Genomic DNA, 60948 nt, shown 5'->3' with positions numbered 1-60948 from the left:
ATCTGTTCAGGAAGGAAGGGACCTATCTGAAGGCACGCTGTTAAGATAGGAATGTACATTCTGAGAACCCTCAACTTCACGCAACAGGGCAACCAGAGCCTCCTAAAGGTCATGGTTGAGGGGGAGGTGTGGATGTTGTCATTGGCAGATTTTCTCAACCATTTCCAAAATCCCTTAGTAGGCAAAGAGTCCAGATAAAGACACAGTATCTAAGGCCTTACAAAGAGTGGGATGATGGTCATTGTCATATTGCAGGATGAGGTATTTGTTTAAATTAATAGAGGACTATACTTACACCATCAAAATGGATGAAATATTTTCCCGGGGAGACTTGCTCTGATTATTTGTTTCTCTCTCACTCCCCTTTATAAAAGATTTTATTTATTTATTTATTTTTAGAGAGAGAGCATGAGAGAGAGCATGAGTGGAGTGGGGGGGGGGCATAGGTGGGAGGGAAGAGCAGAGGAGAAAAGAGAGAGAGGGAGAGAGAGAGAGAATCTCAAGCAGACTCCACACTGAGCACAGAGCCCGACTCGGGGCTTGAAACCACCACCCTGAGATCATGACCTGAGCTGAAACCAAGAGTTGGATGCTTACCTGCTTGACCCACCCAGGCACCCCTCCCGCCCCCCTTTTTTTGTTAAAGCATGAGATTTCACAGATGAAAGCCCATCACTTTCTGTATTCCTCCTGCTCTCTCTACATCTCCTCAATGGGCCTAACCGGTGTTGATAAGCAGGAGTAGTGTCAGATAATGATTTCTGTTTGGTGCCTAGAACCTTCTGGAATTTATGGTTATCAGAGTGAATCACAAGAGAGACTTTGATTCTATTTTTTCTCTCAGAAAGTAAAGGACAGTTATGGCTGTGCCTCTCGGTGAATAGGCTATCTTATGCAATTGCCTATGCTATTAGGTTCAGAAGCTCATTCTTCTACCCACAACCTGACTGGAAAACTTCACTCAGGTGATGCAATATATATTATGCTCCCATTGCCCAACAAATTCAGACCTAACTGACATAAGGGAAAGTTCAGTTCAACTATTTTTGTTTCCTTCCTCTTATCGAATTCATACTTGAGAAGTTTTCACAACAGAATTTAATTTCCAATACTTAAATCAGGTTGATAATTAACTCAAGGAACCCAGGAAGAATTCCTTTTGCAATGTGTTACCACAAATAGAGTTGTCGAGCTTACTAAAGCACTAAACTTGCGTAAGTCACTCAACACCTACCACTGCCCTGCTCACTTCAGTAGCCACTAGCCATACGTGGATCTTTAAACTTAAACTACAATTAGTTTAAACTAAAAAACTCACTTTCTCAGTCCCACTAGTCACATTTCATGTGCTCAGTAGCTACATGTGGCTTGTAGCTACTGTATTGGGCAGACAGGTCCATTTCCATTGTCATGGAAAGTTGCCTGGGACAGTGCTGGTTTACAGCCTAAGTTTCATCATCTGAGAGGGGATAACAGACAAGATACTGCACGTGGAAACACTTTGTTCGTTGTGGAGTGCAACACAAACTGTGTCATTAGCCTTGATTTGTAATTTGGATGGCTACAGAATGGATTCCAGATTTCCTAAAGCAAAGTTTTATGAAATAATCTGACTCCTTAGCATATGTGTCTGAGAGTTTTACAAGTCAGCCCTGTTTCTCCCATTACAATCAGCAATGCTGAGCATTCACCTTTCCTGGGCAGAAAGAGATGGAAGCCCTGTGCACTCTAACTCTTGGTTTCCCAGATGGTCCTCAGACAGCCAGCAGCTCCCCCTGCACAAGCTCTAGGACTTCTCAGTACCTCTACCCTTAGCCTCATATTCTGAAGCAGCACAGTACCTGTGGGAGGGCATAAAACTATCCTCCCCCCAGCCCACTGTCACGAAGAGACCCTACCCGCCTCTGTTTCCATGTGCTTGTCTTGGAAATTATGTGGTAGAGATGTATACTGGAAGAGTAGGGGCTTTGACCCTAAGACTGGGTTGGCTCTCACCTCTGTCACTTGACTGTGTGACTTTGGCAAGTATGTTACCTTCCTGAAGCAAAGTTTTTGTTTTTGTTTTCTTTAATTTGTGTAAATAGGGATAAGGCATTCACTTTGCAGAGCTAAATGAGCTAATAGGCTTAGAATGCTTAGCAAAGTGCCTGGTACATAGTACTTGACACATCATAGATGCTATGATGAGTAGTAGACATATTTACCCAAGAGCGGTCCTCAGTTCTGGGGGAAATGGTGCTTTTTTTTTCTTTTGCAAAGCAATGGAAGACTCTCAGATATTTCATTGTCCAGATCTAGATCTGTCTAAACATCTGTGGGATGGGTCTAAACTGCTTCAAGTAAAAGTGCCAGCAACAATATTCATGTTGCAGTAAATCCTGTTGATTGTCCAACTAACAGCCACCCTTCTCCCCCTCTTTCCCCTTTGATAACAGAACCTAGATTTTGTTTCTGTGTCTGGCATCCAGGGTTCCTTCCCCAGGTATAGAGTGTTGAATCTTTTTTTTTTTTTTAAGATTTTCTTTATTTATTTTGAGAGAAAGAGAGAGAAAAGAGAGAGAGAGAGAGCAGGGGGAGGGACAAAGGGAGAGGACGAGGAGAGAAGCAGACTCCCAGCTGAGTGGAGAGCCCATTGTGGGGCTTGATCTCATGACCCTGAGATCATGACCTGAGCCAAAATCAAGAGTTGGCTTAACCAACCACCCAGGCATCCCCAGAGTGTTGAATCTTGATTGGTCCAAGCTATCAGGTTAATATTATTTGTATTGTTAGTGACAGATATAAGAAAGTTCAGGTGACATAATTCTGACAAGTGAGACATAGAGGAAAGTGTGGGGGGCAGAGACAAAAAATATTTTAGTGTCCTTAAAAATGAAAGAAAAACAAATGGAAATGCTGGACTCTGTTCTTTCCATATTTCTAAAGGAACATGGAAATGAAATATGACCTCTGCAATTATGGACCACTTCCAATAGACCTTCCACCACAAAAAATTAAAATAGAGGGTTGGTGGTGAGGGAAGGCCTGAGGTTATTAATACTTTGATAGATTCTACTTTTTCCTATTCTTTATGTGGTATATCTTCCTTCTAGGAGCTCTGAATTAGAAATTTGATACTGTCTTTGACTCTTTCCTCATCATTTCCCCCCATATCTAGAGAGTGGCCAAGCTCTGGTTATATCATCTTGGCTTTTCAGTTTACCCAGGGTAATCAGGTTTTAGGGAAACACTGCCTTATACTGTCCAAGCAAATGAAATTGGTCTGAGACAGAAAGGCCATGTAATTTTTTCTAATGGGAGCTGTCTTTTCAGGAAGGAAGTCTACTAGGGAAGCTAACAAGGTCAAAAGTCTTCCTGGGGGATGGATGGGAACAGGAGAAAAAGGTGCCACAGCAATGGCCCAATATCTCCAGTGCCCTATATGGGTCTCCTGGTCTGGGCGGCCCTGCTCTTCCCACTGCTGGAAACTCACTGTCCCCGCTCTCTCCACATCCCCCTGCAGCTGCCCTTCAGCCCTTCTCACTATGGCAATGACAATGCAAAGATGTTAAGAACCCTCAGTAGACTTGAGGCTTTCTTCTCAATTAGTAAGCATTTCTGATGACCTGAAAGGGTATTATCACTCTTCTGAAAATGCTCAACATCATGAAAGGCTGTGTTTTCTCCTGGCCCCACAGCAGGATCTGCTCCTGATTCATCACACCCATCTTCCCAATGGGCTACTGGGCAGTTAATACACCTGTTAGCTGAGCTTCCTAGTAGAGTTGCCCCCAGAGGAGAAATGTTGCAGCAGGGGATGAAAGACTTTCTGTTGGATGTGAGGCAGAAAATTTGGGCACATGTAAAGTTCTAAAAAGCTCTGGTTCTACACTGAGCTCTTGTGTCTTTCTCCCCAGCTGTGCGACTCTCTGTGTTACCGCTCTCGTCTGACAAAGGTAAGCAGAGATTTTTCAGCATGAAATCTCATTGGGATGCTGTAAGTGATTCCATCTTTATACCAAAATAACTTTGGCTCTTTCATCCAGATGAGAGAAAAAAGAAATGAATAGGAGGGAAAAAATGTACAAGGGAGGGGAATAGAAAAGTCAGGAAAGAGAGCTTAGTGATTAAACAAGGGGTAACGAGAGACAAAGAAAATTACTGGTTAGAGGCTTAAAAACCAAGAAAGAAATAACCACAAACAACACCATTAGCCAAAAAATTTCAAATACAAATGGTCCGTGAAATAGGGGAAAAAAAAACAAACCACAAAACACAACAAACAACTAGGGAAAAACCAAAGTGAAAAAAAATAGAGGTATAAAAGAAGATTGACACATGTCAACTTGACCACTTTTGCTAAAATAATTTTTTTCTAGTGCATTTTAAGAATGATTTACTGCCTTATAATTAGTAAAATTTTCTGATACTACTAATATTGTAACATAGCTTCCTTGCAATTATAAATGGCAGTTGCCTGTATGCTTTTCATCATCCTTTTCCTTATAGAACCTAGAATTTTATTTTTTTTAAGATTTTAAAATTTATTTTAAAGAAGGTGGAGGGGCAGAGGGAGAGGGAAGGAGAATCTTAAGCGGACTCCACGCTGAGCGTGGAGCCCAACTCAGGATCCCACGATACTGAGATCACAACCTGAGCCGAAACCAAGAGTCAGTTGCTTAACTGACTGGTCCCCCCAGGTACCCTAAACTTAGAATTTTGTGAAAACGGGTTTGGAGAATATCTCATGTTTTTTCATTTTAGAGAAAAGGAAAACTTAGTCTGAGGAAGGGACTTTCCCAGAGTTGTGTGCTGGTAATGTAGGAAAGCCACTTGACTTTCCTTGAGCTGGCCTCGGAGCTGGTCAGGTGCCCACCGAGGCCTCTTTTCTTCTAGGCCTCCCCGTTCCTGTCCCCCTACCTGTTAAAATTTATTTGGCCTGTGGCTCATTCTGATTGAATCTTATGAATTTAAATTGGTATGAATAAGCTATTAAATAAGTAACATTCTAACATGTTTATCAATTAGTATTTAAAAATTGCTAAATATTGGGGTGCCTGAGTGGCTCAGTCCTTAAATGTCTGCCTTCGGCTCAGGTCATGATCCCAGGGTCCTGGGATCGAGCCCCGCATCGGGCTCCTTGCTCAGTGGGGAGTCTGCTTCTCCCTCTCCCAATCCCCCTGCTGTGTTCCCTTTCTCACTGTGTCTCTCTCTGTCAAATAAATAAATAAAATCTTTAAAAAAAATTGCTAAATATTTAATAAGGTAACATGTTACAATTTCATAGCTAATGTTTATAGAAATTTTACTCTGTGCTAAGTATTGTGTTCAATATTTTACATGTATTAACTCAATCCTTAAGTAATAATATAATAATAATAATGGCATTATTGACAACTTAGCTAACATTTATAGAAATTTTACAATATGCCAGGTTTTGTGCTATTATGGGTTGAATTGTGTCCTCACAAAATTTACATGTTGAAGTTTAAACCCTCAACATCTCAGAATGTGACCTTATTTGGAAATAGGGTCATTGCTGATGTGATTAGTTAAGATGAAGTCATTAGGTTAGATTCTAATCCAATATGACTGATGTCTTTACAGAAGGGGAAAATTTGAACACAGAAGCAGACACAAATATAGGGAAAGTGATGTGAAGACATGGGAGAGGATGACCATCTACAAGACAGGGAGTAGAGGACTGGAGCATGTCCTCTCCTGGCCCTCAGAAGGAACCAACCCTGCCCACACCTTGATTATGGACTTCTGGCCTCCAGAACTGTGATATGATAGGATAAATTTCTCTTGTTTAATCTACCCTGTTTGTGAGACTTTGTTATAGCAGCCCTAGCAAACTAATACATGCGCTAAATGTTTTACAAATATTAACTCATGTAATCCTTACCATTAAACCTACAAGATATGGAAAATGGAAGGAAGAAAAGTTAAGTACCACTAGAAGGAAGCAGTCCATCTAATCCAGAATGTGGAGCATTCCACAGGATAAATGATATGGCTATGCCAACAAAACAATGTTGTGATTTAAAGAGAGAGAGGGAATGGTTATTATAGAATCCAAGTGGCTTAAGGGGCACCTGGGTGGCTCAGTGGGTTGAGCGACCAGCTCCTGATTTGGGCTCAGGTCATGATCTCAGAGTCTTGTTGTGAGACCATGCCCCCATCTCTGTGCTCAGTGGGGATTCTGCTTCTCTCCTTCTCCCTCTTCCTCTGCCCCTCCCCCTGTGCACATGTGCTCCCACAAATAGAGAGAGAGCGAGCACAAGGTGGGGCGGTGGCAGAAGGATAGGGAGAAGTGAGGGAGCCCGACGCTCCATCCCAGGACCCTGAGATTATGACCTGAGTGCAAGGCAGACATTTAACCGATTGAGCCACCCAGGTGCCCCTAAAATAAATAAAATCTTAAAAAAAAAAAAAAAGAATACAAGTGGCTCAAGTACATAGTAACCACATTCAACATTTGGACTTTCTTGGCCTTCTGAGTGAATAAACCAGCTGTAAAAATATATTTTTGAGAAAATCAGGGAAATTGACTATGGACTAGCTATCAGAGGACAAAGAATTATTGTTAATTTTGCTAGGTGTGACAATGGCATAGTGGTGATATTAGAAAGTGTATATCCTAATTAGTCAAAGATGGGTGAAAATGGCATGATGCCTGGGATTTGGTGTAAAAGAATTTAGGAAAAAATGCTTGGGACAGGTGATGTACACATGATGGTTCATTCTACTATTCCCTCTACTTTTTAAAAATATGTTTGAGGGGTGCCTGGGTGGCTCAGTTGGTTAAGCATCTGACTCTTGATTTCGACTCAGGTCATGATCTCCGGGTCCTCAGCAGGACCTTGGTGCTCAGTGGGGAGTCTCCTTGAGGATTTTCTCTCTCCTGCTGCCTCTCCCCCATTGTGTGCACATGCACTCTCTCTCAAATAAACAAATACATTTTTTAAAAATTTAAAAAATGTTTGAAAATGTCCATAATAAAAAGAAAAAAAAAATCTATGGATCCTACTATTGCTATTTTACAATTGAAGTAAGCGAGGCTAGGAGAAATTTAATAAGTGCCTTGGAGGAGTGGAGCTGTGACCAGTCAGTCTGGTTACAGAGTGTAATTCCAACAGGTATGTAATAATATTAATATTTAATGAAAAATGATGATACTTTCCTATTCATTCTATTCTAATCCTCTGAGATGTGCATCCCCATCTGGGTTCATCCTCATTGGGTACATCCCCAGTCATCCCCATTACAGCGGTGGAAACAAAAGTCAGAGATGATTTGGGTAGGGTCGCATATTCATTACAGAATGTTGAAACTGAGTGGAATCCAGATTTCTTGACTTCTAGTGAAATGCAAATGCCAGCTCACATGGCCCAAACACTTCACATTTAAAAAGAAGGATGTAGGGCCAGGACTTCTGGATTGGGGTTCCCCATGCACAGTCTCCCCTTGGTCAGCTCAATATGGAAAATGGAGGAAATGACCGCCGCCCAGCCCCTACCAGGGTGGCAAATGCCCCGCAAGGGCTAGCCTCTTCCATTTAAGCAGTGTCACTTATCAGTTGGCATGAAGAGAAAAATGTGGCTAGGGGCCCTCACAAAAAGCAATTTTGAAGGCAAAATGGGGCATGGGGAGGTTCTTACAATGTCATCAGATTTAAACTCACAAAATTTCAACAACTTGAGATAAAAGTCAGGGCATAGGTGGGACGCACTCAGGCCATTCCTGGGAGGCGGCTTTACATTCCTGACCTTTCTCTTGGCAGTTGGGTTGTGGATGGTACACTTTTAGCCCTAACTTCTCAGAAGCAGCCTGCATTATCCATTAGGGCCTGTCCATCCAGTTCAAGTTCACAGTGATAAATCTCATAGCCTCCAAGGGTCCTCACAAAGCTGGGTGTGGTGTGCTGATAGCATGCATGATTAAGTGCTTTCCTGTGTCAAATATAGCTGTAATATACTACAAACAGGCAGTCGAGTTTTATACAAACTGATCTGGCTGCTATCAGCTGCTCTGACATTTTATACTAATACTTAAAATAAATCTAGAAACAGGAAAGAAAGTACAGAATTATTGTTTTAAGCAGCCTGTGTGAGCTTATCTTCAAAGTGGCAGAGGTTCTATTGTATTTAGAGAAACTGCTCACTCCACTGGCATAAAGGTTAGTAGCAAGACGGCCACCACCGCGAAGAGCCAGTTTCCCACGTGAGCGCTGGCCTCACAGCACAGTGCTTGTCCCTGGCCAGAGGCTCCGTCCACTTTTCATTTTCTTTTTGCACACCTGAAGACCTTACAGTGCACCTGAAAACACCAGATACCTTTTAGAAGTAATTTAGAATTTCTCCTTAAAACAAACCAAGCCATCGTGATGTTAAGGGTCATACTTAAAGTCTGAAAGCATTTCCCCTTTTAAAATATCGGTCTTGACCTCTATGTGCGGTGTCTTTGCATGTGCATATCTCACAGCTGAAAACAAAAGGAAGCTTGTGCTTTTCTGGATTTTCTTTTTGGAATGAGAGTCTGAAGGAGAAGTGCCCCATGAAATAGAAACCTAGTTTTTTTTTTTTCCTAAAGATTGCATTTATTTATTTGAGAAAGAGAGAGTAAGCAGGGGGAGGAGCAGAGAGAGAGGGACAAGGGCATACTCGCTGAGTGTAGCACCTGATGTGGAGCTTCCTCCCATGACCCTGAGATCACGACTTGAGTGAAAATCAAGAGTTGGACGCCCAACTGACTGAGCCACCCAGGTGCCCCAGAAACCTAGTTTTTGACAGAGAACATAGAAATCATGTCACTCATCCAGTAATTCTCAACTCTGGCAATGCATTAGAATCAGTTGGGGAGCTTTTAAAGCTATTGGTGCCAAGGACCCATTTACCAGAGTCCAATTTAACAGTTTTGGAAATTTCTAGGGGCATTGATATGTTTAAAAATCTCTGTAGGTGGTTCCAATGGGCAGTCAGAGTGGAAAAACCATTTATTTATTATAGTGACTCATTAAACAGAAGTGGCTTCTGAGGGCCAGAAAAGAGGGCCTGCTGGGGTCTCCTAGAAGGTGTGGGGCATTACCAGGCTGGGACCAAGTGCTCCATTCAGCAGTCTTTATTTGACACTATAACTTATTGGTACCCTGAAATAAATCTACAAATGGACTGAATGCTAAATACCTACTTAAATTTGCAATCGTAGGGCTGGGTCTCTTGCTCATAACTTTATTTCATAATTCAAATTACTATTTTTCTGTAGACATAATAATAAAAGGATTTTCTTTTTATTTTGTCATTTCTGGGAACTCTATTTCTTGGTTCCTCCTTCCTCTCTCAAAACAACTTTGTATAGGTTTGAGTTATGAAAGACTTTAGAAGACTTATGTTCATTTTCACTTTGTAAAGTTGAATCAGTAACTAAAAATAACATGGCAGAGGTAGCACAGAGAAGAACTGAATTAAGTTGGGTGGCTTCACATTGAGTGAATTTTATTCACTTCTGATTTTATTTGTAAGAATAAGAAAGCCTGTTACTCTTTCTGTGCTAATATTCTCATTTTGGTGAACATTTTCAAGATTTTCTACCAAGTATGTAATATTATATGTATATTATATATATATGATTACAGAGATTATACCTCCAGGATTTTCTGGGATACTCATGTTTTAAATACCTTATCTTTATATTCATATAAAAAGTAAGAAGGACCTAGAAATTTCAATATTTTGGTATCCAAATCATGTCTCAGAGATTATACTTGAAGTGTTATACAAATTCATGGGCAGCTCATGTGTTCCAATTTTTGGTTTGGGAAAAATGGTCACTTGATAGATTCTTCCATGAGGCTGATGGAACCTGTTCAGGGCCCTAAGCTGTAGATGTGGGTCACTGCTGGCCTGGAGATGGTAACTCCTGCTCTTCTGAATCTATCTACTCACCTGTGGGGAGCGAGTGACTCCTGTGGTCGGCATGACAGCACAGTGCAGGGGCCCAAAAGCTGCTCTTGTAAGCATGTACCCAGCTGGCACATCCTAAAAACAGTAGTGGGAGCTGATGAGACTGCTTTGGATAGTCATGAGCCACTCTTCATTCTTCATCCCCTTTGGTTATGTAGCTGACTTTACTCCCTGACTCTTCCCATATCACTTCTTCTACTATCTCAACCCCATCTTCTCTGTGCTCCGGAGCCTTACTGTGTCTGGAATTAGGCCTGGCCAGCCATTATGGCAGCAGCCTTTTCACTGTCTTTCCTGCTTCACGTTGTCTTGCCATTCCTTATTCACCACCAGCAGCATCTGGTCATGTTCCTCTCATCATCAAAAAACAGAAAATTCATGAAAGGCCTCAGTACCTCCTCTACTTACTTTCCAGTGCCAGCCCTCAGGCTCACCCTTGGCCTTTCTTTGGGCTCACTCTTTGCAGTCCAGGATACTGGTTCTCAAACGTGGCTGCACACAAGATCACAGATGTCTGTGTCCTTACCCCAGAGGTCCTATTCATTAATCTGGAGTGCAACGAGAGCATCGAATCCTCCTTAAGCTCCCCAGGTGATTCTGATGGGTAGCTGATTTGGAGAACCTCTGCTCACTGTTTGTCAGCCACTTGCATGTTGGCTCCTCTCCTGGCCTTTGCTCCCTGACCTGAATGTCCTCTCCCACCCACTTCTTTTGGAAATCTGTCCACAGCTTACTCACAAGAGGAGGCTATCCAAGAGTTCAGTGTTAGCTATGGCGCAAGCCAGCCAATGGGAAATTCAAGGGAGAGTCCACACTTAGAGGGCTAGCAAGTCATCATTTTGTAAGAATATGAGAGGAAAGATGTTAGGTGGAGAAGGGCCCTCCCTCATGGAAAATGGCCTTTGTCCTTTAGTTCTGGCTGGCTGTGATTCTAGACCATGTTCTTTAATACAAAGTAAGGTTGGAAAGGAGATACTTTGGACAGCCTGGAGGCCATTCCATTCTTGAACTTCTGTGTCCTCTATGAATTCTTTCCACAGCTTATGTGCTTACGCTCAATGTCGCCCACCCACCCCATGTATTACAGAGAGACAGAGTGCTCAGGCCTCCAGGTCTGAGGTGCTATTGGGGGTAGGAAGAGTGGAGACAAGCAATTTTTTTGCTGACAGTCTTCATCTTGGCATTAATGGCACCACTCTCTTTAAATAGGTTAGACTAAACAGTTCCCGTAAGTTAAAGATGGAGCAAGAAAAAAAGGTGTCCTGTCCAAGTTTAGGTCCCCGTGTAACTGCAGACTGTCTGTGTTTGACCAATACAACCTTCAGAACATTTTAGCATTTTAGAACTAGAAGTGACATCACAGGTCCCATTCTCTCATAAAAAGGTAAATTTCAGGGTCTCCTGGGTGGCTCAGTCAGTTAAGTGTCTGCCTTTGGCTCAGGTCATGATCCCAGGGTCCTGGGACTGAGCTCCAAGGCGGGCTCCCTGCTTGGCAGGGAGTCTGCTTCTCCTTCTTCCTGTGCCCACACCCCACTCCCCCTGCCCCCCACCTCATGCTCTCTCTCTCTTTCTCTCTCTCTCTCTCAAAAAAAAAAGAGGTAAATTTCAAGCTACAGAGTGGTCCAGTGACTCAGATTTTCAGAGCTGGTTTAGCAGCAGAGTTGTAATGAACTTTTCAGGTTTTCACAGGACACCAGCCTTCCAAACTGCATCAGGCATGACTTCCCTGATCAAAATCAGAGCAGGTGCTAATTTATTCCATCTTGCCATTTCTGTCTTTAAAGTACTTAACTGGATGTCAGAAACATGTATCACTTCTGAAAGGACAAATTTGCAACAAAAATACAGGAGAACATTTTCATCAGGACACCTTTGCTGTTCTGTATCTTAACAGTTGCCTCTGAACTTGGATGTAACTTGCAGAGGTAAAGCATGAGGACTGATAGTATAAGGAGAGGAATCAATGTGTTAGGGATGAAGGTATTGCAGTTATTTCCAAAGAATGGACCTGTAAGTTTGTAGGATTGAACCAAACGGATATCCTAAATTCCTACTTGAAAAGAGAAAGAGTGAGTTTTTTCACCTTGTGGGTTTACATGTGGTGGATAGTGCTGTCTCTTTATTGTTTACAGAGAGGGTAAGGGGGCTTGTAATGAAATCAGTACTAAGCAAGCAGCATGGGCAGAGCTGGATAACATCAAAACTACTAGGAAAAATATTTCCACAAAAAGAAAGGAATTCACCAAAAGGAAGAATTGAGTAACTTTAAGATATTTAATGTTATTTCCTCTTCTGCCTCTCAGCCTGAGCTTTTCTCTTTAATCAACTCACAAATAGGAAGTGCTGGATGGTGATCAAGCATAAAACTAAACCGGGCCACTCATCTACCTGTTGTTTTTTTTTTTTAACACAAACTCACACCAGGGTAGGTTTTAATGCCACTTGTCTCTAATCACATCATCCACACTGACAGCTTCCTAGTACGTGAAATATTTGGGTCTAGCAGCCATGAGCCTCGTTTATAATCCAGACCTCACCTGTGAGGTGAAAATGGCTCAGGTGATCACACTAAACAAACCAAGTACCTCCTCAGTCCGAATTTCACCAAATGCCTTTGAGGTGAATCAGTCACAGGCTCCACAAGCAGAAGGGAGGGGCATGGGTGGCGCACAGACGACATTGTTCAGAGATAGATGTTGATTAGATGGCCCCTAGCACTGGGGGTCAATCTGTCCAGGTTTAGAGGATTGCTCTGCTGGGACACCGCCTGTAGAGCAGGACAATGCTTAATACAGCTTAGACCTGCAGCCTTAAACTGGACAGAACCTAAACAGATAACCTTTGGGAAGATCCTTAACCTGAATCCCTCAGTACCTGCAAGGAAGTCACTGTAAGATTAGAAAATGTAATTACATCTGATAAAGTGATTGCCAAGACATTGTTTGAAGAGGGGGCTTTATCAGCCCTATTGTGTGAAGGTTAATGGAGACCTGGATCTCCAGCCACTGGTCTCTCACCTCCAATAGAAAGAAATCTGATTATATTAGTAGGTTGAGAAAGTAGCTCAACAGTCCTTAGAGTTCTAACACTTTACAGTTTACTCCATTTGGCATAAGCTAGCCATGGAATCACACAAATCTGAACCCACATTACTGTGAGATCTGTCTGCGGATGTGAGACCCTCTAGACTGGCTATAGGTTCACGGGTGCGCCTCTGTGCTCCTCCCTACCTGAGCTCATGTTTGCAGAGCCCTGACTTCATTATGTTACAGTTCTGTTCCTCTGACTTCCTTCCCCGTGGAGATGGAAAGACACTTGAAAGACAGGCACTCACTTATTTTGTATTCCCAGAGCCTAGCACAGATTTTGTTTTATGAGTCAATTCCCATATGACTGCTGACCTGATTCAAACCTGCTCAGAAAAATCTTGGATTTTCCCATTGGTGAATATTGGAGAGGTGGGCAAGGGTTAAGTGGACCCGGGGAATCCATGAGGACTTCTCCCTCTCCCTCCCCCCCCCCCACCCCACTGCCCCTATGAATGGGTTGACTATTTCCTAAGCTCTGGGGGGAGGAGGAGGACAAGGTGGGTGGGGGCAGAAGGAGGAGAGAAAATCCCCTAGAGAAAGGATATTGTTTACGCCATTTTTGAACTGGATGGAATCATCTAATCCAAAGACCTCATTTCACAGATGGGGAAACAGAGCTCAAACGAGTCATATGGAAGGATTATAACTTAACTTATTATTTTTTTACTATATCATGACAAAGCTTCCATGGGACATTCAGTCACCCATACCACCTAAGTATTCACTGAGGCTGGTGAAGGGAATGTAGTGTTTACCTAGATAGCATACATATTTCTATTTGTTTACAATCAGAGAGGAAAAAGGATAGCACTTTAATGAATCAGGGGATTGGCTATAGATCTAAAGAATTGAGTCCCAGAGGATCTTAAAAATAAATATTGTGTTAGACACATAAAAAGGAGACATTTTAAGTTAAGAAGATCATAATACGATTTAGAAAATGTCACCCAAGTTGTGTTCATCCAAATTAGGTTTGATCAGAAATCCCTTTCACAAAGATGGCACTGAAGGTGAAGAGGAAGGCTGTACCCCTCCCAATGCCGAAGCCAAAGCATAGGCTTTGAAGGCCAAGAAAGCCGTGCTGAAATGTATCCACAGTCACAGAAAAGAGAAGATCCACACGTCACCTACCTTCTGACAGCCAAAGCACCGTCTCTCCAAAGCCAGCCCAAATATCCTTGAAAGCACGCCCCCAGGAGAAACAAGCTTGACCACTATGCCATCATCAAGTTCCCCCTGACCACTGAGTTAGCCATAAAGAAAATAGAAGACAACAACACACTTGTGTTCACTGTGGATGTCAAGGCCAACAAGCACCAGATCAAATAGGCTGTGAAAAAGCTCTATGACATTGAGGTGGCCAAGGTCAACAGCCTGATCAGGCCTGATGGAGGGAAAGCAGGTGTTCCACTGTCACCTGACTATGATGCTTTGGATATTGCCAACAAAATTGGGATCATCTAACTGAGAAACTGAGTCCAGCCGACTAAATCTAAATACAAATTTTTTTTCACCAAAAAATAAACTTAGATTTGCTCAAATGGTCCTAGTAGGAGAAATATGTGTTACGGTTTTTACTTCATCTCCCTTCTCCTATTTCCACCTTTTCCACAGAGCTGAGTCCTAATGGGCCCCCACTAGATCTGAGTAGGTGTTATCAGTAGGTCTCCCATCACCCCAACCCCCACAGAGGAAAGGAAGAAATACAACTTCAGCAAATGTGGAAAGCAGTTCTCAACTCTCAACTAGTCAGTGTATAAAAGGAGGGGTTGTTAAGAAGAGGTCCACCTGTTACTAACAGATCCTGGAAGAAGTGTGCCGTGAGTGCAAGCTCAAGGACCAAGGTCAAGGACTATCCCTAAATGTTTGTTATCAACACAAAATACAAATAACTTACTTGTATATAGCACTTCTATCTGTACTAGGTCTCTTTGCTCCTCAACAATATCCTAGTGAGGATGATAGGACAGCTATAACCTCATTTTATAGATGGAGGAAGGGGTAAACAGAAAGGTTAAGCAATCAGTCCATGGTCACCCAAGAAAGGGGAGTGTCAAGGCTGGGATGCTTTTCTTCCAATTACACTTCACAGGCTCCCTGACCAGGTATAGAAATACATTTCTGCAACTCATCCCTTTTCAAAGGAATCAGCGCAGGAGACCCCAAGACCCAGCCTCTCCTTTCTGTGAAGCCCCAAGTCCAGCAGCCATTCTTGTCTTGGGTCTTGTACCAAGGTCAGTCTGTACCAAGATCCTCTGACTCAGATAGGGAGGAAAGAGCAGAGGGCACAACCACAGAACACATTGGCAATGACATTTCCCGCTTCTCTGTGGAAACTATCAACAAGCAATGTAAAACCTCCCTGCCCGTAAGAAGGCAGCATCCTTCTCCACCTAGGAGGTGAGATATGAAGTAGATGATTTCCAGGCAACTTTCCATGATCCCAGCGCCTGACTAACTATTCCCAGGTGGCTGGTTCTCCTGTCCTTGTGCAGTCGGTGGCAATACAAAGATGTCACGTGACCCAAAAATTTGTGCACAGTGAGAACACTTGGTAGCCATACAGTTGTTTTAGTCCTGGGATTTAAAAATCCACTTAGCATTAACACCCATTCCCCTGCTTCTTTAAAGCAAAGCAATTTCTTGCAATTGAAGTTGGTCTTTAAATTCCTTTTAAAATGAAAATATTTGCATAAAACTCATCAAAGCATCTTCCGTCTGTGTGAAACATTCTTAATAATTCCAAAGGTGGCTTTGCAGATAAGCCATGGGCCCTAGGTTGGCAATTCCAGGCATAGTTTTTCCCACGTCATCTCTCCAGAAATATGTGCTATAGTCTTTACACTTAATAAAAATCAGAGCAAGGTTGAAAGATTTTTAGCGTCCTCAACTCGGATCGAGGAGCCTGTAACCCATCCTTACTTACACTCCAGCAGGGTGGCAGCCCAGGCAGTGAAAGCAGAACCATCCTCAGGGGTACAGTCCTGGAGACTGAAAATGAAGGGAAAACTGGGATTTAACCAGCTTGTCTTTGCATTTGCCACAATGGGACATTGTTAGGCCTGGGCTCCATGAAACAATAGACTTCGATAGGACATAATACCCATTTAGGACAGGTTTACATCCTACCTCTTCAAGCACGCTGAGCTCCCTTTCAATTTGCTCTTGCTGCACACAATGTATGTGTAACAGATTATTTATTCTAACTCTCTTCCTGTTCTCCCTCCCCCGTGTCTTTCCTTCTAGACTTCCAGTAAGTCCAGGGTGCTTTTTGTCTCTTGAAATGCTGGGTGATTTTTCATGAGAAATCAACAGCTGGAACACACAGCATTGCTTTCTCCGGTCATTTAAATGAGATGGGTGCCTTGCATGAGTGGATTCTAAGGGCTGGTCTGTTTGAATGTGCTTATACCCCAATTTCTCCAAGTATGAAATCACCCCCAGATCAAATTCTTGGTTGCATTAGATGAAGAATCTACCATTTATTAACAAAGGGTCGTTCTCATTTTTAAGGGGGAATGCGTTACAAATATAAAACATCCAAGCCTTCATAATTTTTCCAAAGACTATAATCTACGAAGAGAAAAATGAAAGAATAAAACTGTACTTATAAAGAGGCTTGTTGTAGCATAAGCTTGAATATACTATTCTTATCCAATGTTATAAAACTTTTATAAGGTGGTCAGTTCTGGAGCTACTTTATGGGATAATGTGAGAACTCTGCTGGTAAATGAATAATGTCACAGACGAAAGTAGAGTGTGAATAGTTTATTCCATGACAGAAACTAGGAGAAACCATACCTGCATGTGGACAAAGACTGCAAGGTAATAGCTAAGAACAAAAATAGTTGTAGTAAGAAGGGGAATTCTGACCCTTTTTAAAAATTTTTATTTAAATTCTAGTTAGTTAACATAGTGTTATATTAGTCTCAGGTGTACAATATAGTGATTCTATACTTCCATACAACACCTGGTGCTCATGACTAGGGCCCTACTTAATCCCCTTCACCAATGTCACCCATCCCCCCACCCCAGTAACCATCAGCTTATTCTCTCTAGTTAAGAGTCTGTTTCTTGGTTTCTCTCTCTCTCTTTTTTTTCCCCCTTGCTCATTTGCTTTGTTTCTTAAAGAGAATTATGACTCTTTAAAAATCTTTATTTTTAACCTTTTAAATCATTTTATTAAGAAAAAGATTCCACGAGAATAGGGCAATTCCTGTGGGAATGACAATTTATTCTTCGGATCTGGAATATAGTTTATTGTACAGGCATCCTTTGCTTTGCTATTGCAAGTTGACTTGGAAGTAATCACCAAGAACTTCTGGAAAGCACAGTGAGGGGCCCGGGAACTAGGATTACTATTAGTTTTCCTGTGAAGTTGTTATAAAGGGTAAAGGAGCAAATTAACAAGTCAGTCCATTATCTCCCACCCAGTGAATATTAGATACTCATTTTAGAGAGAGGGGGGTCAGATGTTAAATGAAATTACTCAAGGTCACTTGGTGAGGAAATAAATAGGCTAAGAGTTCGAGCCCCAGTTTAGGCTCCAGAGGCCATATTCTTCCCCTTATATCACCATGCTGCCCAAAATATGTTTGCTAAGAGCACACCTTCCCATTTCCCAAATGGAACACAACTCCATTAGACCAGAGAGGAATATTTCACGCTCGGGCAGTGCCAGGATGGGTCATAATCAAGGGTGCTTTTCGTGCTTCTTTTCACATACTTAAATATATTTCATATACTCTTATTTGATCTCTGCAACAGAACTATCTCCATTTACAGTGGGAACCGAGGCAGAGAGAAGTTAGCCACTTGTGCTGGATTATACAGTTTGTAAGCGGCAGAGCCGAGATTTGGAATACCATCAGTGCTAAAAAACATACCCGCAAAATAAATTTTCTGCTATTCTTGGATCTAAAGCAAACCAGAAGAGAAAGATACAGTCAAGAAACATAAAGAAAAAAAAGGAAAAAAAAAAGATGTCCTTAGTTGTTTTTTTTTTTAACTCTGGTTCACCAAAGAAGGTGTTAAAGGGTGGATTCTCTGAGGGAAGTGCCTGACTTATCAGGGAGATAAGCTAATTGTGGCTTTCCTTGTGATTGAAGCTTACCTACCCCCCAGCTCTCTCAGTAACTACTAGAAATGCAAGGTTACCCTTCCCCCACCTCTTCCCTGGGAAAAACCAATTCCCTCACTTCCATTCTCAGGTAGATCTTACGTCTTTAATGCTCTGTTTTACTCTTACATGAAAAGAACCTTTTGCCTGAGACCCACAGTTGGAATAGATTTTATATATGAGCCAACACACTCAACTGCAAGAAAGTTTCATGAAACATAATTTATCTTCTTATCCACTCCAATATATGTCTGATTAAAAGAATTCTAAATTGACTGCAGGACCACAGATTGGAAAACTCTGGGTAGGAATCCTAACCTCAGCTTCTCCCAGAGAGTTCTGGAACTGTGCCCTCAAACATGCATCTCTAGAATATCCTCTGCACTGTCATAATCTCCTGGCTCAAGATGAATTCAACTCTGCGATGTTCTGCCATAACAAACATCTTCCCAATCAGCCTTGAAAACTTGGAAAGGCTGGCTGAGAAGGTTTTCAGGGCAGAGGATATTTCCTTTTTTCCTTCCTGTTTTCTCTGCATCAAATACTTGATGAATTAACAGTTGGCCTTTGAGCTTGTTAAATATAGGGTGTGAGGATCCTGGTGGAGCTTTCTGCTGTTGGTAGGTACAAACCCTCTGTTCAGGGAAATGGAGAAGGAAGGAGAACATGTGAAAACACGAGCCCACACTTGATGTTAGCTGCACACTCACCTCTCTTAGCCTCCTGCAAGGAAGGAAGGTGGAAACCTTCTCCTTGGATGGAAATGAGAAGCCTTCACTACAGGAACTAGCACTTTTACATCCCACAAGGGTACAGGTAGTCTCTCATTTGCCTTGTCACTAGGGAGTATGTGCTCACTAAGGAAGGAGTCTTACGTTGTAGGACTACACGAAACATTTGTTAAGTGATAAGTTGATTTGTTGACCATGCAGATAGGAGTGCAAAGAGTACTGCATGATCAACACTGGTTAGAAATGTGGAAGGCTTTTCTACCTAAGCCATAAGCATAAGGAGAATTTCAGAGCTGGAAGGTCCTTAAGATCACCTGGTTCCAGATGTGTGGTAGATATGAGGAAGCCCAAGTTCAGGGAGTAAGCTCTCCAAGGTCCTGTAGTGGGAAAACTGGGTTTTTTTCCCCTTTACCAATGCTGTCTATACTCCCTGGATTTTCTTCCTCTCCTGATTCTGCACTTTATCCCCCTAAGAACACATTGTCACACCCTGAGACCCAGCTTCTGTTTAGAATATATGGTTACATTGTTCTAGCGATTTTTGAGAAAGGAAGGAAAGGAAAGGTGTGAAATTTGAGTAGGAGACACATACTTGTAACAGCATTAAGTTAACAATATTACACGGTATGAAGCTTTCCAAGCTCCTACCTTCCACGTAGAATTAATCATCTTTACTTCTGTGCTGTTACTGGGCAGAACTTCCAACTCTGTGGTTCACTCATTTTTTTTTTAGTATAGATTTTATTTATTTATTTTTGCGAGAGAGAGAGTACACTTGTGTGCATGAGTGGGGGGCGGGTAGGGGCAGAGGGAGAAGCAGACTTCCCGCTGAGCAGGGAGCCTGATGCAGGACTCGATCCCAGGGTCCTGGGATCATGACCTGAGTTGAAGGCAGACGCTTAACTGACTGAGCCACCCAGGCACTCTCCACTGTTTGATTTTAAAATGAGACATGTAGAATGCACACGTACAGGGCAAGAAACAGAGTATTTGGAACAAACAGAATATTTGGAGTATTTATTTGGAATCCAGAAAACTCAAAATATTCATTTATTCATTCATTCATTCATTCCACAAATACGCCAGGGAGTGGAAACATGAAATGAAAAAATGACACATTTTCTTACTGAAAGCACAGTAGGTAAACAGTTGATTACAACATAGATAATAATGGCCATGATGGAGCTATGGATACCAACATAACATTGTGGGATTTCATGGGGGGCAACAAATTCTGTCTGGGAAAGTCATAAGAAGGTTCAAAAAAAGGTGATGTTAAAACTTTGACATAATTGTACAGAAGATCCAAAAGACTCTACAAAATAACTGTTAGAACTAAGAAGTAAGTTTAAAGTTTAGGGTATAAAGTCAATATGAAAAATGTATTCTTTTTAAATTTTTTTTAAAGATTTTATTTATTTATTTGAGAGAGAGCAAGAGAGCACAAGTGAGGGGGAGGGGCAGAGGGACAAGCAGATTCCTGGCTGAGCAGGGAGCCCGACGTCAGGCTCTATTACAGGACCCTGGGATCATGCTCTGAGCCGAAGGCAGATGCTTAACGGAATGAGCCACCCAGGTGGCCCTGAAAAGTGTATTTCTATATACTGACAACAAAAATAAAACAATAAAATTAAATTATACTCTTTACTCTATACTAAACTAAAACAGCCTTGCAGAGAGACATTAATGAGGACATAGATGAGTGGAAAGATAACCATATTTTTGATTGGAAGGTTCAATTTTATTAAAAAAGAGATCAATTATCTCCAAATTGATTTTTTTTAAGATTTTATTTATTTATTTGACAGAGAGATAGAGAGAGAGCATAAGTAGGCAGAGAGGCAGGCAGAGGGAGAGGGAGAAACAGACTCCCGTTGAGCAGGGAGCCCGACGTGTGGCTCCATCCCAGGACCCTGGGATCATGACTTGAGCTGAAGGCAGCCGTTTAACCGACTGAACCACCCAGGCGCCCCAATTATCTCCAAATTGATTTATCAATTCAGTGCAATACTAATCAAAATCCACCAGGATCTTCAGTTTTATTATTTTTTATTGTTAGTTTTTATTTTTTGATAGTCACACATCTGCCTTTATTGTGAGCAGCAGGTGGGACACCTCCAATAATAGTTAAAAAATTAATTTAAGGTGAGCCTGGGTGGCTCGGTTGGTTAAGTGTCTGCCTTCGACTCAGGTCATGATTTCGGCGTCTCTAGATTGAGCCCCATGTCAAGCTCCTTGCTCAGCAGGGAGTCTGCTTCTCCCTCTCCTTCTGCCCTTCCCCCTGTTCGCGCTCTCTTTCTCTCTCTGTCTCTCTCTCAAATAAATAAATGAAATCTTAAAAAAAAAATTAATTTGAAAAGGCAGGGATTCGGTGAAGCCATCCATTTGGAACTGCTGGGGTCTCATATATAAATACCAATCCAGAGCAACAGGAAGAGGACTCCAAAGCCAATGTAGAACAAGGTCACCAAGATCAGGGGGTCTTTGTAGATATCCCAAGTGTACCTGGTGGAGGTAACCTCATAAACGAAGAACCAGGTGGTGAAGCACATGCCAGTGGCCAATAGCCCCATGGTCAGATGTGGAAGACAGCTGGCTTTCCTGGGCCAGTGTATCTGCTCATAGCCTCAAGCTCCATTTTGTGGGGTACAGAGTAATACTCCACTCTGCCATCAGAATAACACGCTGGCAGGAGCTTCTTTTAATTTTATTTCTTTCTTTTAGAAATTGATAAGATGATTGTAAAAATGTTTATGAAAATGCAAATGACTTTAATAGTCACAATAATCTTGAAAAAAAAAGAACAAAAAATGTAAAGCTATAGTAATTAAGACAGTATGGCATGGGTGTAAATAGAACAAATAGATCAATGGAAAAGAATAAAAACTTCTAAAATCTGCTCATCAAATGACACTGCTAAGAACATGTGAAGAGAAACCACAATCTGAGAAAAATGTTTGCAGGGAAAATATTTGCAGGACTTGATTTAGAATATGTAATCTTGTAGGTCAACAATATGAAGAATGACCCAATTGAAAAATGGGCAAAAGACTCAAACGAGTATGTCACAAAAAAAGATATACACATAGCCAGCAGGCTCAGGAAAAGTTAGTTATCAGGGAATATCACTAGTTATCAGGGAAATGCAAATAAAAACCACAATGAAGTACATCTTACACTCATTAGGAGTGAAAATACCAAATGTTGACAAGGATGTAGAGCAACCAGACCTCTCATACATTGCTGGAGGGTGATAAGATGGTGCGCTACTTGACAGTTCTTTACAAGGTTAAACATAACATATAGCTGATGACCCAGCCATTCCTAAGAACTATGAAGACCTATATCCACAAAAAGACTTGTAGAAAAAATGTTCATAGAAGCTTCATTCATAATAGCTTCAAACTAGAAACAACACAAGTGGCAATCATCAAGAACAGGAATAAACAAATAGCTGTTTACTCATACAGTGGAATATTAGACAGTAGTGCAAAGTGATAAACACAACATGGGTGAATCTCATTAATACTATCCTGAGCTAAAGAAGCCAGATAAAAAAATAGTGCATATTGTCTGATTTCCTTTATGGAAAGTTCAGGAAGAGATAACAAACTAATCAAAAGAGATTGCAATCAGAGTAGTGGTTGCAGAGGGAACTTTCTGCATTGATGAGAAATGATCCGTGTCTTGATTTGGATGTTGGTTACACAGTGTGTATATTTGCAAAACTCATCAAACTGTATAGTTAAATCTGTTCATTTTATTGTATGTAAAATAAAAGTAAATTGGATTCTTGAGATGAGTAGAGATTTTCATATTCAGAAGAGGGGAAGAGAATTCTAGGTGGAAGGGACTACTATTGAACAAAGATGATAAATATGATTGACACTTTTTTTTCTGGTCATGATGAGCACTTTTGTGTTGTTATATCACGTGACTTATAGAACTGAAAAGAAAGGGGAAAAAAGAGGGCAAAGTAGTAGCATGGAGCAAGATCATGAAGGACGATTTAGCAGGCTAAGAAGTGAATACTTCTTCATTAGTAAGCAGAAGAGTAATATGATCATAAATACTGGAAGGTTTGTGGGGTAGGGCGAATGGCCTGAAGCAGAGGTTGGCAAGCTTCTTCCATAAAAGACCAGACAATAAATATTTTAGGCTTTGGCGGTCAAGTACTCTCTCTCGTACCTACTCCATTCTGCATGGTAGTGTGAAAGTGGCCATAGGCAATGTGTAAGGGGATGAGCGGCTGGCTGTTCAGGTACAACTTTGTTTATGGACACTGAAATTTTGATTTCATAGAATTTTCATGCATCACAAAATATTACTCTATTTTTTTTCAACCATTAGAAAATGTAAGGACCTTTCTTAGCTTGTGGGTCATCATTATCAGTCATCATATTAGAAAATGGTTCTTTAGGAACTCACCACAAGCCAGAAGCTAGCTGCCCAACCACCACAGGTAGTGATAATGCCCACGATCTCCATTTCATAAATGAGGTACTGATGCCCAGAGAGGTGAAGAAACAGCCCCCGCACAGTGTTGGTGACAGAGCTGAACAGGGACCCATATACCTGTTTACAGTTAGTGCTCCTGTCCATCAGGCCTCCTATAATGCTGATGAAAGGCACAACTGATCAGGAATATGTTTAATGTCATGGATCTATATGTGCCTAGTCACATAAATTTGGAAATAAAAAGCTAAAATAACTAAGAATACGAAGAAAATGGACAAAACCCTAATTATTGTGAGAGACCAACATATTTCTTTTTCTTTCTTTCTTCTTTCTTTCTTTTCTTTTCTTTCTTTCCTTTCTTCCTTCCTTCTTTCCTTTTCTTTCTTTTCTTTTTTATGTAGGAAGTTTTATCTGATAGGACAAGTCTCTGTTTGATGCTCATCTTCAGAATTGTCCTAGCTATGCCTGGCCCTTTAATTTTCCAAGTAAATTTTAGAACTATGTCGAATCCCTTTAAAATGTGTTAGAGTTTTGGCTGTAATCACATTGAATTTATAGGTGAATTTGGGGGAAATTGACACTTCATATACTTGAGTCTCTTCATCCATATTTTGTTAAGTAGAACCTTAACATCTACAGGTTTTGATGCTATATTTTTTAGAACATTTTTAAAAAATATTTTATTTATTCACTTGAGACACAGAGATACAGAGAGAGAGAGAGAGAGAGCATGAGCAGGGAGAGAGGCAGAGGAAGAGGGAGAAGTAGGCTCTCCACTGAGCCAGGAACCTGATGTGGGGCTCGATCCCAGGACCCTGGGATCATGACCTGAGCTGAAGGCAGATGCTTAACCATCTGAGCCACCCAGGTGCCCCTTGATGTTGTTTTGAAGGCAATCTTGTGTTCTTTTATATTTTTTTAGTGGTTATTGTTACTGTATTCAACTGCTCTTCTTTCTTTCTTTCTTCCTTCCTTCCTTCCTTCCTTCCTTCCTTTCTTTCTTTCTTTCTTCCTTCCTTCCTTCCTTCCTTCCTTCCTTCCTTCCTTCCTTCCTTCCTTCCTTCCTTCCTTCCTTCCTTCCTTTCTTTCTTTCTTTCTTTCTTTCTTTCTTTCTTTCTTTCTTTCCTTTCTTTCTTTCCTTCCTCTTCTTTCTTTCTATCTTAATTCCAGTTAGTTAACATACAGTGTCATATTAATTTCAGGTTATACTGATTCAACAATCCTATACAATTCTCAGTGCTCATCATAAGTGTACTCTCAATCCCCTTCACCTATTTCTCCTCTCCCCACTCCCCTTTGATAACCATCTGTTCTCTATGGTTAAGAGTCCATGATTTTGTTTGTCTCTGTTTTTTTTCCTTTGTTCATTTGTTTTGTTTTTAAAATTCCACATATGAGTGAAATCATATGGTATTTGTCTTTTTCTGACTTATCTCATTTAGCTACTCTCTAGCTCCATCCCTGACATATTTCTTAATAGGTAAATTAGTCAAACAAGCAAGACTACAGAGGACTAGACTATCATATTTAATGTGCTTGGTCTGACAGACACTCATGGAACACTTTTTGCCCCCGAAGTGGAAATCATGCAGGCCACAATCAATAAACAGAGTGCAGTAAAGTTAGAAATGCGCAATAAAAGCAAATGAGGAGAAAGAAAGAAAAACCCAGGTGCTGGGAAACTTAACAAATAAAATTAAATATAAGATAAGTTTAACAAAATTGCTCCTGGGTTAAAGAAGAAATCAAAATTGCAATTAAAAAACTTTGCAAGTAAGGGGCACCTGGGTGGGTGGTTGGGCGCCCAACTCTTGATTTCCGCTTGAGTCCTGATCTCAAGCCCTTGTCAGGCTCCTTGCTCAGCAGGGAGTCTACTGGAGATTCTCCTTCCCTTTACAAATGGACAATTGCTTTACATATTAAAATCCACACTAAGCAGCTCTCAGAGATGTCTTTAAAAGAAGAGAGAAACTTGGCCTCTCCCCCATGCCCCTCCCCAACACCACCATGTAAAGATGGACAAGGAGATGGGAGTGACACATCTACAAGCCAAGGAATACAAAGGATTGCCTGCAAGCACTGTGGGCCAGATTGAGAAATAGAACATATTCTCCCTCAGACTTTCCTCAGGGCTCTTCTGCAGCCACCGGGGGGGTCCTGCGGGGAAACACAAGGGGCAGTTTGTGTTTATCCTGACCCTAAATAAGGCAGCCACCTCCCCGAGGCCAGATCTACAGAAATCTTGGGCCAGATCTCAGGGGAATTCGGAAGGGGTGGGAGGGAACTCCTTGGAGGAGTTCTAAGGGGTTCCAAGGAACACCTTGATTTCGGACTCTAGTCTCCAGAATTGTGAGAGAATACATTTCTGTTGTTTAAGCCACCGGGTTTGTGGTAGTTTATTATGCCAGTCCTAGTAAACATACTATGTGAAATTTTATGTCAATACATTTGAAATCCTGGATGATGTGGGTGATCACGTAGGAAATGTAAATGGCTAAAAGTGGCTCATAAAAAGGGGGAAAAAAAACCCCTTGAAATTATGATCCACAATCAGTCCACCAAAAAAGTTGGAGACTGTACAATTTTATTAAAGGAATCTACCTAATCTGCAGAAAAGTAGATAATCCCCATGTTACATGCATATTTCAGTGACAGAAAATGGGATGCTTATAAAGTATTTCTAGAAGGTTAACACACCCTGCTAATAAAGACAGAGAAGGGGGGTACACAAAAATAAGCCAGTAGGAATACCTTATTTATACACGTAATTAGTAAATTTCTAAAAAAAAAATACCAATAAATCCAACCAAGCAATGGGTTAATAAAGTAATAAGCTATGGCCAAGCCAAATGGACAACGCTGAGGCAAAGCAAAGGAATCTAGTCATTGGGTTTAAAGAAAAAAAGTCCTGATCCTGTCAACAGGTGCTGAAAAAGCATTTGATAAAATTCAACATGCAGTCCTGGTGGAAACAAACCAGCAAACAGCAAAAAAGTCTGGAGACCTGAGTGACCCGGACAAAGGGCGTCTACCAAAGAATTACTAAGGTAAAGACAGGAAAACAAAAAGGATGCCCACTCTCATAGCTACAATTCAGTATTTGTTCTGGAGCTTCTAGACAATACAATAAGATGAGGGAAAGAAATGAAATGCAAGGTATTTCTTTGTTTGTTTGTTTTAAAGATCTCCTTTGTGAGACCAATAGAACTAGTAAGAGTTCCGTAAGACAGGTGGACCCCAGATCCATATTATATCTGTGCTCTATAGCAGCAGTGACCAGTTAGAAAGCATCACTGAAAAGTTCCATCAATGGGGCGCTTGGGTGGCGCAGTCGTTAAGCGTCTGCCTTTGGCTCAGGTCATGGTCCCAGGGTCCTGGGATCGAGCCCCGAATCAGGCTCCCTACTCAGCGGGAAGCCTGCTTCTCCCTCTCCAGCTCCCCCTGCTTGTGTTCCCTCTCTCGCTGTCTCTCTCTGTGTCAAATAAATAAATAAAATCTTAAAAAAGAGGGAGAGAAAATTTCCATTAATAATAGCTGCAAACTTGGGATCCCTGGGTGGTTTAGCCGGTTAAGTGTCTGCTTTCAGCTCAGGTCATGATCCCAGGGTCCTGGGATTGAGCCCTTCATCAGGCTCCCTGCTCAGCCAGGAGCCTGCTTCTCCCTCTGCTCCCTACCTTCCCCTTGTGCTACCTCTCTCTCTCTCTCTCTCTCTCTCTCAAATAAATAAATAAATAAATAAAACCTTAAAAAAAAATAATGGCCGCAAACTCATCAAACAGCTCAGAATAAAGCTAACAGGTGCCTCAGTTTGTGTGAAAAATTAATACAACTTTTCTGGTGGAAATGATAAGGGAAATCTGTGTCCTAAGATGGCCCACCGAGCCAGTGAGAGAGTCCCAGTCCTTGCCCCGGGGCTCTTCCGGGTTCTTCTCCCTGCTCTGCTTACCTCGCGCACCAATCCGGGTCCTTCTCCCTGCCCCGCCTCGCGCACGCGCCGAAAGTGCCAAGTATGAGGAAATAGAAGTGTATAAATTGCCCCCTTTGTGCTTGGGGCTCAGACCTTTGGAGACCACTCTCCTCTGAGCCCACCAGCGTTAAATAAACCTCCTATCCTCCAAGATCTTCGAGTGCGCTTGGTTCTTCCGTCGGGTGATCGAGTCCAGGTTCCATAACAGAAGGAAAAGAAGATTTAAATACGTGGAGAGAAACACCATGACATGTATCTGGTCTGAAGCAGTACCTTCCATCACCCTCAGCATATCATCTCTTTGTGAGGAAAGAACACAACGTATTTGAAATTAGGCTTTTTCTGGAAGCAGTACTAGTTGACATTTATTAAATGCCCACTATGTGCCAAATACTTTACAATTTTATTTCAATTAAACTCTCTTAAGCCTCAGTTTTCTTGTCTGTAATATGGAGATAATAAGCCCACCATGTAGCATTGCGACTTAAAAGAGCAAATACATTAAAACAACAATAAGAGGTAGAAACGTCCAGTTATGAAATAAGTCACAGGAGGAAAAGTACAGCATAGGGACTATAGTCAGTAATATTGATGGTGACTACACTTATCATGGTGAGCATTGCATAATGTATAGAATTGTTGAATCACTATGCTGTACACCTAAAACTAATATAGTATTGTATGACAACTGGACTTCAATGAAAAATAAATCAATTAATTAGAAACAGCAACAACTCTTTATAGAGTCTTTCATGTAGTAAGAGCTCAAGAAAATGACAGGAAAAAAAACGTGTTATTTAACAAATAAGTTATTTACTTCTTACGGTAACCTTGTAAGGAAGGACTTTTTTAAAATTTAAATTCAATTAATTAACATATAGTGTATTCTTAGTTTCCCAGGTAGAGTTCAGTGATTCATCAGTCTTATATAACACCTGGTGCTCATTACATCACATGCCCTCCTTTGTGTCCATCACCCCGTTACCGCATCCCCCCAAACCCCTCCCCAAGAGAGAATTTTTATACTTAAGTAAATCGAGTCAACTGTGCAGTTCGTGTTTGAAGATTGTTCCATCTGACTGTTAAACTTGATCTTGTCCCTACGCACCATACAGTCATTCAGGGTGCGTGTTGATTTGGTTGTGAGCAGATCCAGCCAAGAGGAGAGAAGGACGCTCAGGGCAGGAAGAACAGAGTCTGAAATGTGGTCTGAGTATGGCGGGGGCTCAGTAGAAGCACCGCCTGTAACTACCCTGAGTTCTCCTTCTCCTCCCTCTGCCCATGGGCCTGTGATAATCACTGGCAGAAGTTAATTGAACTGTCCTGCAGATTTAGTCAGTCTTCTGCAAGGCTGGTAAAACGAATGGATGACGCAGTCCAGATGTCCCTCGGGGAACCTGCGGTTTTGTAGCTGAAGTCAATCTGGTTCCTCCCCAAAGGCTCGCCCACTTTGGGAGCTTGCCCACTGCTCTTAGTGCTGGTTGAATGGGCCAGACACCTCCCTTCTGCACTGAGGGGCTAATCTGCAGGGTATTTTTTGTTTTCCAGCCTCAAATGGCTTTCCTCTGTTGCCCTGTCAGAGTTCTTATTTTATAATGCTTTTAGCAATTTTTTAAATCTTTTGTTTATATTCTCTATTGTACCCCACGCTCCAGGCGGAGTCTTTGTTTGTTTGTGAACCAGCGCTAGCCGGTGTGCCCCCTACAACTCCAGGGCTCTCTGAGGCAGGTGACAAGACTGCCCAGGATGTCTGAGGTGTGAGGCCTGACAGATCAGCCCCACCGCACTTTCGGGCCAGGAGGGAAGGAGGCCTTACCTTGCGGGTCTCCCCACAGACGGGGAATACATGTGGCTTGGCAAAGCAAGTAGAAGTGCTCTCACCTCACCTTGCATGAAAAGCCCACTCAAGGGAGACACAATATTCCACTGATGGAGAGCATGCGTCGGCACACTAAGCTCTAGGTCAGATTTTTGTAAATGAAATTTTATTGGAAAACAGGCTCATTCAGGTAGGTATGGCCTGTGACTACTTTCCTGGTAGACGGCACAGGGGAGCAGTTTCAACAGACAGTGTGTGGCCCACAAAGCCTAGGATATTTACTTCTCTGGCCCTTGACTGTAAGGGTTTGCAGACCTGTGCTCTAGAGGCCTAATTTGGAACCCTCTAGTTGGCACTGAGCAATCAGAAATCCTCCTAAAGCAATGGTGAGGCACAGCCCCAGCAGGGACCGGGCCTCAGGGGCCGTTTTGGTGACCAGTGTCACTGTTGTTTGGCCCCGCTCATGCATGGGATGGGCAGTGTCTACACCTTAAAAATTTTTATAAATTTTTTATTATTTTATTATTATTATTTTTTAAGTAAATAGGCTCCACGCTCAACGTGGAGCTTGAACTCACGACCCTGAGATTAAGAGTCACATGCTCTACTGACTGAGCCAGCCAGGCACACCACCTTAAAATATTTAAAAATTGGAATAACATATACATAACATAAAATTTACCATTTTAACCATTTTCTTAAAGATTTTATTTATTTTTAGAGAGAGAGAGAGCATGAACGGGGGGGGAGGGGCAGAGGGAGAGGAAGAGAGAGAGAATCTGGAGCAGACTCTGTGCTGAGCGCAGAGCCTGACACGGGGCTCGATCCCATGACCCTGAGATCATGACCTGAGCCAAAACCAAGAGTTGGACGCTCAACTGACTGAGCCACCCAGGCCCCCCCCCCCCCCCCACCATTTTAACCATTTTTAAGTTCAGTAGCATTAAATACATTCACATTTCTGGGCAACCAGTCCATCTCCAGAACATTTTCATCATCTTAAACTGAATGTCTAAACATTTTACCATTTCTCCTGTCTTGAAGTTTTCAGCAGTCAAGAGCCCATTTCTCTCATTCATCATGATAATTCATGAGTGAGTCACTAGTGTCAGCAAGGAATATCCATTTTTGATAGTTAGCCTGCTAAAGAGCAAATCCTCTGTGTCAACTGGGATCTGTGTGGCTGATGAAGCTGCCTCTTTGCAGTGTCCAGGATGTGCAGCTAACCAATTGCACCCAGAGCATGTATTCTTTTTTTTTTTAAGATTTTATTTATTTATTTGAGAGAGAGAGAATGAGAGAGAGAGCACATGATGGGGGGAGGGTCATAGGGAGAAGCAGACTCGATGCGGGACTCGATCCTGGGACTCCAGGATCATGACCTGAGCCGAAGGCAGTCGCTTAACCAAATGAGCCACCCAGGGGCCCCTGGAGTGTATATTCTTGATAAGACATGGCTGGATTCAAACTGAAACCAGCTGGGACTCACACCCTTGCACATTGATAATACTGAAGCAATTTAAAGTAAATCACTACAACCAGCATGAAGCATGGTTTTGGAGGCTTAGCAGGTGCTCAGTAAATATTTCCTGGGCAGAAAATAAGGAAAAGAATGAATGAATCTACTCTGAAGGCAAGAGTAGAGAAATTGTCTTTTAGACTTTGGTTTTCATTGGTCATATTCTTAGGAATCTGACACTTCTGTTTTGTGGTTCTCTTTCAGGAACATGGTTGTTTTAATAATTCTTCCAACATTGATAAGAACAGTTGTTTTGAACTGGACATTGTCAAGGGTGTGCTGAAGTCCTGCTTTTCTAGTCTTCACATGTTGCGTCCCTGCCCGTCTTTCCTTCCCACCCCAGCTTCCTTGACCTGGGCATGTTCAGATTTCCACTAGAGCTGCCTGGTGCAGGGCGATGGAGTACATCCTGATTAAAAATGTGGGAGACTTCCCATGCACAGATATGCCACTGAACAATTGCCAGGATTTGCGCTCTGGTGGAATTTAAGATGGGACTGACTGGTTTCTCTTTCTCTCATTCCCTTCTCCCAAATCTCGTCAGAGGCCCACTGTAGGGGTGGAAGAACTGGGTGTGTGTTTTCACACTGTGGGGGAGTATGGGATTGTGGATTTAGGGATGGGGGTCAGAAATAGGAACCACCTTGATTTCCACCCTAGGAAACCAGTGGCTGGGAGAGGCCTTGAAAACCACCAAGATGGGCACTCCCACTGGGAAGATGAAGAGACTGAGGCCAGGAAGACTAAGTGGCATGCAGCGGTGGGCCAAAGTGGCCAGTCACACACCTCCTAGAGGCAGAGCCCTGGCAAGCCTCATTTCCACATCCCCTCGACTACAATGTTGAGTTTATTTGCCTGGATTGACTGTTGTTTAAAAAAAAAAAAAAAGACCCAAGTAGAATGTAGCCTCTACCAAAGATGTTATTTATTTATTTATTTATTTATTTATTTATTTATTTATTTAAAGAAACAGTTATCAATTTTTAAATTATTGATAGAGGAATGGAAATAAATCTCAAAACCAAATATTGTGCAGTCACTTGAGGAAAATACAGAATAAAGACCCAACAGTTTTATCTAATGAAAACGAGATGTGTCCACCTCTCCACTTTGTTGACCCTGGTCTGTGTTGTACAATTTTGCAAACAAATCTTAACATAAGTCAGTGGCGAGAGGTAAGATGAAAAATGATGTGTTCTAGAGACTGAATATTCAAGAGTATGTACTGACTATATTAGCATTTGTGTTTGCTTGTTCCCATTTTTCTGTGCTTTGACATAATTCCAATCTATATATTCCTGTAAAAGGCAAGCAATTTCCAGGCTAAAGAAGAGGAAGTGTCACATATGAAGCACATTATAATAAGAGGGAAATATGGGACCAGGGTTATCAAAGTGACCCAGCTGCCCATTGGGGCCCACAGAGCCAATGGAGAAGCCACCCTCCAGGTGGTGCTCATTCTGCCGATTCTCCAGACTGAGGCCCAAGCCCTGGGTGAAGTAGACAGAGCCCTCAGCATCACAGGTGACAAACTTGGGCCTCACGGCAAGACAGAGGTAGCTGTATTTGACCACCCCTGCTCCTCGGTCAACAGTGAAGCACCAGAGCTTTCCACCTTCCACGTCAGTTACCGCAAACTGGCCTGTGGGGTAAGCTCCCAGGGCAGGCTGGCCATGAGCTCAGGCTCCTCCTCATCAGCGGTCTCCTCCAGTAGCGCTACATCAGCCTGCTTGATCTTGGCCAGGAAGTAGTCACAGTGAGACACAGCCTGCCCCTCTGCCATGGTAAGCGGGTAACTCTGCTCCTCTACCACTTGACTGTTGGACTTCTCAACCTCAGCCAAAGAGCCGGTGAAGAACTTGCGAGAGCAAGTCAGCTCTTCCTGGCCCCTGCGTTCCTCAGGCGTACTCCTGGAGAACTGCTTTATGCCTTGCCTGAAGGACCTTGGAGACCCCTTCCAAGGCCACCTTGCGCTGCTGCAGCTCCCCCCTTAAGCTCCTGCAGAACGGCCGACTTCTCTCCGTGTCCTGATGCCGCTCTTCAGCTGCGTCTTGGACAGGGAGTGGCCAAGGGGCTGGGGGTCTGCCTCTGGGCAGGGCTCACACGACATCACAGCGCAGCTCCTGCAGGATTGCCCGGGCAGCCGCCGCCCACAGGAGCGGCACAGGAGCAGCACCCCAGCCTCACGGAGCCCGGCTGTGTCAATGATCTTCAGCACCGTCAGGTTGCCTGTCAGCTGGGTGAGGCAGGTTGTGCGGGTAATCTTGCTGCAAAAGGGACAGCGGTGACCACTGATGCTGCTGGCCAGGAGCTTCTTCAGGCATTGGGCAGATGGTATGGTCACCGTGCTGGAGCTTAGGTTGCAGCCGCTCGTCTGTGAAGGACTCCATGCAGATGGGGCATTCTAGCACTTCCCGGAGGGCATCCAGGTTCAGGTGAGAAGCTGCTGCTGTTGCAGTGGCTGTCGCACTTCCCTTGAGAGGTCTGCTAACGCAGCCCAGAACCAAATAGCTTGGTGTTCTTGCTCCAGAGGGTCAAATCCTGCTGACCACCCACGGCTAGGAGGCATCCACCGCCGCCTCCTACCATAGACATTTAAATAAGGATGTTAGAAGTTGGAAGGGACTGGGGACATTTATTAGAATGGTTTGGTCTGGGGACAGTGATAGGAAAATGGTAGTGATGGGGACATTATATACAAACATGGATCAGCAAATGGCCCCATTGCTCTGGATATTCCGTGCCTGACCTCCTGCCCTTCCTTCCCTGACTGGGGACTTACAGGTTGTGGGGGGGGCGGGGGGGGGCAGTACACTCTGTCTTTAACTTTAGCCCTCCTTGTAAAATAATTCACTGCATAAGCATCGGTTCATATCTTTCTGTCTTACTGATCAAAAACCTTGGGATAAGAGGGAAATATTTTGGGGGCACCTGGGTGGCTCAGTTGGTTAAGCGTCTGCCTATGGCTGGGGTCATGATCTCAGGGTCCTGGGATCGAGCCCCACGTGAGGCTCTCTGCTCAACTGGGAGTCTGCTTCTCCCTCTCATTCTCCCTCTATGTCCCCCCGACCCCAAATAAATAAATAAAATCTTAAAAAAAAGAGGAAAATATTTTAAAAAAATTAATTTTGACATGAATTAACTGAAATGTGCCTTGTCTTCAATGTTTGACCCTTCTGGCTACACTTGGTTCCTGGGTTTGCTTGCATTCATGGGCACAGGCCCTGGGTCATTTAGACTAATGTGATCATCTCCCTCTTCATTCCCAGATAATCATCTCAGTTTTCCCTCCCTTTGACTTGAATTGGGGACAGCTGGGAGAGACAGAGAGAGGGAGAGAGAGAATGAATGTGTGGTTGGAACTGAGTTATCTTGGCATCTCTCTTTAAAATGGAGTTGAATACTAACATTAACCTCTGACACGGAAGTATTCATAATAATTTAGGATATTAAATTATAGCTAATTATAACTTTTTTGTTTGTTTCTGAAAGCTAGAAATAAGCCAACAAGACTGTTTGGCCATGTTTGTATTATACTTGTCTCTTGGGCAGTCAGTGTTACAGATTAGTGAGATAAACCAACTAGGTCAGCTGATCCTCTTTTTAATTTTTCCTTTTTTAAAAAGTAAAAGCTGGAGAAAGGAACTGGTGACCTCTGAGGCTGTTTAGATTCTGTGCAGTTTTCTGGAAAACATCTTCATTGTTCAGGGTGAGAGGTTGAAGGTTTATTTTTATGCATCTCTGTTTTTAGCTGCAGATCAACATTGCTGGCTCACGGTGGAAGCCCCTTTGTATGAAACATCCCTTATTGCATCTGTCCCTTGAGCATAGCATGTGCCAAATTATCATTCCTGATAGGCTGGTTGATCTTCTGGAGAGAGGAAACATCTTGATAACTCCCTGAGATATGTTATGTCAGAGAAAGTGTGTCATGGATCCTTGACAGCTCACACAAGGGCATCGTTAGGGATGGAATGCCAGATGCCAGGCCTTCCAGCTCACCTGCTCAGGGACTGTTGCCCATCACATCTCATTACCCAACTGTGTACACTTGGCTGCCATTTTCTCAAAGACGCTTACGCAGTGGTATTTGGTAACGACGTCAATTCTTTTCCTGTCTGACCTAGAAGATTACAGTGACTCAATGCTGGCTGGTCAACCTTAAAGATTAAATCGAGGACATTGGCTTAATGATTTTAACAGCTAGTGTAAAGGATTTCCCAAGTGTGAGAATCATGATATAAAATAGGGTTGGGAATTTTATTCAATCTTAAAGAGAAAGTAAGTAACAACTCAAGGCTTACTTTATCATTGCATTTTTTAAAAAATAAGCCTCACGTTTTTAGAGATTTAAACAGGAATAGGATATAAGAGTCTAATGGAGAATCAGCATACCCTAAACTTGTAAAATGCCCAACTGTATGAATGGATATCTGATTGTATGCTGGAAACTATGCAAGAATCATTATTATCTTATGATTATCATAATTACTTTCTTAGTTGAATTCCTTTGGGTAAAACTTTTATTTGCTATAGTTCAGTGTTTCTCAAATGTTCACATGCATAAGAATCTCCTGGGGAGTTTGTTTATAGCACAGATTCCTGGTCCATATCCTGAGACCTCAGTAGGTATGAAGTAGTCCCCAAGAATTTAAGTAAGCACTCTTGCTGATTCCAGTGCAAGAGTAGAGATGGAGACATTTTAGCCAACCCTTAACCACCCTCTGGAAGCTGATAGAAAATGGAGTAAAAATAAGGATTAATTAATCACCAATGGCAAGTAAGCTTTATGAATATACTGCCCTGAAAAAAAAAGCTCTTGAAATCTTTTTACTCCATCTAGTATTCTAGAGAGACATACAGTTTGGAAAGAAAAGAACAGAGACCTGGCATAATGATTTCTTTGTAATGCTTGGTATATGGTTTAGAAATACTGGGAAATATGTCCTATAAAAAAATCCTGCCCGGAATATGTTGGGAACAAGTCTATGATGTGTGCCCTAGGATTTTGCATCCTAGCCTGAATGTATCTAGTGTGGAGAACTTCACTGGTTAGTTTGGAGTCTTTGTTATCTCGCCTGAAAATGGCAGGGCAGGAGCTTTGGTGGCGGGGCTGTGGTGCTGCTCAGGTAGGACTGAGGAAATGCCTCAGCAAGCTGGCTGCTGGGCCCTGAGCCACCTCACCAAACTCTATGTGGGTGCTGGGTTGCTGCACTCAGGTGAGAGAGAATGAGAAGGATGATTGTTAGCTGCCTCCTCCCTTTCTCATAGAATGTGATTTCCCTCAAATTTAGGAAAAACCTTATCTTTTCTCTTTGAGGAGAATCAAGCCAAGTGATCTTACTTTTAAAATGCTGAGTATAGACTCTATGGATGAAGAGAAATGCAAGAAAAATGTCAACAATACAGATGTTTCTTTTCCTTTGGGATTTATTTTTCCTGCTGTTATTTTGGAAGGTGACAATCATTTAAAGCTTCTTGGAAAAGTAGGGATGCTACGTAAGATGACTGATTCCATCCTTAGTGCCTTCTGAGTCCTAAATCAATTGCCTACTGGACGTGGACACCTCACAGAAACGACAAGCACAATGTGCTCAAAAGTAGGTGTAGTATTGAAATCCCAACGACATTTTTTTTTTTTGCAGAAATAGAAAAAAAATTCTAAAATTCATATGGAATCTCAGGGGACCCTGAACACCCAAAACAATTTTGAAAAAGAAGATCAAAGTTGGGAGACTAACACTTTCTGATTTCAAAACACAGTATAAAATCAAAGCACAGTATGGTACAGTATGGCATAAAGACACATAGACCAATGGAATAGAATAGACAACCCAGAAATAAACGTTTGCATATATGCTCAAATGATCTTTGACAAGGGTGCCAAGATCATTCAATGGGCAGTCTCTTCAATAAATAGTGTTGGGAAAACTGGATATCCACTTGTGAAAAAATGCAGTTGGGTCCTTTTCTTACATTATATGAAAAAGTTATCTCAAAAATAGATTAAAAACCTAAATGTAAGACCCCAAAATATAAAACTCCTAGAAGAAAACATAGGGGAAAGTCTTCATGACATTACACTTGGCAATGATTTCTTAGCTATGACAATGAAAATATAGGCAACAAAAGCAAAACTAGACAAATAGGACTATGCCAAACTTACTTTTGGGTGTCAAAGAACACTATTAGCAGAGTGAAAGACTGCCTGTGGAACGGAAGGAAGTAATGTGTTTTGTATTCTTTCATGAGATGGTCATCCAGGTTCAACCACTAAAAGGGTCACAGGAGAGGTGCAGGAAAATAAAATTTATATATTCACAGGTCCTAGAGACAGGAGGCATGCCATGCAAGGCCGCATGGGGGGAGTGTTAAGAGAGCCAGTTCAACCTAGCAGGTGGGGGGCTGAGGGACGCTAAGTGCCTTTACTGGGGGTCAAGATGGAGTACACAAACAAAAGGCATGAGGGGATTTCACTGATGCATTTAAGATCATTAAGTCACGGTTAGGGGAGGACAAGAAAGTAACTTGTGGCAGGGACCAGCCTTATCACATTGAGGCAGCAAGAAAGTATGAAGTTGAAAAATTTACAATACAATTTGGAAATCATATATCTGATAAGGGGTTAATATTGAGAACATATAAAGAACTCTTACAACCCAGCAACTAAAAAATCAAATAGCCCATCAAAAAATGGGCAAAGAACTTGAATAGATATTTCTTCAAAGAATATACAAATGGCCAGCAAACATAAAATGATACTCAACATCATTAATCATTATAGAAATGCAAATAAAAACTATGATGAGATATCACCCCATACTAATTAGGATGACTTCTATTAAAAAAAACACACAGAAAATAACAAGCATTGGAGAGGATGTGGATAAATTGGAACCTTTATGCACTGTTGGTGAGATTGTAAAATGGTGCCACCACCATGGAAAACAGGGTGGCAGTTCCTCGAAAGATTAAAAAAGAGCTACCATTTGATTTAGCAATCTTATTTCTGGGTGTATATCCGAAAGAATACAAAGTATGGTCTCAAAGAGATATTTGCACACCAATGTTCATAGCAACACTATTCACAATAACTGAGAGGTGGAAGCAACCCAAATATCCTTTGGTGGATAAATGGATAAACAAAATGTGATACATCCATACAATGGAATATTATTCAACCTTAACAAGGAAGGAAATCCTGTCACATGCTCCAGCATGGATGAAACTTGAGAACATTATGCTAAGTGAAATAAGCTGGTTGTAAAAAGACAAGTTCAGCACGATTCTACTTATATGAGGAACTTAGAGTAGTCAAATCCATAGAGAAAGCAAGTAGAATGGTGGCTGCCAGGGGCTGAAGGAAGGGGGAAATGGGAAGTTATTGTTTAATGGTACAGAGTTTCAGTTTTGCAAGATGAGAATGTTCTGGTGATGGATGGTGGTGATGGTTGCACAACAAGGTGAACATACTTAGCACTACTGAACTGTACACTTAAACTAATTAAAATGTTAAAAAAAAACCCCACAACTAGGTGTATCATTTTTCTTGTGACCTCTTTCTCCGCTGTACCATGAGGATTCTTTGTTGCAAGTCACCAAACTGACTCAAAATGATGTAAGCAGAAAAGGAATCGATTACACATATACTGTGTTTAACTGACTTGAAGAGGTACACTTTTTCCTATCCTAGCATGTCTGATATCAGAAACCATCTCACAACTGGTGACATTTGTAGTGGATGAGGTAGGTGCTGCCCAGATTTTCCCTTCAAGTCTGTCTTCCTGGAGCGCTGACAGAGGACAGCACTTAGCTGGGTGTCCCTTTCTGGGATTTGCCTGCTGTTGGGAGGAGCTCCCTTACCAAAGGCTACACTCCACATTCAGTGACTCGTCTACAGGGCACCGATAGCTGGTGCACCACCTGACACGCTGAGCCCCGTAAATGTTTGTCGTGAGAATGAATGAGCACATTGAAGGGCTTTTCTCCTGTAGGTGAGGTCCAGTAACTCACCTGGTCCAGACGCTTAGAACTTTATGCTTCAGTGATTTCAAGAGAGCATGCCTCAAGATTTTCTGCTCCCTCTGACCATTTTGAGCTTAGCTCCTGGATCAGTCTGCCCAAAACACTGCTGTAATTTTACCAGGGTCAAAATCCTTTGGGGGGGCGTCCTTGTTACCCACTAAGAGAAGTCCTGAGTTCACTGACTCCTGTCTGTTTAGTTCTGGCTCATCTTTCTAAACTCACTTCTTCTTCTTCTTCTTCTTTTTTTAAGATTTTATTTATTTATTTGAGAGAGTATGAGAGAGATAGGATGAGCAGGCAGAGGGGGAGGGAGAAGCAGGCTCTCTGCTGAGCAGGGAGCCCGACATGGGGCTCAATCCCACTACCCTGAGATCATGACCTGAGCCAAAGGCAGACGCTTAACCTACTGAGCCACCCAGGTGCCCCTCTAAACTCACTTCTTTTTTTTTTTTTTTTTTTTTTTATTAAAGATTTTTATTTATTTATTTGAGAGAGAGAGTGAGAGACAGAGAGCACGAGAGGGAGGAGGGTCAGAGGGAGAAGCAGACTCCCCGGCTGAGCAGGGAGCCCGATGCGGGACTCGATCCCGGGACTCCAGGATCATGACCTGAGCTGAAGGCAGTCGCTTAACCGACTGAGCCACCCAGGTGCCCTAAACTCACTTCTTATGATTTATCTCCATCATCATTTGCTCACAATTCTTTGAGTCATTCTTGATTTCGTCTTTGCTTGGCTATTAGCTTAGTCTTGAATATTTACTTGTTTTTCTCTCACCAAATCATAACCACATGCCAATACCCACTGCAGATCCCAGTCTATCCTGAAGCTTTTCTTTATTGCCTCGGTTCACAGATTTATATCTTACCTGCTGTAACAGTTATAATTTGTGCCATCTAACTGAGTATGTCTCTCTTATTATGATTTAATCATTCATTTCTCATCTCTTAATCATATGGGAAATTCTTCATGGGCGAGAATTTTCTAACATCCTTATATATACTTTTGCCCAAACACAGTATATGGCAGATAGAAAATATTTGGAAATAGCTTGATGAACAAATGACCTGATGGCAATCTTCTGGGAGGGATGGGAAGTGTTCCTGAGACATTCTGAGTGGGGTAATATAGAAGAAATAGGCAAGGTGGTAAAGAAAACATCATCTATTGATTTTAATTTTTATGAAAGTAAATATCTACAGTAGGCTTTAAAATGGTGCCTGGAGCGTTATATTGGAAAATTGTGGTCCCAGTTCCACTCCTCAGAGACAACTTCTTTCAACTCTTCCAGATATATTTTTTTAATTAGAAACTCCAAATTTCTAAATAACACGCTTTTATGTTATTTTTTGATGAATCAGTTTTCTGCATAAGTTTCTATTACGGTAAGATCCCATGTTCCTTTTTTTCTTGTTCATTCCCTTGTTTACTGAGGCACACCATCCAGTAGCAACCTAAGAAGGTATATATGAGAACTCTCTCTTTTGTATTAAGACTATTTTTTAGAGCAGTTTTAAGTTTATAGCAAAACTGAGGAGAAAGGACTGAGATTTCTTGTATTTCCCCACCCCCACACATGCATAGCCTCTCCATTATCCATCTCTATCACCAGAGTGGTAAATTTGTTGCAGCTGATGAACCCACATTGACCCATCATAATTACCCAAAGTCCATAGGTTATATTAGGGTTTACTCTTGGTGTTATGCATTCTATGGGTTGGGAATAACATATTATGACATGTATGTGTCATTATAATATCATATGGAGTGGGCGCCTGGGTGGCTCATTTGGTTAAGTGACTGCCTTTGGCTCAGGTCATGATCCTGGAGTCCCAGGATCGAGTCCCGCATCCTGCTCAGCAGGGAGTCTGCTTCTCCCTCTAACCCTCCCCCCTCTCATGTGCTCTCTTTCTCTCTCTCATTCTCTCTCTCTCTCTCAAATAAATAAATAAATAAAATCTTTAAAAAAATAATATCATATGGAGCACTTTCACTGTCCTAAAAATTCTCTGTGCTCTACCTATTCATCCCTTCCCATCCACCCCAAACCTCTAGCAACGGTGATCCTTTTACTGTCCTCATACTTTTGCCTTTTTAAAGATGTCATATAGTTGGAATCATACAGTATGTAATCTTTTCAGATAGGTTTATTTCACTTAGTAATTTGCACTTAAGCTTCTTCTATGTCTTTTCATGGCTTGATAGCTCATTTCTTTTTAGTTCTGAATAATATTCCACTGTCTGGATGAACCACCATTTGTTTATCCATTCACCTACTGAAGGACATCTTGGTTGCTGCCAAGTTTTGGCAATTATGAATACAGCTGCTACAAATATCCACGTTCATGGACAGATGTTTCCAACTCCTTTGGGTAAATATCAAGGAGCACGATTGCTGGATAATATGCAAACAGTATGTTTAGTTTAGTAAGAAATTGTCAAACTGCCAGATTTTTGTGAGAAATCTTCCAAAGTGACTGTACTATTTTGCATTCCCACCAACAATGGATGAGAATTCCCATTGCTCCACATCCTCATCAGTGTTCTGAATTTTAGTCATTCTGATAGGTTGTGTTGTGGCATCTCGTTTAGCCTGCATTTCCCTGATGACATATGATGTGGAGCAACTTTTCTATGCTTATTTGCCATCTTCTTTGGTGAGGTGTCTAATCGGGTCTTGGCCCATTTTTTAAAAAAAAAAAATTTATTAACATATAATGTATTATTTGTACAGGTCTGTGATTCATCAGTCTTACACAATCACAGTGCTCACCATAGCACATACCCTCCCCAATGTCCATCACCCAGCCACCCCTTTCCTCCCACCCCTCTCCCCTCCAGTGACCCTCAGTTTGTTTCCTGAGATTAAAAGTCTCTTATGATTTGTCTCTCCCTCTGGTTTCATCTTGTTTCATTTTTCCCTCCCTTCCCCTATGATCCTCTGTCTTGTTTCCGAAATTCCTATCAGTGAGATCATATGATAATTGTCTTTCTCTGATTGACTTATTTTTCATTTTTTTGATGGCTCATACATAAAAAATTCCACTTTTCATGTATACCACATCTTCTTTATCCATTCTTCTGTCGACGGACATCTAGGCTCTTTCCGTAGTTTGGCTATTGTGGACATTGCTGCTATAAACATTGGGGTGCAGGTGTCCCTTCGGATCACTACATTTGTATCTTTGGGGTAAATACCCAGTAGTGCAATTGCTGGGTTGTAGGGTAGCTCTATTTTCAAATTGTTGAGGAACTTCCATACTGCTTTCCAGAGTGGCTGCACCAGCTTGCATTCCCACCAACAGTGTAGGAGGGTTCCCCTTTCTCCGCATCCTCACCAATATCGGTCGTTTCCTGACTTTTTAATTTTAGCCATTCTGACTGGTGTGAGGTAGTATCTCATTGAGGTTTTGATTTGTATTTCCCTGATGCCGAGTGGTGTTGAGCACTTTTTCATGTGTCTGTTGGCCATGTGGATGTCTTTGCAGAAATGTCTGTTCATGTCTTCTGCCCATTTCTTGATTGGATTCTTTGTTCTTTGAGTGTTGAGTTTGATAAGTTCTTTTTTTTTTTTTTTTTTTTAAGATTTTTTTATTTATTTGCGAGAGAGACAGTGAGAGACAGAGAGCATGAGAGGGAGGAGGGTCAGAGGGAGAAGCAGACTCCCCGCTGAGCAGGGAGCCCGATGTGGGACTCGATCCCGGGACTCCAGGATCATGACCCGAGCCGAAGGCAGTCGCTTAACCAACTGAGCCACCCAGGCGCCCCAGAGTTTGATAAGTTCTTTATAGATTTTGGATACTAGCCCTTTATCTGATCTGTCATTTGCAAATATCTTCTCCCATTCTGTCGGTTGTCTTTTGGTTTTGTTGACTGTTTCCTTTGCTTTGCAAAAGCTTTTTATCTTGATGAAGTCCCAATAGTTCATTTTTGCCCTTGCTTCCCTTGCCTTTGGCGATGTGTCTAGGAAGAAGTTGTATGGCTGAGGTCAAAGAGGTTGCTGCCTGTGTTCTCCTCAAGGATTTTGATGGACTCCTGTCTCACATTTAGATCTTTCAACCATTTGGAGTCTATTTTTGTGTGTGGTGTAAGGAAGTGGTCCAGTTTCATTCTTCTGCATGTGGCTGTCCAATTTTCCCAACACCATTTGTTGAAGAGACTGTCTTTTTTCCATTGGGCAGTCTTTCTTGCTTTGTCGAAGACCGTAGAGTTGAGGGTCCATTTCTGGGCTCTCTATTCTGTTCCATTGATCTATGTGTCTGTTTTTGTGCCAGTCCCATACTGTCTTCATGATGACAGCTTTGTAATAGAGCTTGAAGTCCGGAATTGTGATGCCACCGGCTTTGCTTTTCTTTTTCAACATTCCTCTGGCTATTCGGGGTCTTTTTCTGGTTCCATACAAACTTTAGGATTATTTGTTCCATTTCTTTGAAAAAAGTTGATAGTATTTTGATAAGGATTGCATTAAATGTGTAGATTGCTCTAGGTAGCATTGACATCTTCACAATATTTGTTCTTCCAATCCATGGGCATGGAACGTTTTTCCATTTCTTTGTGTCTTCCTCAATTTCTTTCATGAGTATTCTATAGTTTTCTGAGTACAGATTCTTTGCCTCTTTGGTTAGATTTATTCCTAGGTATCTTATGGTTTTGGGTGCAATTGTAAATGGGATTGACTCCTTAATTTCTCTTTCTTCTGTCTTGTTGTTGGTGTATAGAAATGCAACTGATTTCTGTGCATTGATTTTATATCCGGCCACTTTACTGAATTCCTGCGTGAGTTCTAGCAGTTTTGGGGTGGAGTCTTTTAGGTTTTCCACATAAAATATCATATCATTGGCAAAAAGTGAGAGTTTAACTTCTTCTTTGCTGATTCGGATGCATTTTATTTCTTTTTGTTGTCTTATTGCTGAGGCTAGGACTTCTAGTACTATGTTGAGCAGCAGTGGTGAGAGTGGACATGCCTGTCATGTTTCTGACCTTAGGGGAAAAGCTCTCAGTTTTTCCCCATTGACTATGATATTTGCTGTGGGTTTTTCATAGATGGCTTTTATGATATTGAGGTATGTACCCTCTATCCCTACACTCTAAAACATTTTAATCAAGAAAGGATGCTGTACTTTGTCAAATGCTTTTTTCTGCATCTATTGAGAGGATCATATGGTTCTTGTTCTTTCTTTTATTAATGTATTGTATCACATTGATTGATTTGCGGAAGTTGAACCAACCTTGCAGCCCAGGAATAAATCCCACTGGTTGTGGTGAATAATCCTTTTAATGTACTGTTGGATCCTATTGGCTAGGATTTTGGTGAGAATTTTTGCATCCATGTTCATCAGGGATATTGGTCTGTAGTTCTTCTTTTTAATGGGGTCTTTGTCTGGTTTTGGGATCAAGGTAATGCTGGCTTCATAAAATGAGTTTGGAAGTTTTCCTTCCATTTCTATTCTTTGAAACAGCTTCAGAAGAATAGGTATTAATTCTTCTTTAAAGCCATCTTTAAAGCCATCTGGCCCTGGCTCTTGGTTTTGGGAGATTTTTGATTACTGCTTCAATTTCCTTAGTGGATATGAGTCTGTTCAGGTTTTCTATTTCTTCCTGGTTCCTTTGGTACTTTATACGTCTCTAGGAATGCATCCATTTCTTCCAGATTGTCTAATTTGCTGGCATATAGTTGCTCATAATATGTTCTTATAATTGTTTGTATTTCTTTGGTGTTGTTTGTGATCTCTCCTCTTTCATTCATGATTTTATTTATTTGGGGCATTTCTCTTTTCTTTTGGATAAATCTGGCCAGGGGGTTATCAATCTTATTAATTCTTTCAAAGAACCAGCTCCTACTTTCATTGACCTGTTCTACTGTTCTTTTGGTTTCTATTTCATTGATTTCTGCTCTGATCTTTATTATTTCTCTTCTCCTGCTGGGTTTAGGCTTTATTTGCTGTTCTTTCTCCAGCTCCTTTAGGTGTAGGGTTATGTTGTGTATTTGACACCTTTCTTGTTTCTTGAGAAAGGCTTGTATTGCTCTGTACTTTCCTCTTAGGACCGCCTTTGCTGCATCCCTAAGATTTTGAACTGTTATGTTTTCATTTTCATTTGTTTCCATGCACTTTTTAAATTCTTCTTTAATTTCCTGGTTGACCCATTCATTCTTTAGTAGGATGCTCTTTAGCCTCCCTGTATTTGAGTTCTTTCCACCTTTCCTCTTGTGATTGAGTTCTAGTTTCAAAGCACTGTGGTCCAAAAATATGCACGGAATGATCCCAGTCGAGACCTGATTTATGACCCAGGATGTGATCTATTCTGGAGAATGTTCCAAGGGCACTAGAGAAGAACATGTATTCTGTTGCTTTTGGATGGAATGTTCTGAATATATCTGTGAAGTCCATCTGGTCCAGTGTGTCATTTAAAGCCTTTATTTCCTTGTTGATTTTTTGCTTAGATGATCTGTCCATTTCAGTGAGGGGTTGTTAAAGTCCCCTACTATTATTGTATTATTGTCGATGTGTTTCTTTGATTTTGTTATTAATTGGCTTATATAATTGGCTGCTCTCATGTTAGGGGCATAGATATTTACAATTGTTAGATCTTCTTGTTGGATAGACCCTTTAATTATGATGTAGTGCCCTTCCTCATCTCTTATTATAGTCTTTGGTTTAAAATCTAATTTGTCTGATATAAGGATTATTTGGCCCATTTTTTAAATCAAATTGTTTTTTATTGTTGAGTTTTAGGAGTTACTTGTGTGTTTTGAGTAGTAGTTCTTTTTCAAATGTGTCTTTTGCAATTACTTTCTCCGAGTCTTTGAGTTGTCTTTTCATCTATTGACATTGCCTTTGGCACAGCAGATGTTTAGAATTTTAATGAAGCCCAGCTTATCCATTATTTCTTTCATGGATTGTGCCTTTGGTCTTGTATCTGAAGAGTCATCACTAGACTCAAGGTCATCTAGGTTTTCTGAGAGTTCTATTTTTGTGGTCTTTGCATGTCTGCAAAGGTTTTTATTCTATCTTCACATTTGATTTATAATTTGGCTGATTATAGAGTTCCAATGGAATTTTTTTTAAAAAGATTTTTATTTAAATATCTGACAGACAGATAGAGCCAGAGAGTACAAGTGGAGGGAATGGCAGAGGGAGAGGGAGAAGCAGGCTCTGCACTGAGCAGGAAGCCCGATGCGGGGCTCAATCCCAGGACCCTAGGATCATGACCTGAGCTGAAGGCAGACGCTTAACCATCTGAACCACCCAGGTGCACCTATTGGAATTTTGACGTTGTGTAACACCCAGCTTTGTTGTTGAGAATCTGATGACATTCACATTCCTTTTCCTTGAATTGTTACTGGGTTTACCTCTCTGTCTTCCCTTTACATTTAAGGAACAAAATTTTTAATGATATGCCTTTGCATGAATTTAAAAAATTAATTGTGGTGGGTATGTGGTGGGCCCTTTCAAGCTAACTCATTAAAGAAATTATTCTGGCATTATTTTTTTGATTACCCCTTTTTCTCTGTTTTTGTTTTTGTTTTTTTTTTTCTGGAGTACAACTTATCAGATTTTAAGTTATAACATCTGGATTGATCCATTAATTCTCCTTTTTTTTTAAAGATTTATTTATTTATTTTGGAGAGAGAAAAAGAGTGTGAGCAAGCCGAAGGGAGACAGGGTGAGGGAGAGAATCCTGAAGCAGAATCCCCATTGATCAGGGAGCCTGACATGGGGTTCAATCCCAGGACCCTGAGATCATGACCTGAGCCAAAATCAAGAGTTGGTTACTTAGCCAGCTGTGCCACCCAGGTGCCCCGATCCACTAATTATCTTATTTATTTCCTACTTTCTATATGTTCTCATTCTTATTCTACTTTCTGGATATTTATCTGATTTTAACTTCCAACATTCCATTGGATTTTTAAAATTTCAGTTCTAATATTGTGCTATCCATGGTCTCTTTCTTCTTTAATCTTTTAAGATATATATTCTCTTCTTAATATATAATCTTGGGACACTGGTTGGCTCAGTCCGTTGTGTTCGACTCTTGGTTTCAGTTCCGGGTTATGACCTTAGAGTTGTGGGATTGAGCCCCACATCCATCAGGCTCCCTGCTCAGCAGGGAGTCTGCTTCCTCTCTCCCTCTTCCTTTCCCCCTCCTTGTGCTCTCTCTTTCTCTGAAATAAAGAAATAAATCTTAAATATATGTGTGTGTATATATATATTCTTTTCTTCCTTTGAGGATATTATGACTTCTATTCTCTGCATTGTCTTTGCTTCTTTCCTATTCTCCTCTCTCTCTTCTCTTTGTTTCCATCTTGGTGACAAATATTTTCCCTTGGCCCCACCAAGCTATACTCAAGGTCACTCAAATCCAACCCTCTGCTTTTTGCCATAGAGGCTGTATCAACAGGCTCCTGTGCCCTTTAGATTCTGTATGGGCTTGGCCTGTGGGAAAGCTGGACAGAGAGAATGAATTTGGAGTATTGGCTCCCCCAAGCAATCACTCCCCAACCGCTCCAAGATTCTCCTACCAAAGGCCACAGTTCTGGGCAAATAGACTCTCTGTACAACTACATTCTCCAGATTTGGGCAGCCCATCCTTCATATTTATCCACCCTGAGCACTGCTTATTTTTGTCAGCTGTCCCTCCATTAAATTATCCTTAAATTTCCAGATTTGGGTGTGCCATCTGTTTTGTTTCAGATTTTTAAAAAAGATTTTATTTATTTATTTATTTGACACAGAGAGAGAGAGATCACAAGTAGGTAGAGGAGCAGGCAGAGGGAGAGGGAGAAGCAGGTTCCCTGCTGAACAGAGAGCCTGATGTGGGGCTCAATCCCAGGACCCTGGGATCATGACCTGAGCCGAAGGCAGATGCTTAACCAACTGAGCCACCCAGGTGGGCCTTCTTTCAGATTTCTAACTGCTGTTGTCATTTCCATGTACAAGGATTTCTTCAAATGTATGGTAATCTTCAGCTGTCCCTTCATAGCTAAGAGCTGGTGGGAAGCCCTGCTATATTGTAAGGGCTTGTAGCCTGATGAGCTTCACTGCTAAGAAATAGGGGGCAATCCTTTCATTTGTGTACTCCCAAATGTCATTATCTGGACATATTTTCTCTTGGAATTTCACTGGAGAATAATTATTATACTCTAATCTCCACTTGATGAGGGGGTGGAGGGAGAGGTGGCCATAAGCATGGCTGCTGGTATCTGTGAGCGGAGCAGAAGGCTAGAACCCAAAGGCCCACATGTGGACCTGCACCAGGCACCCCATGTGGGTCCATCCTAGTCCTGCCCGCCCCTGGCTCTGGTTTCGGAGGAGAGAGTGGGAAGGAGCTACCTGTTGTGGGATGATGTGAGGCAGACCTAGGGTCTGGGTGTTCTGCGTCCAGAATTTCATACAGTTTCCTGTTTTGAATGGCACCTTCTCCTTGCCTTCCATGAGGAGTTCCCCAGGATGAACTGGCCTGCTAAGTCAGTTACCACGCCTTCTCCTCATTGTATCTGCACAATTGGCTGACATTTCTTAACTGCTGTTGTCTCCTCTTCCTTCTTTTTATAATTTTATAATTCCTCTACTGTCATTTTGGCAGGATTTTAGGAAAGAGAGGAGATGAATGTTTATAAAAGCCATTTTTTGAAACAAAAAACTTGGTAAGCAAAAGCAAGAGGCAGCATAGTCTGTGGTTCAAAACTAGATCCAGCTCTGTGATTTTATTTCCTTCCCTGTAAAAAGGAGAGGAGTGTAAGAACAGCATGTTCTTCTTCTTTTTTTTTTTTAAAGATATATTTATTTATTTTGTAGAGAAAGAGAGAGCACACGTGAGAGTGTGAGAGAGTGCACAGGGTGGGGAGGAGCAGAGGGAGAGGGAGAGTCAGAATCTCAAGCAGACTCCCTGCTGAGCACGGAGCCCAAGGTGGGGCTCGATTCCACAACCCTGAGATCATGACCTGAGCAGAAATCAAGAGCTGGATGCTTAACCGACTGAGCCACCCAGGCACCCCAAAGAGCAAGTTCTTTAGGGAAGATTGATTAGTTACCATTACAGAAGTGCTTAAAACAGCATATGGTACATAGTTAGCACCACTTACAAAAACAGCGCAACACATTTGGTTTCAAAATATCCTGTTAATAGAACAGTTGTGAACAATAGGACCCTGGTGCAGGGTTTTGAGATTCCTTTACACAGTTCCACTGGAAGCTGGTTCTACTAGGAGCTGGGATTTGGCTGACCCAGAGACAAATCATCTGGGGTCACAGTGTAGAGCTTTCAAAGGTTGTGGGGAGCAGGAAGAGGAAGGTGGGCAAATAAATTCTGCTGCCCTTTCATGGAGCAGGCATGAAGGAGAGAGGCTGGGGCAAGCCTGCAGGAGAGGGAAGGGGAGCAATGGGAACGTGTAACCTTCTCTGGGCCCACCAGGGCTCTTACCCTGCTGGGTGAAGCCCAGGCTGGAAGATGCAATTTAGACAACATTGCAACCTGGAAGGATAGGAACCTGCCCAGAATGCTCTGGTAGAACTCATCAAGAGACCACGTGTCGGAACAGGAAGTAACTATGCACTTGAAAGACCTACTGCTTAAAGCAGTATTGTTTTTTTATTATTTAAAAAAAATTTTTTTTTTAAAGATTTTATTTATTCGACAGAGAGAGACACAGTGAGAGAGGGAACACAAGCAGGGGCAGTGGGAGAGGGAGAAGCAGGCTTCCCGCTGAGCAGGGAGCCCGATGTGGGGCTCGATCCCAGGACCCTGGGACCATGACCTCAGCTGAAGGCAGACGCTGAACGACTGAGCCACCCAGGCGCCCCTTAAAGCAGTGTTATTGAAAACACAGAAAGGATTTGAGAAAATCAATCAATACATGTTCAGGCTGTGCTGAGCATTGGAAATAAGTGTGAAATGTTTTAAAGAATAAAAGACAAGATCAACTTAGTCTGATTTCAGATGCTCAGAGCAACAGGTGAATATTGTGAGCATGGCCTGGTTTAATTGTGAAAATATTGCCTCTCTAATTGTCTTACTGATTCGTCCAAGAAATATTAACTGAGCACCACATCCATGAAAGACAGTGTGACAATGTTACAAAGAAAGATCCAGTTGTCCTTTTTTCTAAGGGGTTTTCATCTAAAGGAGACATTTGCACAAGTCCCTGAATCAAGGTAACATATGATGAGCAGTAAAGTTCATTGATGTGATAGAATTTAGTGGAAGAAGAAATAACTATAAACTGAGCTGATCAGTAAAAATGTGGGACAGATGGGATAAGACCTGGGGTTTTGTCCTCTCTGCTTCGAGGCCTGGCCACTGACTCACCCTCCCGTCAAGACTATATGTCCCAGCAGCACTGAAATACACGTGTTCCTGCAGGTTGCCCCGTGTCTGACTCCAGACCTTACAGTAGCCGATCCTTTTCCTCATAGTGCTCTTCCTCCAGTGGCCAAGGTCAGGGGGCTTCCCAACTAATGGAGTCTCAGCTTTTTTTTAAAAAATATTTTTTTTATTTATTTGTGTGTGAGAGAGAGAGATAGCAAGAAAGAGCACGAGTGGGGAGGAGAGGGAGAAGCAGACTCCCTGCTGAGCAAGGAGCCCGATGCGGGACTCGGTCCCAGGACCCAGGGATCATGACCCAGGCTTAAGGCAGTGTCTTAATTGACTGAGCCACCCAGGCGTCCACTAATGGAGTCTCAGCTTTGATGCCAACTTCTTTGGGGACCTCTCTGACCCACAAATGTCCCTTGAGAAGGGACATTGTCCCCCGTTTGTATAATAATTTAATATATGCCAGCCAAACAAAGTATTCATATCTTTACTGAATTCAATTAAAGTAGACCAGCACGGTATACTGTGTGACATTCACTATACACACGTGACTTGGGCAATGCAAGGTAATTCTAGATGTGCTCGTTATCCAACTATCGGCACCATGAACAGTGCCAGTCATGTCCGGCACAGACGAGCAGTCTGTCTCCTAAATGTAAGGGCCATTTTTTTTTTTTTTTTTACATTTTCTTCTAGCACCCCTGCTTATCGATTGCATTACTTAGCAGACTGTATTGCAACTGGACATTTAAACAACGGATCTCTCACTAGATGGTGGGCTCTTTGTGGAAGGTCTCTTTGACGGTTGTCATTCCAGCACTGGTACCTAACACAGATTCATGTTGAGGGCGCACCAGGCAAGAAAACAGCGAAAGGAAAATGTGTGTGCGTGTCTGCATGTGTGTGCGTGCGCGCAAATGTGTGGCAAGGCGTGTTCAGCTTTGTACCCTGGGGGAGGGGGGACCAACCTATAAGCTGGCATGGGTTCCCAGGGGCAGACAGTGGACAGTGTGTCGGGAAAGCAAGTCCCAGCCTGCGGATGAAGGTGGGGGTCTTTGGCTTGAAAATTCCTCTTTGCCTTGATCCGTGGTCTGAGAACCAGCGGCAGCAGCATTACCAGGCAGCTTGTTAGACTCTCAGGCTCCACCCCAGCCCCACTGGATCACAGTGGACTTTTCCCAAGCTTCTCAGGGGACTTGCTCGCACCTTCAAGTGTAAGAAGCATGACCCAGACGATGCCAAGACCTCACCAAATCCACCAACTTTACTGTAATTGTGTCCAATCGTTACTTACTTCAACACTCCTCATATTTTCATATATTGAATTTTCCATACCTCTTGTAAATTGTTGAAAAAGAGAAAATGTTAAAAAAGAAAACCAAGAAAATAATTTCCTTTCAGAGAGCAAAGACCATTTTTAAAAAAAAATTTTTAGATTGATTTATTTATTTGAGGGGCAGAGCGGGGGGAGAGAGAGAGAGAGAGAGAAGTAAAAAGAGAAACTACACAGAGGGAGAGGGAGAGGGAGAAAGAAGCAGGCTGCCCGCTGAACAGGGAGCCCAATGCGGGGCGCAATCCCAGGACCCTGGGCTCATGACCTGAGCTGAAGGCAGACGCTTAACGACTGAGCCTCCCAGGCGCCCCAGGAAAAGAGCTTGTTAGAGGTAACGTCCAACTCTATGAATTTTATGGATTAGCCTCAGTCTGTGTCAGAATATTTCCTCGTGAGAATGAAATGGTATTTAGGTTTACAGCAGTGTTGTGAACATAGCACAGAGGGTTCATATATACCCCATAACCAACTTCCCCCATGTCAACATCTTACCATTAGTGTCCATTTGTCACAGTGAGTGAATTGGTATCGATACATTATCATTCACTAAATTCAGTACTTCATTCAGATTTCCTTATTTTTTATTTGACATCCTTATTCTGTTATTCTGTTCCAGGATTCCACGTTATACTTAGTTGTCATGTCTCTTAGGCTCCTCTTGCCCGTGACAGTTTGTCAGACTTTGGTTATTTTTGGACTTATTAATTTTAACAACTTTAATTTTTGGAATGCTCTTTCTTCCTCTGGCAGAGCAGAGTCTGACTAAATGGGTTCATATAACACTTTAAATCAGATTAAGGAAATCAATGCCCGATAATGAGCTTGTGGAGGGTGGGACTGGATTACTGTAACGAGGCAGAGCTCTGGAATCTGGCACACACAGGTGCTCAGTAACTGATGTAGTCAGTTTATAAATTGTATTTATTTATTCATTATTTATTTATTTTTTTAAATAGTTATTTATTTACTTTGGAGAGAGAAAGAGAGCAAGAGCAGGAGGGGCAGAGGGAGAGGGAAAGAGAATCTGAAGCAGATTCCATGCTGATCGCAGAGCCCCATGTGGGGCTCGATCTCATGACCCTGAGATCATGACCTGAGCTGACACCAAGAGTCAGACAGACGGTTAACCAGCTATGCCACCCAAGCACCAATGTAGTCAGTTTTTGGTTTACTTTTTTTATTATGCCCCTACTAGGTAATGTGGGCTGGGGTTATAATGACCAATGGGATCAGGTGCCTGTTTTTAAAGATCTTAGAAACAAAGGTGGAGACAGTTACGTAGAATAAATTTTTCTTTTTAAATTTGGGATCCTTGCTGGACCCATATACAGGAATCAGTGAGAGAGATAGTGGTCATTTCCTTGAAGATCCTGGGGGATTGAACTGAGTCAGGAAAGCCTTTCTAGGGCAGATGAATTTTTTTTTTTTTTAAGGTTTTATTTTTAAGTCATTTCTACACCCAAGGTGGGGCTTGAACTCACAGCCCTGAGATCAAGAGTTGCATGCTTTACTGACTGAGCCAGCCAGGTGCCCCTAGGACATCTGAATCTTAAAAAAAAATGACTTGGTGTTCAACCAGCAGAAAAGGATGGATAAGTCACGTGTTGGTTTATTTTTTTCATTTGCTTTGGTAACTGATGTTTGGAATTATGTTCCTTTAGATTTTGGGACTGAATATGCAGTTTAAACTAGCTGGTAACCTCTAGCTTTTTTGAAAATTCACTTAGTTTAGGCCAAGCTGTAACTTCCTGATTAAAAGAAGAAGGAAAAATAAAGAGTGCCTTTTGAGTAGTGCTGTTTCATAGTGCCTTCCACGATGATGGACATCTGTGTTGTGGAATATGCAGCCACTGGACACATATGGCTTCTGCACTTTTACTCTGCCCAGCATGACGGAGGAACGGAATTTTAAATATTCTGAAATTTTAATTAATTTAAATTTAAATAGCCACGTAATTGATTTTAATTATTTATTTTAACTATTATTTAACAAATAATAAATAAATAACTTTAGTTTACATTTAAATAGCCACGTATAAGATAAGCTAGTGTCTATCTTAGTGGACCATGCAGCCTTAGAACACTAACAAAGATCCACTGGGCCTTGCAGTTTAATAAGACAATGGATTTCAGGGGGGAAATAGATGAGGAAGAGATGAGATATAATTTCCTTGAAATATTGAAAGTTTTTAATGTCAAGGGGAGTATGAGCCTGGGAAAATATTATTTTCTATATTCCTCAAGACATTTTGCCCAAGTGCCTGGAATATGGCAGCTTGGTTGACTTCTCTTTGCACAGGCATTTTTGTAAAAGATGTGCTGTGAGCAAGTGTGGTGATCAGGGTGGGAGGCGTTGTTTATACTGAACAATTTTGCTTGTTTTCCATGGAGGCATTTTATTTTCACATATGTATTTTCACATCCCTAGAAAAAGAATCCCAGGATTTTCCCTCCTATGTATTTTTGTATTCTTCACAGTCCATGATATTAGCTGAGATGCTCGGTACATGAAACCAAAGTAGTGGGACAGGAACAGGTTATTCTGCCATTTTTCTAGAATTTTCGGTTGCACATCCAACCTGGGGCTGATCCTTCCACACTTGTTTAGCCTGCCTGTGATGTTCACAGCAGTTTTCCCAGCTCTGTGATCATCAGTGATTTCAAATTCGCCTGTGGAACCATGCTTCATGATCACAGCTGAAATCTGGACGGTGACTTTGGAGCACGACCTAATACGAACCTTTCTGGCATTCTTGGCGCTCCTGAGAGCATCAGCCAGGACATTTATGTGCACTGTATGGTGGTACAGAAAGAGCTGGACAATTTTGATTATCCATTTGTACCAAAGATGTTCCAATAACAAGAGGTTTGCTTGTTAACATAGAGGTTCCTTTTAGGCCACCAGCTTGAGCAATGGACACCTGAGTAAGGTGGAAGGCCCCAGTGACCCTGGGCAGAATGCACACAGACCCCTTAGGCGACCCAGGTCAAAACAGCCATAAACTGTAGCTGGCCAATGGGTTACCTACAGCCAGGCACAGCTACCAAAAAAGGAAAATGCCATAGGTTCTCATACCTCCTCACCTTCCCCCTTAACTGCAGCCCCCCACCACTGCTCGTGGCAGACAATCTCTCGTTTGCTGTCCTTCCCGCAGCTCCTTTGCAAGATATTCAATAAACTTCTATCTCTTTTGTTCTGCCTCGGGTGAATTCTTTAATCACCCATGCTGCTGAGCCTCCACCCGATCGGGTTGCAATTTTAAAACATAGATATGGATTAGCAACATCCAACTAACATTTGTGAATGGCAACAGCAAATGCATACAGAACAAGGAATGGGAAAAATATCACGAATACTTGCTTTTTGATGGCCTAAGCGTTCGGGAAGCTCTTAACAAGAGAGTAACTGTTCTCAACTCTTCCAGGCCTTTTTATAGGGTTTACAATTTTCAGTCTTATTCTCTTTACATGAACAAGTTGATTTGGGCCCAGATGAAGAAATGAGTAATTTTGTATGTCATTATGTGTTGTATACATTATTCATAACCCCTTTCTTACTTCAACAAACAATGGCACCTTGGTGAATTTAACTCAGTGGACCTCAACATTTTTAAAAAAATATTTTATTTATTTGTTTGGGAGAGAGAGCACATGAGCCAGGGCAGAGGGAGAAGCAGACTCCCTGCTGAGCAGGAGCCCAATGTGGGGCTCAATCCCAGGACCCTGGCATCATGACCTGAACTGAAGGCAGAAGGCAGAAGGCAGATGTTTAATTGACTGAGCCACCCAGGTGCCCCACATCAATATTATTCTTGGCTCTAGTACACTGGAGAGCCGGGAGCACTTCTCTTTGGGTAAGCTACACTGTCTAGAGCAGGTGTTGGGAGTGGGGAAGGGGAGGAAGAAGTGGCCTTCAGGAGAGAGTCCTAGGGAGGGGGAGGGAGTCTTAGGGAGAAGAAGAGGGACAGGATTTATATGGACAATTTCTTCAACTTTGATAAGGACTCACAAAAATGTATACATACTTTTATCTTTCTACCACTTAGATGCAGGCATTCCTCTGGGAAGTACTGTGTAGTTGGGCAGGTGGAAGAAGAAAAGAAACTGACTTTTCACAGCTTATCTTGCTCTTCCATTTGACTTTTGTTCTATTTATTAGAGAGAGTGCATGCACGTGCACAGACGAGTGAGGGGAGGGACAGAGGGAGAAGGAGAGAGAATCTCAGTGAGACTCTGCACTGAGTGCAGAGCAAAGCCCTACACGGGCCTCAATCCCACGACCCTGAGGCTCAGTCCCACGACCCTGAGATCATGACCTGAGCCGAAATCAAGAGTTGGACACTTAACGGACTGAGCCACCCAGGTGCCCTTGCAAGTAAGCACCTTTTAAAAAATAAAGTCATTAAATTTAAACCAGATGAAAACTTGAAAACTCTCCCATTGTTAGCATCTCCTGAATTACTTGAGGTTAGTAAAGACTGTCTTCCTATAGTGAATTTCTGTTTGAACCTATAAGCAGCCTCCCCTATAGTCGTCTCTCCCGTCTCTCCAAAGCTAGAAAATGCCAGGGGAAGAATCATCACTCCTTCTCTCTGATGTCTGCCTCCTCTGAACTTTTCTTATCTTCACAGCTATTGTGCACTTGATCTCATTTCCATGGCTATCTGATTCCTCTGTGGGTTTCTCAGCTGAGATACAGCTGGGGTGGAACAAAGGATGTGCCCTGAGCTGTTAGCATTGCATTTTCATACAATGTCCTCCTGCTAGGGTTTAACAACCTTTGGCTTGGTTTGCGTGAAAGTGTATGGTCAATCTTATAGTAGGACACTTATCAGGTGTTCCCTCACTGTAACTACCACTATACCAACCCAGTCTCGGGACTAAATACTAAGTTCCTAATTTTTAAAAATTTCAATTTACTGATACTGTAGTTAATGCCACAATATTGCAATAAAATAAAAGAATTTGGACAGTACTCTAGTCTCTAGGCCTCTTGCATGAACACTTCAAGTAGTCTGTGGACACATTTTTCACTTTACGTTTACTAACTAAAAGTCAGCTAGCCATATTCAGTGAAGGACTTCAAGATTTGATGCTTTTGTAAAGAAAACAATCACTTCGACAGACATGATGATGACCAAGTAACATCAAAATAATAAGGCTTAACTTTGGCAAAGAAATAAATTGATATTCCAAACCATGGGAAATTTCTGATGAAGAGTTAGTAAGAAAACAAAGCTATGAATTTTTACATAAAGATTATATTTAGAATAATCTCAACAACATAGACATTGCCTTGCTTTCACTTTCTACGAAGGACAAGAAAGGAGGAAGCGAGAGAAATGCGTGCTGTCCACCTAACTGGACCGAACCAATGGGTAGAATGCTGGAAGTACATGAATAGACCTTGAGCTTAATTCATGACAGTTTTTAAAAATTAATTTTGAAAATTGTAAATTACACAAGAGTTTTATGAAAAGACAAACACCAGTACACCCTTTATCCAGATTCACCAGTTAAGATTCTGCCACATTTGCTTTCCCTCCCTGTCTCCCATGCTCCTAAATACATGAGCATTCATCTGCCAGGGATAGGGCCTACAAATCCCGATATCATTATTGCACCCAAGAAACATTCATTCAGTAATACAATCTGATATATGGTCCATATTTCAAATGCTCTGCTTGTCTTCAAAATGTCTTTATTTAAGTAATCTCTATGCCCAACATGGGGCTCAAACTCACGACTCTGAGATGAAGAGTCACATGTTCTCTGGACTAAGCCAGCCAGGTGCCCTGATATGTCTTTTAAAGCTGTTATTTTTCCAATTTCCATGTTACAGTTGGCTGTACTTGCCCTTGAGTCACGGGTGTGTGGGAAATTTACTCAGTGTGATAGGGTCGTCCACTTACACCACCAGCCAAGCTCTCCCTGCTCACACAACGTAAAAGTTCACAGCCAAATTGAGATGCTTGAGTCATATGGTTTAATCAATTAAAACATATAGCAGGGGGCGCCTGGGTGGCTTAGTCGGTTAAGAGTCTGCCTTAGGCTCAGGTCATGATCCCCGGGTCCTGCGATCAATCCCTGCATCGGGCTCCTTGCTCAGCAGGGAGTCTGCTTCTCCCTCTACATGACGGTTCCACTGCTTGGTCCTCCTGCTTGTGCGTGCACGCTCTCTCTCTCTGACAAATAACTAGCTAACTAACTAACTAACTAAATAAATAAAATCTTAAAACAAAACCAAAAACATATAGCAAGCAGCAAGGGACACAGACTGCGCATATGTCCTGTCTCTCTGTGGCTTTGCCTTCCTGGCTGATGTTGTGGTTCTATGGGCCAGAGATGGGGTCTGAGCCAATGGGCCCAGCAGTGGGAGATTTTGGGGACCTAGACACACACTTGTTCAGTGGGAAAGGCACAGGGCGCCAGAGCTAAGGCTGCCCAATTTGCCTGATGAGGGGCTACAAGATGAATATCATCAGTGAATAGTTGATTTTAAGACATCATGAATATGGAATGCCCAATATACTCCTTCTGTATGTTTTATAGAGTATGAATATCTAGTACCTTCTGGATTTTCCCATTTCTTTCTTTCTACATTTGGCACATTTAGGTTGTATTTTATCTAGTTGGGCTATCCTTAGAACATCTTATGAATTCTGCCCATGTCTCAAACCACTTGCTTCTATGCTTAATTTCTTTACCCACCTTATTTGCTTTCTCATCTCTGTAACAGATTCTAACATTCTCAAATAATGTGAAATACACACATGACAAGTATCTTTTAATTAGAACAGTTTACTCTCCTGTGGTTTTTCATTACATTGAATTTTTTTGAAGAGTCTAAACTAGTTGTCCTAGTTGTCCTGTAGAACATCCCATATTCTGGATTTTTTTATTTTGTTTGGTTGCTTCTTCATGACTAAATTCAGGGTTAAACATTTCTGGCAAGAATTCTTGACAGGTGTACCACACCAGGAAGCATCCAGTGTCATGCTCTCCTGCTAAGGCTGAGTTTGTTCCCTTAATGTTGTCACTGCCAATCCCCCATCATAAAGATAATCTGTAGGGGCCTTTTAGACTTTGGAATAACCTATACCCCTATGATATTAACCTAGTGGTTTTTTCATCCATTAATGATCATTGCCTGAATCAGTGATTACGACGGGGGTGCAAATGGGGATTTTCTAATTGCCATTACTTTTACATTTGTTAATAGAATTCTTCTGCACAGAAGAGCTCTCTCTCTTTCCCCTTCATTTCTTTGGGAGTATTCCTATGATTATTATAATCTATGGATTTTTCTGCTTAAATTCAATGTGTTATAGTCCATCACGATCATTATTTTCTGATGTTCAAGTACTCCCAAGTTTGTGCAGTGAGAACCCCTTTGAGCTGGATCCTCTGTCTATTGAAATGCCCTTGTCATATTTGAGTCTTTCTTTGTTGTCTGATGCAGCCTGATGCTCCAGGCTCACGTGCTTTCTCTGCCCAGATCTGGAACCAGCCATTTCTTCAAGGAGCCCTGGTTTCTTTTTTTTTTTAAGATTTTATTTATTTATTTGACAAAGAGAGAGACACCGCGAGAGAGGGAACACAAGCAAGGGGAGTGGGAGAGGGAGAAGCAGGCTTCCCGCCGAGCAGGGAGCCCGATGTGGGGCTCGATCCCAGGACCCTGGGACCATGACCTGCACTAAGGCAGACACTTAACGACTGAGCCACCCAGGCGCCCCTGCCCTGGTTTCTTTTAGCGGGGATGTGTATATAGAAACAAAGACCTGGGGATTCCTGGATGGCTCAGTCGGTTAAGTGTCTGCCTTTGGCTCAGGTCATGATCCCAGGGTCCTGGGATTGAGCCCCACGTGGGGCTCCCTGCTCAGCGGGAAGCCTGCTTCTCCCTCTCCCACTCCCCCTGCTTGTGTTCTCTCTCTCTTGCTCTCTCTCTCTGACAAATAAATAAATAAATAAATAAATAAATAAATAAATAAATAAACAAACAAACCTTGAAAAAAAAGAAAGATCTGGGCACTGGGTATACTTATTGCTAAAGAGGCATCATTGTTTCTAGGCTGTTTCAATGGATAGAGCTGGGAAATATTCCATATATTTGCACACACACACACACATATACACATACACCATATAGTGGTTTTCTCTAATATCACAGAGTTTTCTCCCATTAAATAGTGGTATCTCTCCTCTCCCACAGTGAAACTCCCCATTCCCAATAATAGCAGGTATTTATTCATTTGCTCTGTCCTTTGATATGTAGAAAATACTTTCAGAATTACAACACTTATTCCCCTGCTAATGACAAAACTACTAGGTTAGGTTCAATATTGTTTTTGCAAATTTTTGTCCTGAATATAAATATTTCATTAAGAGTATATAGTCAGATCGGGCAGATCAGGCTCCCTGCTCGGCAGGAGGCCTGCTTCTCCCTCTCCAGCTCCCCCTGCTTGTGTTCCCTCTCTCACTGTGTCTCTCTCTGTCAAATAAATAAAATCTTAAAACAAAAAAGAAGAGTATATAGTCAGAGTACTGTGATCAAAAGTTATTTGAATTAATTCTTTTATCTGTGTGATTATGTGATCAATTTGATACACAATGTGATCGATGTGTTTCCATTTGTATTTAATTCTAGGGTTTTGTTTTAATCCATTTTTTTTCTAATTTAAATTTTGTTTAAATATAAAAACATGTCTTCAGAGGAGTCTTACTTCTATCCATGTTGCCTTTGTTCCTCTCTTATCTGCCTACTATAGAAAATTATTCTTATTTTTGCTTTACCTTTCCTGTGTTTTTTTTAAAGAAAATAAGCTTATGCTTATATGTAGTCTTATTTCCCTTTCTTTCTCATAAAAATGTATCCTATTATATGCATTTTTTTATACCTTGCCTTTTTCATTTGAAATTATGTTCTAAAATTTCTCTATATTTGTTCATAGAGATCTTCCGCATTCCTTTGCAGGCCATGTAGAATTTCATCGTGTGACTGCACTATAATTTTCATCCACTCTTCTAAGGATGGTCATTTAGTTTTTTCCTAATACTGTGCACTAAAAGTAATATGATGGGTGACCTCAGACATTTCTTGTTTTATATTTGGGATGTTATCTTTCAGGGTGAATTTATAGAAGCAGAATTGCTGACCGAAGAGTATATAGTTTTGCCAGATATTGCAAAATTCCCTTTCATAGGGTTTGTATCATTTTGCACCCCTGCCCTCAATTTAATAGCAGGTCTATTTTCCCATAGGCTCACCAGGAGAGTATGCTGTCAATTTTTAAAATTTTTAACCATCTGACAGGTTAGACATGGTGTCTCAGGGTACAATTTACTTAGTTAAATTGAGCATCTTTTATTACTTTTAACTACCATTTCCTTATTTTTTTCTGTAAACTGCTATTTTATGTCTTTGTTTCAAAAAAGTTTTTGTTAATTTTTTTCCTCCTTAATACTTAAAGTGCTTTGTAAATCAGAGACGTGAGCTCTTGATCTGTGATGGAACCTACAAATACTCTGTCCCAGATTGTCATCTGTCTTTTGAATTTCCTCATGAGATTTTGTTGTTGTTATTGTCATTACAGAAAAGTTTAAAATTTTTTTATGAAATGAAATTTATGAATTG

The 60948-nt window shown here is 41.7% G+C and overlaps 1 long non-coding RNA gene and 3 pseudogenes across 1 annotated transcript; 2 read left to right on the top strand and 2 right to left on the bottom strand.

Annotated features, from left to right (window-relative positions):
* Window positions 1-2789: 2789 nt before the first annotated feature.
* On the top strand, window positions 2790-5799 carry LOC144381740 (uncharacterized). The gene is made up of 2 exons (XR_013447522.1): window positions 2790-3935; window positions 5587-5799. It is a non-coding gene; the product is annotated as an uncharacterized LOC144381740 (long non-coding RNA).
* Window positions 5800-14031: 8232 nt separating this feature from the next.
* On the top strand, window positions 14032-14497 carry LOC118520579 (large ribosomal subunit protein uL23 pseudogene; annotated as a pseudogene).
* Window positions 14498-21285: 6788 nt separating this feature from the next.
* On the bottom strand, window positions 21286-21521 carry LOC118520580 (dolichyl-diphosphooligosaccharide--protein glycosyltransferase subunit TMEM258 pseudogene; annotated as a pseudogene).
* A 10752-nt stretch (window positions 21522-32273) lies between these two features.
* On the bottom strand, window positions 32274-50080 carry LOC118520586 (E3 ubiquitin-protein ligase TRIM32-like; annotated as a pseudogene).
* Between the last annotated feature and the right edge of the window lie 10868 nt (window positions 50081-60948).

Source organism: Halichoerus grypus, chromosome 5, assembly GCF_964656455.1.
Source record: "Halichoerus grypus chromosome 5, mHalGry1.hap1.1, whole genome shotgun sequence".
Taxonomy (NCBI): Eukaryota; Metazoa; Chordata; class Mammalia; order Carnivora; family Phocidae; genus Halichoerus; species Halichoerus grypus.
Note: the sequence above shows the minus strand (reverse complement) of the source record. Positions and strands in the feature narration are given on the sequence as shown.